The sequence below is a fragment of the Leptinotarsa decemlineata genome, unplaced genomic scaffold (assembly GCF_025532065.1).
Source record: "Leptinotarsa decemlineata unplaced genomic scaffold, Ldec_3_MD MMD2_P_RNA_scaffold_6, whole genome shotgun sequence".
Classification (NCBI taxonomy): domain Eukaryota; kingdom Metazoa; phylum Arthropoda; class Insecta; order Coleoptera; family Chrysomelidae; genus Leptinotarsa; species Leptinotarsa decemlineata.
This window is the reverse complement of record NW_027412533.1, coordinates 9,631,529-9,703,617: the sequence shown is the minus strand read 5'-3', so window position 1 is coordinate 9,703,617 and position 72,089 is coordinate 9,631,529. Positions and strand designations below refer to the sequence as shown.

General features: G+C 35.0%; 2 protein-coding genes and 1 long non-coding RNA gene across 3 annotated transcripts in view; all 3 read left to right on the top strand.

Moving 5' to 3' along the window:
• Positions 1-4,470: 4,470 nt before the first annotated feature.
• LOC141480118 (uncharacterized) lies at positions 4,471-6,253 on the top strand. The gene is made up of 2 exons (XM_074169919.1): positions 4,471-4,594; positions 5,520-6,253. The coding sequence occupies exon 2, from the start codon at positions 5,641-5,643 to the stop codon at positions 6,235-6,237; it is 597 nt and encodes a 198-aa protein (XP_074026020.1). The 5' UTR covers positions 4,471-4,594; positions 5,520-5,640; the 3' UTR covers positions 6,238-6,253.
• A 17,655-nt stretch (positions 6,254-23,908) lies between these two features.
• Positions 23,909-34,640, top strand: LOC111507771 (uncharacterized). The gene is made up of 3 exons (XR_012464172.1): positions 23,909-24,115; positions 34,432-34,496; positions 34,554-34,640. It is a non-coding gene; the product is annotated as an uncharacterized lncRNA (long non-coding RNA).
• Positions 34,641-71,284: 36,644 nt separating this feature from the next.
• Positions 71,285-72,089, top strand: part of LOC141480210 (uncharacterized) — a 5,199-nt gene continuing 4,394 nt past the window's right edge. Inside the window, exon 1 of the mRNA XM_074170102.1 lies at positions 71,285-71,384. Within this exon, the coding sequence (XP_074026203.1) occupies positions 71,285-71,384 (100 nt within the window). The remainder of the gene's footprint in view (positions 71,385-72,089) is intronic.

Sequence of the window (72,089 nt, the reverse complement as noted above, 5' to 3'; positions counted from 1 at the left end):
TCTTGAAAAAGGAGAGAAATGAAACTTTCTATGTTTTCGCCACTTTTATTTGTAACTATCGTTAATGCAGTTTCGTCCTATATGAACATTTTCAAACTAATACAATAAATACAAACTAACACTATAAATTGTATTAGCTAGAAAATGTCTATATAGGATAGAACTGCAGTAACGATAGTTTCAAATGAAAGTACTTATGATGCACTGTTTGGAATCTTTGGTGTAGTAATGAATATTACTGGAGTTTTTTTCCCCAACACCAAATCCTTATTTTTAACACCTCACGTGTTTCGATCACCAAGTGATCATCTTCAAAGAGGAAGATTGTTTAATATAAAGATATATTGTAAAATAATAGATAAGGCAAAATTGGAAAATTAATTTAGGTTGGTATATCTGTATGGTTGGCACGCCTGGATGGTTTACCTGAATGGGTTACCTTTATAGCATAAATAGGATTAGCTCGCACTAGTTTCTAGTTTTTATCTTCCTCTTTGAAGATGATCACTTGGTGATCGAAACACGTGTCGAGGTGTTAAAAAATAAGTATATGGTGTCGAGAAAAATAACTCCAGTAATATACAAATAAAAGTATTGAAAAATATAGAAAGTTTCATTTCTCTCTTTTTTTATGATGATCTCCTATGCTTGCCAGAAAACAACTACTTTCCAGGCTAATACCATGCTGGACATTGAATCATATCCGACAGCCATTTATGCGATACCTCACAGAAGTTAGTCTTGCAGATATTTTGGTTTCGCGGTATTTTCTGCACTGATGAGAAGAAATACCTCCAAACTTGTATAATGTTGAACTTGCTGCAGAACGAACGAGAAACTTCTGCAAGATTAACCTCCCTGAGATATCTTGCATACGTTAGTAGGGAAGAATATTTTGGGATTTCGAAATATTTATTTTCTCATACGTATGTATCTCTCCTTGATACAGTCTTCACACTTATTTAATTTCAATATATAGTCGTATCAATAAATATTTTGATATGTTGGTCAAAAACACATAATGCTACTTTATAAGAAATTGGGCCGAGGGGTTTTCTTCGCTCTTTGGAAATAATGGTCTCCTATATGACTTTAAAATTACGTTGTTTTGGATTACTAATATTTTTCACGTTTGAATATTTACTCATTGATTGTTTGTAATAATTTTTTGTAATTTCGTTTTTTAAGTTTTGAATACATCAATAAAAATACACATTTCAATGATTCAAAATAAAAGTATTTTCATCAGTTCAAGAAATAACATGGGTTATGTCATATTTCAGTCCTGAAAAAAATATGATAAAGTTGTTTCATGGAGGATCGAAATAATTGGTCTTTCTTACATTCTTCAAAATGTCATTTCGGATTACTAATAACTTTCATTTTCAAATATTTGTTAATTTTCAGTTTGTCATGATGCAGAACTTCCAGATTATGTTCTCAATCTTACAAATTCATCAACAGAAATACAGATTTTCATTGATTAATGAAATATTCATTTATATGTGAGACATACTCATTAGTTTCATTGTTTTATCGATTATTTCGATCACGACAAAAGATAAATGATATCCAGTAACGAATATAAATGATTATATAGAGATTGATAAAAATTCAGAATCAATAAGAAAATTTCAACCGAAAGAAAGAGCAATTAACACAATTGATGTCTGGCTAGTTGCATTGAACTATGCACGTTCATAAACACCGATGAAATGAAACTGAAAATTCAAACTGAGAACCAAGTATGCTATGAAGACAACTGGAACACTTCATTCGTTGCCGAATCAGCTGTGAGAATGTCTACCGTAGTCCCAGACGAAACATCAGGCGTAAAAACATTGAGACTACTGCGAACGAACACAAAAAAACAGTTCCTACATCAAAATTTTTCGTTCAGTCAAGTCTGTGAATGAATAATTCATTCACAGGTACTTTGATTATTAAAGTTTATATGTTGAAGATTATTTATACCCCTTTCTCTTGGAGAAATAATTTTTGAATCGACAGACCGTTTTCTCGTTACTATTGTTATCAATTTATCAGTAAAACAAGACATTTTTTCTACCGCTCACAACTAAATTGTTTTGAATATCAAATCGCTAACCTGAATGTTCATCTACTAATTTCCTGACGGATAAATTTACCGTGATTTTATTATTAAGGCGTCTTCTTTCCCATTCAAAGGGGATCTAGATTATAAAAACTAACAAGATTTTGTCTGAATCTAATAAGGAACTCAATTACGTGGTGGGTGTCGTGTCCCTAACCTAAAATAAAGACGCCAGTGGGGTACTTCCAACATTATGAAAGGCATTCAAGACATTATTGGCTACACTAGAGTTCCTACTTCACTTTCTGAAGGTCATGAATGAAATGAAAACTTTGTTGCTTCATAATATTTACAGAAATGAGAGTAACGACATAGGAATCTGAGGAACTAAATTTTATTAAATTGAGACAAAAGTTTTCAAATAATTTTCCCAATTGGTAGATGAAATTTATGATATCGACGGGTTCGTGACTAATTAGAGTCTTTAGTGGTTTATATGGCGCAGTAACTTTTCGGAGTGAACTTTTCAGTTTGCTTTTTATTAAACTTCAACAGTGTCAGCTTCGTTGATTCTTCAAATTGTGTGAGGTTGTATACCCAAAAAACATTAAGAAACGAAAAATAATACTATTTTGAATACACTTTTAATACTGATGTCGACCAGTTCGATGAAACGGGCATCAAGAAAAGTTGCAGTTCTGACATGTAAAAGCAGTGCTTGTGGTGGAAACTTTTTCCAACTGATACACTCTTGAGAACTTTGACTAAAGGTCAAAATATATTAATATATAACCTGAATTTTAATTGAATTTTAATGTATGAGTAATAATTAAATATGATGATGAAATTTTTGGTTCGAGAGATAAGATTGTTACTCTGGTCACCTTTCTTTTAATGTTTGCGATATTTTGTGAAAACATTTATTCTAGCAACTGTAGATTATTCTTCATAATGAAGGTCGAAAGTTACCTTCCACCTATTCTTTTGAATTCTGTGATCACTAAAGAATCTGATGTGTTAACGTTTCTATATTTCAAGAATTTTTATGAACGATATGTCGAGATTACAAGTTTTTTCACTTCTGGTCATTCTAAGAGAGTGAGTGACATAAGAAATTCAACCTTTTTTATCACCCGAAGACGATTGTGGATACTAACAATCAAAACGTCGTGAATAAACTTGGCTTAGAATCTCTTAATTTATTTGTTTTTAATTTTTTGTTGAATTTTTCTATTTTTACTTGTATTTTATCCCACTGATATTTTATTTCAGGGTTTTTTGTTTAATATAATTGTTATTTTCAGCTATTCTTTTTAAATTTCAATTTGTATTGGTTTTTTTAGGGATTTCAAATCATTTTACATAATATTAGACAATGGAAGTCCAAACTAATGAAATTCATCATAAAACATTGTCAATCACCTTCAAACAAACCTTTTTTATTATTAATATTTGTTGTTTTCCCCAAGAATTAGAACTGAATATTGTTGTTTGAAGGTGATTGACAATGTTTCGTGATGAATTTCACTAGTTCGGACTTCCATTGTCTATAATATAAAATGATTTGAAATCCCTGAAACAAGTAAAAAAGAATAATTAAAAAAAGAATAGTTGAAAATAACAATTATATTAAGCAACGATAAACCTGAAATGAAATGACAGTAAAATAACCTACAAGTAGAAATATAATAATTGAATAAATAAAAATTAAAGGAATGCAAAAAGAAAATAATAAAAAAATAAAAAAGTGTAGAGATTCCAAGTCACGTTAGTTCACGACGTTTCGATTGTTGGTATCTACAATCGTCTTCGGGTGATGACTGGACTGATTCCTCCGAGAGATGACTATTTTATAGGTCGTTGAAATACTTTCACTTTCTCTACTTTCCATTTTCCGCTTCACTGATTCCGTGAGAGATGACCGATTTGGCGGGAGTTGGTCATTTCTCGTTTGATGATGGGTTTCCATATGTTTCGTATATCTACGCTGGCCTGGCTGAATACGTTGTTGGACAACATGTATGCGGCTTCCTTAAATTTTCTCCTGAACCAATGTTCCTCTCTGTGCAAGATCTCAGCTTGGGACCACTCGATGTTGTGTTGATGGGTCCAAACATCATGAAACAACATGAAACTATCATTTCATTTCAGGTTTATTGTTGCTTAATATAATTGTTATTTTCAACTATTCTTTTTTTAATTATTCTTTTTTACTTGTTTCAGGGATTTCAAATCATTTTATATAATAGACAATGGAAGTCCGAACTAGTGAAATTCATCACGAAACATTGTCAATCACCTTCAAACAAACGTTGAATACCCGGTACGGACCCGGAACCAGCGACTTATTCCGAGGATATGAGAAGACTATGGTCAAGCTTACAAAGGAAGAAACTCACCTCAGTTTTCTGTGCAGAGCCAGAGACAATAACATCATCCCCAAAGGTTTTCTACTGAAATCGCCAATCCCAGGAGAGAGAGCTAAACGCATATTGGAACGCGCCAGCCGAGCACTGATAAGGTCTCAAATCAATTATCACCGTTGGAAGAGGTCAACTTTGCTGCAGGATGCCACAGAACGATTCGAAGAAATAAGAAGAGAGACATTGGAAGATGGTCATGGACCAATCTTTGCCAAGATTGAAAGGACGTGCTTGAAGATCCGCCAAGACATGGAGAATACCCACAACAGAAAGTGGGGGAAGTTAGTGAGGAAACAATGCCCAAATACAGACCGAAAACAGGACAACTATGAAGCCACCAACGTCATCAACATGAGTTCCCGCCCGCTCACGGGAATAGAGGAATCCTTGTTGAGGAAAGGCCTGAATTTTGCCATTACGCCAACATCTGTGCCCACTTTGGAGATAATTACTGCAGTGGAATCCACCAGTTCCCTCATTGACCAGACCGAGGCAGAAGAGTTCAGATGGAAAATTAGAGAACAGTTGGATCGAGAACCAGTTCCAACATCTAACATCAGCAAGGAAGAACGTAGAGCTCTGAACGGCCTACGTAGAGACAACACCATTAAGATCCTACCTGCAGATAAAGGAAACGCTACTGTGGTAATGGATACCGTTCTCTACGAACAGAAGATCGAAGAGGTTCTGCAGAAGGGACGATACACAAAGATCGCACGAGACCCAACTGCATCAATCGAAAGGAAGTTGTACCAGATTTTGAAAAAACACCAAGTCTATTTTTCGGACAAGGAAAGATCATGCCTAACACCGCACCACAGTAAGCCCCCTCACTTGTATGGTCTACCCAAAATCCACAAGAAGGACGTTCCGCTTAGACCGATCATCAGCTCCAGAGATTCGGCTACTCAAAACTTGTCTAGATTTTTACTTCCCTTAATACAATCATTACAAGGGAAAACATCGTCTTTTGTGAAGAATTCAAGACATTTTGTCGAACTACTAGGGTCAATTGAAGTCACACAGGAAGATCAACTAATTAGTTTCGACGTGGAAAGCCTTTACACCAACGTTCCGGTCGAAGAAGCACTCCAAATCATACAGAGAAAGCTATCCGAAGACGGGAACCTGAAAGAGAGAACGAATCTACCTATAGAAGTAATTATGGAATTACTAGGATGCTGTGTACGAAACTGTTATTTCCAACTGAAGGACGAATTCTTTACACAAGATGAGGGACTGCCAATGGGATCGCCACTTTCACCAGTCATAGCCAACATATATATGGAGTGGTTTGAAACTCTGGCCATTGAAGAAGCCCACAAGAAACCTCGAGTCTGGTTGAGATATGTTGACGACACCTTCATAATATGGAACCATGGGAATACTGAACTAGACGCCTTTCTGAAACACATCAACAGCGTGAGACCTTCCATCACTTTCACAATGGAGAAGGAAATTCACAATGAATTGCCATTCTTAGACGTTTTGGTGAAGAGGACCGACACTAAGTGGGAAACATCTGTATACCGAAAACCCACTCATACGGGACAGTATCTGAACCACGAATCCAACCACCATCAATCGACAAAAAGAGGAATCATCAAGACTCTATTAGACCGTGCTTTTGGGCTTTGTAATACAAAGGAAGGTCTCGAGAAGGAACTAGACATCATCAAAAGTGATCTTCAGCGGAATGGATACTCCAAAGCGATGGTAGAAAAGACTTTGGCCAAAAGACAGCAGGAGCCTCGCAAGTAAGAGAAGCCGTCACAACCAGTGCTTTCACTTCCCTACATCAGAGGATTATCGGAGAGGATAAGAAGAATTGGTTCCAAGTACAACATTAGAACCTGTTTTAGATCCGGTAACACTATCCGTAGCAGCCTCACGAAAACCAGGCCCCCAAACGCGGACTGCGATTCCAAGAATTGCATTTACCGGATACCCTGTGAGTGCGGAAAATCCTATATTGGTGAAACTAAGAGGCCATTGAATATTCGCATTGCCGAGCACAAGAAGCACACACAGCGAGGAGAAACCAGCAAATCAGGAATAGCAGACCATGTTTGGACCCATCAACACAACATCGAGTGGTCCCAAGCTGAGATCTTGCACAGAGAGGAACATTGGTTCAGGAGAAAATTTAAGGAAGCCGCATACATGTTGTCCAACAACGTATTCAGCCAGGCCAGCGTAGATATACGAAACATATGGAAACCCATCATCAAACGAGAAATGACCAACTCCCGCCAAATCGGTCATCTCTCACGGAATCAGTGAAGCGGAAAATGGAAAGTAGAGAAAGTGAAAGTATTTCAACGACCTATAAAATAGTCATCTCTCGGAGGAATCAGCCGAAGACGATTGTAGATACCAACAATCGAAACGTCGTGAACTAACGTGACTTGGAATCTCTACACTTTTTTATTTTTATTATTTTCTTTTTGCATTCCTTTAATTTTTATTTATTCAATTATTATATTTTTACTTGTAGGTTATTTTACTATCATTTCATTTCAGGTTTATTGTTGCTTAATATAATTGTTATTTTCAACTATTCTTTTTTTTTAATTATTCTTTTTCACTTGTTTCAGGGATTTCAAATCATTTTATATAATAAAATGGACACCCATATGTCTTGGTACAATCATGTCACTGAAATTGCAAAGGATACTTCTCAAAAGCAGCCTTTGCCGAACCAGAGAACTGTACATACCTCAGCAACTTTTCATGCTTTAAAAAGCTCAGATCAGACCTTCTTTGAAGTATCTTTCCCATGTATGGATCTCCGCCTCTAAGCATACCCTGAAGCTGATAGATTCCATCCAGAAAAGGGATATCCGCCTGATTGGTGACGCGAACATCACTTGCAACTTTAACTGTCTGGAACATCGAAGGAAGGTTGGGAATTTTTCTCTCTTCTACAGATACTTTCACGGGAAGAGCGGTATATATCAGAAATATACGACGGACTCATCTGCTCATCTTTTTGAGGTTCAACTCAGTACACACCGAACTTCACTCTTTAAGAACTCTTCTATTTGAAGAACTGCGTTTTCGAGAAATACACTTCCTGAGAACGTTTTTCCAAATGGATTTATTCTCAAGCGATTTAAGTCCGATATGAATCGCTACTTTCGCACAGGTACCGCTCTGAGAGCGCTTTGAAGATTTTTCTGTAGTGCTTGTGTTTTATCCTTGAGAAAAAAGAGGCCTCATCCAACACTTCAAAGTACTACTTTGTAAAAAAATGTAACTATTTTATGTTTGAAATCATGGTGATCACACATACTCCAGGGGTCATTCATAAAAAGGATCTTCAATAATATAATCAGTGTTTCATAAGTTATATTGAAGGCATAATGTATATCTCATATCACTAAACACATCCAATGGACGTTTTGAATCTGATAGATTGAGATAATAAAGTTTTCGAATTGAACGACAATATTTCCTCAATATTATCATGGTCTAGAGAGGTGATATTGAATTCATCTTATTTTTATCTCTCCATCAAAAGTTTTTCCCGCTCGATAATGTAATTTCGAACGGATTTCAGTCTGATATAGATGAGGCGTTCAATAAATAACGAGTGATTTGACAGTTATTGCTCCATCTCCTGTCATTTCCATGTGTACTAAGAATAAAGCATTCTCGACCGATTTGATATCCGACAGAAAACTGTCTGGATTATATACAGAATGAATATTTCACAGGATATCTTTACGTTTTACGATGTTTCCTTTCATTCATTTCTACCAATGAAAATATATGTGTCCGTGGAGATTAGATTCCAATTTTCAGACTTAAATTGACTCAATTAGAATGAGTCTGATGCCTGTTTTTAGGAGACATACATACATATTGAGAAAATGAATATTTGGAAATTGAATTTCGAAACATTCTTCTCTTATAATGTTCCTACACTGTAGGATCTGGTAAGAGTCTCTCAAAAAACTACTACAGACATGTATGTCTGTCAGATATATGATTCATGTGAACTATAGGTTTTGGCTTTTTGCTTTTCCATTGATTTGCTTCCTTCTTTTGTTTGGAAGATACCCACATTTTTTGTTTATAGATGGTGAATTAGCCAAAACATTTGTTTCTCAAGAGTGTCAAATGATTTATGCCTTTCATTAAATGAAAATCTCTATTTATATAAATGTATTCAAATGGTTGAAATGAGAATGTTTAATTTCGGAATGAATAATAAATAAATATTTGAATATAAAAGTCATAAGTAATCCAAAATGAAAAAATTTCCTAGCTATTTGGAGGACACTATTTCACTATTGAAGTATATGTAAGAATTTCCTCAGCGAGAAAACTAAAATAATCATCTGTCGTGGTATTAGTCAGAGAATTATTCATTTCCGGTAGGTATTCACCAGCTTCTACAGAATAGAAATATTGAGTGGAGGATAGTGTTTCAATATTCATTTCGAAATAAACATTTTTTTAAATTACCTTAAAGATTCACATGACTCAAAAATATCAAATAAAAACCTTTGCGTTTCCTCAAATCTCAGTAAAATATTTCATTCGATTGACTATCAAATCCTTCTAGATATACTTGAAAAATTATTCCGTAGGGTTGCCACAGAGCTCTATTCTGAGTCCCTTGCTTTATACAAAATATAGAAAAGACTCGAAGGTAATTTTTGCATTGTATGCGGACGGGGTGATATTTGCGCTTGGGCATCTGTTAATAAGTTAACAAATCCTTCTCTCAAACGAAGATTTCATATAGAAGCAGAGCCGCGTTGAATTTATTCGAGTCCCAAGCACACTGCTGTTTGGGTCAGATCTGTCTTATACTTTATACCGATAAGGGGTAGTACCCTGAAATCGATGTATAGGCGATCTACTGGATTGATTTCAGCGGGGTTGGGTTGGATCTGTCCTATAGCAAAGAGAGGTAATACATACTTCGATGGTATATCAGAAATTTTGTCATACGATGGTTTGCGTGAGATGTCAGTAACCCCACTTCACAAAATCATATAGCATAATATGTTTGTTTTACAATAAAGTAGTCTCAGAAATATTCAAAAAGTAAATATATGCACTATTGGTAAAATCAAGCAGTTATTTAGCTTCATTCAATGAAAGCAATTATAATAAAATACATTCAATTTCCTGGAATATCTATAAATCCTTTGTGTACATTGCATTGAATTCTGACGTTAACTGTCAAAGTGTCAACGAGAATATTTTTCGTTCCAATTAATTTTCGAAGTTTTTACACAAAGATCATTATTTCTGGTGGATGGTCAGCCATTTGCCAGAAATTAAATCTCCCTTTTTAGTGTGTGCGTTGCGTGTAGTGTGTGCACAGTGAGCAAGGACCCTCCAGACCTCTGGTGAGTCGAAACTGTTCATTATATCATTGTCTACTGTTGGAAAACTAAGGGTGTGAGTTCACTGACAGCAGTATGGAGGAACTGCTTGACAGTGGTGAAGTAATCACCCTCATGGGTTTATTGCTTGACCGCCTGGGCATAAGTCAATCAGAGCTGCTAAGAGGCAGACCCGGGGCGGCAGTTCGGGAGCCTTCTGGCCCTCCATCGAGGGTCAGGATTCTTCTAGAGCGTCCTTCACAAAACGTACCCTTCCGAGATACTTCCATCGGCACCACCCTCTTTGCTCAGCCAGAGACCAAAAACGACGACGATACGAGTGAAAAATGATACTGGTAGGACAGTGTCACCAATGTGAGCGGTTCGGACATAGCCAACGGAACTGCTTAGCGATTCCCATCTGCGTCAAGTGCGCCGGTGGACACCTTTCAGGCGAGTGCAAGAAGCCACGTGCAGATCCGCCAAAATGCAACAACTACAAGGGTGTGCATACTGCAAACTACCGCAGTTGTCATGAAATGCACCCACACCTAGAAGACGTCCTGCCAGAGCATCTGGCACACGCCCGGAAACGAGCTACGCAGGAGCGGCCAAGAGCGGTAATACCTCTGCCCGGCAGACCAAGGCGCCCAGTAGTCCTCGCCCGCCGAAAGTTAGTGACATCTTTTCTGCTCTGGATCAGATGAAGAAACTCTTCATTCAGTTCACCGTAATCGAAAATATGTTTACGGTGAACACCAACGTGCTAACTGGAACCTGTTAATGGCTAGACAACCAACATTGCTTAGCTCTAGGTTATATTTTGGAATGCCAATAGTATTTCAAACCAGAAATTAGACTTTGAAAACTCTCTAATACAACAAAACATCGATGTTGCACTGGTGCAGGAAACCCACCTGCACAATAAAGCTTTTGGTATTTCAAACTGCCGTTTTTATCACAGAGAACGCGTTAGACGTGCCGGAGGAGGAGTTGGCATCTATGTCAAACGTAATCTTCCTCACGTACAATTCAGCATTGACTCGGAGCAGTTACATGGTACGGAAGCCGTGGACGTCGAGCTCCAACTGAGAAGAAGTCGTCATAGACTAATTTCAGTTTACAACCCTCCGCGGAATCGTCTACTCCCAAAATCACTGGATGAACTACTGATATCCACAAATACCCCCACAATTGCTGCCAGTGACTTCAACGTCAAACACAATCTGTGGAGCAGACTCACCAATGCAAACGGCCGAGCGCTCCATGTGCATGCTGACAGGCATGGGTATCGAGTAATACTGATGGTCTGATGATAGTGATGATCTCCTTCCCCAGGAATATCGCATGAGATCATTCACGGACTGGGAAGCCTTCAAGGCTCACCTAGTGGGGACACGTACAGACCGTGAGGCATTTCAAACTTTCAACGGTCTCAACGCGGCAGTGGCGAATTTTGAATTGTTTGTGAACAACGCTTTCCACACAGCCACAACCAGGACAGAGTATCCTCTGCGAAGCTATAATGAGTTTCCTCCCAGGATAAAGAACCTTATCCGGGAGAGAAATCGACTCAGACGAGTTTATCAGCGGACTCTTTATCCTGGAGACAAGGCTGCGGCTAGCAGGATGGCCAACCAGGTCAAACAGGCCATAACTGAATATAAACTATAAAACCGAGAGGTAGAGCGCGTGTTTGGAATCGCTTGAACCTGGGGATGACGAGCTCTGGCGAGTCATCCGCAGGCTCGAGAAGAGGAAAACCGCTCCCTCCCCTTTTCACGGACAGCGAGGCATCTGCTACTCCCCCGCCGAGAAAGCGTTGGCCTTTGCAGATACAATGAAGAGTCAGTTTCAACTTAACGTTTATCCGGGTGATGATATTGACCGTGATATTCAGTTGGAACACCGGGTTCGGCGCATCCTCAGGGGAAATGATGACGACGTGATCCATCCAGCTTTGGAGGATTCACTGAGGGGGTACATTAGGGCTTCCAAACCCAAGAAGGCTCCGGAAATTGATTCAATTAACAATTGGTTGTTGAAGCAGCTCCCGGAAAACTTCATCAGATATTTGCTGGATATTATCAACAGCTCAATCACCCTTAGATACTTCCCTCGAAGATGGTAGGATGCCTTAGTTGTCATGATTTCGAAACAGGGACAGAACCCGCTGTTTCCCCAGAATCATCGTTCGATTAGTCTGCTTTGCTCAACGGCTAAGTTGGTTGAACGTGTTGTACTGCAAAGACTAACAGACGAAGTTGAAGACCGAAATGTTCTGCCTGACGAACAATTCGGTTTCAGGAGGGTACACTCCACCGAGCTGTAGGCCCTGAGACTGGTCGGAAATTCCATCTCAGAGCTGAGATGTGATTCCTAACACGGTTGCAGAATCATCCCAGCTTCAACCAGATAAATTCTCTCGAGAAAAATATCTGGTCGAGGCGGGAATCGAACCCACGGCCTTCCGATCGTCTAATAACATAGAAGAAAAATTGGCTTTAAAGCTCCAAGAATGCATTTATTTTGCAGACGAAGTTGAAGACCGAAATGTTCTGCCTGACGAACAATTCGGTTTCAGGAGGGTACACTCCACCGAGCTGTAGGCCCTGAGACTGGTCGGAAATTCCATCTCAGAGCTGAACAACAGGAAGACAGTCCATCTTGTCTCCCTGTATATTTCGATGGCCTTCGACCGAGTCTGGCACGCTGGTACCTCGACTGGAAGATCCGGGTGAATCTAGAAAAAATTTAGGCGATAGATTTGGGGAGACGTAACGTTTCTCCAGACACAAGGGTCACGATCTCAGGCAGGGAGATAGAATTGCAAACGCGAGTCAAGTACCTAGATCTTCGGGTAGATCGCCGACTCACCTGGGCCAATCACATTGATTACATCAAGAGCAAGGTTCAGACGGGGATAGCCAAACTCTATCCTCTGGTTAATAGAGCTTTAAGGCTCCATCTCAAAAATGAGATTTCATTATATAACACGCTGTTCAAGCCTGTCATCATGTATGCTTCGGGTGCTTGGGGACAAATCGCCCCGTTAAACCACTCCATTTTGAAAAGGTTGTAAAACAAACTTCTCAGGGAACTGGTGAATGCTCCATGGTTCGTGCGGAATGAACCCATCCGCAGAAATTTGAAGCAGTTAACTATACGGCAGTCCATTCAGTCGAGGAATCAGAGAGTTTTCGAGTCAGCGGAAACTCATGATAATCCATTAGTTAGTGAAGCTGTAGATTACACTATAGACGACCCCGTTAGATCCAGAAGGCCCCGTTGCGCGGTTGAGTGGAGGCCCCACGACCTCTGTTAAAATGAACAGTTTGTTCATTGAATACACCAGTCAGGATGGAGTACACAAGGCCAGAGCGGCATAGAGGTCATTGATGTTCATGTCGCCACCTAAACACCTTCAGTTATGAACCATTCGTCCTTCCGACGAACCTCAGTTGAAAGGTTAATGGTAACCTTAACGGAGATTGACGAAAAATTGAGCGACAGCGAAAAAGCACAAAAGTCATGGCTGATTTATTTGAGTACATATAACTCTAAGATTGTAGATAATTTTGTTGGTCAATTAAAATCCACGATGAAGTGTACACATTGTGGACACTCATCTGTAACCTTCGATCCTTTCTGGGATTTGTCACTCCCCATTCCAGAAAGAACTAACCAATTGAGTTTATCACATTGCTGGGATTTCTTCACAAGAGAGGAAACTTTGGATAGACATGAAAAACCGACGTGTTCAAGTTGCAAAGAAAGAAGAAAATGCAAAAAGTCTCTATCAATCCATAAGTTTTCATATATTTTAGTTATTCATTTTAAAAGATTTTCTCTAACAGAAAGATTCAGAGGCAAGTTAAATGTTGTCATCGAATTTCCTCTAGATGGATTAGATATGAACAATTATGCAGCAGATAATGTGACTCCTTGTCGCTATAATCTATATGCACTTTTGAATCACAGTGGGTCTACCTACAGCGGACATTATACAGCATTCTGCAGACATCCTTTCAATGGCACGTGGCACGAATACAATGATTCACAAGTGTCATCAATTTCACCAAAATCGCTTGTGAGTGGAGATGCATACATCCTCTTTTATGGAAAGGAGGAAACTAGTTCGCACCTTTGAGCGTTTTGTAGAGTTATTCTTGAACTGTTCATTTTAATGTCATGTATTATCTAGTTAAATGTTTATAATTTATTAGGAAATATTTGTAATATACATTTAATAGTATAAATGTGTAATATGAATAAATATACAATAAAAATATATAAATATATGAAATTATTTAAAAAAACATGGAAAAATTTCCAACCTTATGAAAATGAATATGACTAAACATCTACAAATCCACTGACTCGAATTCCTTTCATATAGGTTACATTATTTGATGAATTGCCAACTAATATTAGAGAAATGTCGCTGGAGAAATTCTAGCAGTTATGAAGTTTAGCCATAGCTTTATATTTCATGGTTTCTGTAGAATATTATCCATATTTTATATTTGGTATCCTGCTGAGAAATTAAAACTCAATGTGCATAACTGAATCAGTTTGGAACGGTCTTGAGATAGAAGTAGTCGATTCAGTTCCGAAACACATATTTCTCTCTGTGCTAAAAAGAAATGATTGGAAAAAGTTTTCTTTAACATAAATGAATATCATGTCTGAAATCTAAAAAATAACCAAGGAAATGGCACAATTCAATTTTTTGATATCAAATCCTTGTTATTATATTTTACTTCTTATTATAAATGATAGGTGAAATTTCTCTGAGAAATTGTCACTGAATTAAGTTTTTTGGGCCTTTTCACAGCACAGCACTTTAATGGGGTGAACATATTGTCATGAAAAATGTGCCACTTCGAAGATATGTGGGAAAAGTTTTTTCGAGAATAATGGGTGTCGTGCATTGAACATTATACAAGCTGTTGTGAAAGGATTGTGACGTGACGTGAAATACTTTGGATTAGAGATGAAAAATATTAGAAACTATGTGAAATCATTCTGTCGTGGAAGTTTTATAGAAAAATATAAATGGTATGGTGAACTTCCAATGTGATGAGTTGGTATAAATATTAATTTTTTCATAATGCTCATGTCAATATATGGTGATGGACTCAATAATAGCATATTGCCCAAAGTGATCATTCGATTATGGCTGAATACATTTTGAAAAGAGAAATGAAAATTTCCATGTTTTTTACCACTTTTATTTCTAACTGACGTTACTGCAGTTTCGTCCTATACGGACATTTTCAAACTTATACAATAAAGTTTATTGTATAAGTTTATATCATGTTTATTGAATAATTTTGAAAATGTCCGTATAGAACGAAACTGCAGTAACGTTAGTTACAAATAGAAGTGGTAAAAACATAGAAATTTTCATTTCTCTTTTCATTATGATTTCCTACCACGTATAGCAACGGCTACATCCATCAATTTAATACATTTTGAATTTCCACTTTTTTGCAACCAAAAGCATATATAATGAATATGAAAAAAAAATAGTATTTTGAAATAGGATCTCGAAAACTTAATCTTTCTCAACGTACCTAAACAGTAGGTTCTGGTAAATGCCTGCCGGAAAACAACTACTTTATCGGCTAGTACCGCACTAGAAATTGAATTTTTGTTATGGACAGAACACAAGCACTACAGAAAGATCCTCAAGGCACTCTCAGAGCGATGCCTAAGCGAAAGTAATGATTCACATTGGATTTGAATCGCTGGAGATTAAATCCATTTGGAAACGTTCTCAGGAAGTTTATTCCACAAGAACGCAGTTCTCCAGGTGAAAGAGTTCTTATACAGTCAAGTTCGAGGTGTACTGAGTTGAACCTCAAAACGATGAGCAGCCACAGCCCGTCGCGTATTTCTGATACGTACCGCTCTTGTTGGAATCAAATGTGCCAAGTCACTTGAACATGAGAACAAAACTCCAAAGAAGGTGTGATCTGAGCCTCAGAGAGCATCAAAAGTTGCTGAGATGTGTACAGTTTTCTGGTTCGGAACAGTGTTCCAACGTTTGCGAAGCAGCCTTTGCAACTCCAGCGACATGATTGTTGTCCATTTTAACCCCTTTCAACTCCCAACAAACTCATCGAAGCAGAAAGCGGAATTGTCTGACCTGACATTATTATATCCGGTTCGGAGACATTTATCTTCTTGGAGAAAACCGATGCTTGGGTTTTAGTGGCATTGAATTGAACCTGATTACTCTCACCCGAATTCGACAGACATTCATGCAAGATATCTTTTGCAGATGTTTCTCGTTCATTCAGCAACAGGATCAACCTAAAATCAATCGAGTAGATCAGAGGTTCCCAACCGGCGGTACGCGTACCACTGGTGGTACGCGTGAGTGAGTGTTTCAGGTGGTAAGCGTGAGGAATGAACGCGTCGGGGGTGCGGCGTAGATAATGTAGGCGTGGGCTACATTTTTTCGCCTCGAAATATTGCCAATGTTGTGCAATGTTTATATGTTTTGTAATGGTTCATTGTGGGTGTTCTAATATTTGATTGTGATTTCGTTATAAGAAAACTGAACTATGAACCGATTTCTGACGTCTTTCTCTACTCCAAAGTATTGTGCTGAAATACCTGAATCACCGGTCAATCCTTAATATGATCCAAGCTACTAACAGTACGTTTTTATAGTGAAGCTAGGAACTGAAACCAGTGACGTTCACTATTCCTCAATGTTTTGTATGTCTTGAAAGACTTCCGAACCAAAGCATGACTCCTTTTTCACTGAAGCCACACCAAAATATTATCTGATTGGTAAGCCCATTGAATATTTTTAGAAAAAAATCAAATTTTCTTGAGAAAAAACCCAATATTTGACGAAGTTTATCAAGCAAGGCGTCATGCCTTGCTAGTTTAAGAATTGCGAAAAATAGAAAGCCTCACCTTCGGAGATACACTTTCATTGCCGGCCGCTGTAGATATGGTCCAAGCAGTGGATCTGCTTTCTGTTTAAAATCTGCTTGAAATCTGCTTTTCCGTTAATCAGCTGTCGCCCCCATAAGAACGACAACTCTCAGAAGATGAGCTGAGGATTAACGGGTCTTACCTTTTAACGTGTGATTCCTAACACGGTTGCAGAATCATCCCAGCTTCAACCAGATAAATTCTCTCGAGAAAAATATCTGGTCGAGGCGGGAATCGAACCCACGGCCTTCCGATCGTCTAATAACATAGAAGAAAAATTGGCTTTAAAGCTCCAAGAATGCATTTATTTTGCACTTCGAATTGACGAAAGCACCGATGTTACAAACAAGACGCAGCTACTTATATTCGTATGATTTGATGATAATGAAGAGTTGATAAAAGTGTTTTTCCTCTGCAAACTACTTGAATCAAATATCACAGCTGAACTCATTTTCAAGATAATTGATGAATATGTGCTTGAAGTAGGCATTCCCTAGTGTACAGATGGGACAAAAGATATGTCAGGGCTACCAGGAAGAATTAAGGAAGTTGCTCCTGAATGTAAAAGTACGTACTGTGTCATCCATCGAGAAGCATTAGCTGCTGATGGTAAGTCGGAAAATCTTAGCTCCCTTCTATCAGATGCTGTGAACGTTATTAACTTTATGAAGGCTAGGACTCCAAAAACAAGATTATTCCCTTTGATGTGTGAAGAAATGGGTGGTAAGTTCAAGATTTTACTGAAATTGGATCAGAAGTTTTAATGTTTCCAAGTGAAAAAAATCATGACATAAAAAAATGTTTGCTGATGAAGAATTGTTGTCAACAATGGTTTATCTAGCCGACATTTGTGACAAACTCAACACACTAAAGGGACCAAACATAACAGCCTTCACAGCCAGTAACAAATTGATCCCCATCAACGGAAAGTCGGTACTGTTTTGTTCACAAACACAGGAGGAGAATTTATCTGCATTTCTCGCTCTATTATAATAAAAAAAAAGATATCTCCAATGCCTGATGTAGTTGCAGATATCATTGTTCACTTGGAAGGCCTTCAAAAAGCTTTAAGGAGTATTTCTCTGAGAATTATTCGAAAGTAGAGTGTATCAGAATTTTTTTTTCGTGAACCAAACCAAATGGATTGGAACTAAAAGAAAGTTTCATAGATCTCAAAGAAGACAGTTCTATGAAAGATTATTTTGAAAAAAATCTTTGATTAACTACTGGATCGGATGTAAAGCCGAGTACCCTTTGATCTTCCGGCAAGCTCTGCTATTTTTCCAGCTATTTATGAACTGATCAGAACAACCGAATGGTGTGACGTTTCTGAATGTACTAACATCGACTCGGCATGCGATTTATTATACCAAAAATTACACAGCATCTTCTTTCAAACAGTTCCACTAAGAATATTAAAAACACGTAAAGTTCTCCTATGGTTCGAGGCCAATGTTATCAGCCATATAAAGAAAAAGGAATTAGCATATAAAAACTATAAGAAATACAAAACAACATTTTATAAAAATCAATTCTCGGATCTGAGAAAAACTGTCAAAACTAAAGCAGTATATAGTCAATTTACAAACTTAGCTGAAAATAATATTTTGTCTCGACTTTCTGGTCTTTCATACACAGTAAAAAAAATTAATTCGCGTATACTGTATATATTTTACCCGTAAAATGAAACTTGATGAAGAGGTATTTGATAATGCTAGGTATATTGTCAATAGATTCGCCAAGTACTTCAGAAGTGTATACATGGTTTCGGACGAGAATATGCTTCGTGAAAATTCTCATGATTCTGATTTAGGAACATTAAACATCCCTTCCTTCTCTGAAATCGATATTACTACTACTTCAAAAAAATAGGAAATAAACTCACCGCAGGAGCTGACAATGTTCCTAGTCTTGTGATAAAGGACTGTATCGACGTTCTCTCTATACCTCTGATAGGCATATTCAACTTAATTTCATCAATTTGTGCCTTCCCTTATCAGATGAAAACGGCTCGAATTTGTCCGATATTAAAAAAAAGACTCTAGCGTTATCATAGACTACAGGTCAATTTCAATTTTATGTTACTCTTCTGAACTCTTCGAGATATGTGTACAAAGTGTTATGTACTCCCATATTCAAAAAGTTATTTCTCCTACTCAGCATGGTTTTGTACGACAAAGATCATGTATGACAAATCTTGCATGTTGAAATCAACATCTCTGTACGTACCTGGACAAGCAAAAACAAGTCGATGTTGTTTATTTAGACTTTCAAAAAGCATTCGATCAAATAGACCATTAGGTTCTTCTCAGCAAATTGACAAATTTGGGACTCTCTAACCAACTGCTTACTCTAATTGAATCATATCTAGTTAACAGAAAACAATTCGTCAAATATGAACCTTTCAAATCGGCCCAGTACGTAGTTACTTTTGGGGTACCACAAGCTTCTAATATTGGACCTCTTTTATTTTTAAATTTCATTAATGACTTGGCAACCTCTTTGAATATTCATCGCCTACTATTTGCGACATTACTGACTGCCAACGTGTACGACATGAATTAGATGAAATCAAACTTTGGTGTAATGATAATCGTCTACAACTGAACGTATCCAAATGTAAAATGATATAATTTACAACAAAAAAGCGAACTTTAATGTACGATTATTCAATCAACAAAACTACAATCAACCGCGTATATGTGATAAAAGATCTTGGTATAACATACTACAGTCAATTTACATTTAAAACACATATAAGGAATGTGATTGCTGATGCACATAGGATGCTTGGATTCATTTACAGAAATGGCAAAAACTTCAAAAGTATTGCCACTTAGAAATTGCGTATGCCAGATCTAAGTTAGAGTATGGCTCTGTGTTATGGAATCCAGTTTACTACTACCAAAAAAACATCAATTTGGAGCGTGCGAAAGAAGTTCCTAAAATACTCATGTCTAAAAGTTGATGGTCAATACCCCATGAGAGGCATCGATCATAACATTTTGTTGACATGATTTGATATGACATCTTTGGAAAATAGGAGAGTTATCCTTGGTATAAAATTCCTGCATAAACAACAATATTGATAGTACGGTTCTTTTACCAGAGATCAATTTCGTAGTACCAAGAAGTGAAGATCGATACAATCTGAAATTCTATTGCGAAGCATCACACATAAATGTTATGCACGATCACCATTGAATTTTATGTGCAGTAGCTTCAATAAAATCTGTGAATACTTCGACTCTCTGAACACCTTGGTATCTTGTATCCACAATCTCTTTTAATAATACTATAAATAACATTTGCGTCAGTACTGCTACATTGCATGATTTATAACTTTTTGTGTTATATACTCAATTTTTCATTCCTCTTTTGAAATTCCACTCATAGGAATATTTTATATATACTTTGTTTCAGCATTTATTTCATTTGATGATCAATTCTTTGCTGAATTTGTATTAATTTTTTATTTGTATGTTTGTAAACCTATAGGTAATGAATGAAACTGTAAATTAATATCATTTTAATCTTTTGATTTCTTCCTTATTATAAGCATGTTAAAAAGCCTTGGAACACTTTCAGAAGAGTAAATATTATACGTTTATTTTGTGGTAGTATGCCAGAATTTCTCAAAAAGATAATTGGTATGCAGATGCAAAAAAGTTGGGAACCCCTACATCCTACACCCATCATCAAACGAAAAATGACCAACTCCCGCCAAATCGGTCATCTCTCACGGAATCAGTGAAGCGGAAAATGGAAAGTAGAGAAAGTGAAAGTATTTCAACGACCTATAAAATAGTCATCTCTCGGAGGAATCAGTCCAGTCATCACCAGAAGACGATTGTAGATACCAACAATCGAAACGTCGTGAACTAACGTGACTTGGAATCTCTACACTTTTTTATTTTTATTATTTTCTTTTTGCATTCCTTTAATTTTTATTTATTCAATTATAATATTTTTACTTGTAGGTTATTTCACTATCATTTCATTTCAGGTTTATTGTTGCTTAATATAATTGTTATTTTCAACTATTCTTTTTAATTATTCTTTTTTACTTGTTTCAGGGATTTCAAATCACTTTATATAATAGACAATGGAAGTCCGAACTAGTGAAATTCGGTTTCGAGGTATTAGGTGCAGGAATGACCCGAAACAAACAGCAGTATGCTTGGGAGCCGCTCAATTTCCGGCAGACATATACCAGAACCTACTGTACACTGCAATTACACAATCATTACATATATTATAATGTTATATTCACTAACATTTTATGAAATTTTTTGTCAAACATAAGAAATTATGTATACGTACGAAATTACCTACCAAAAATTTCCCATTTTATTCTGATAATTGGACAAAAAAAAGAAAGAATACCATTGAATACTAGTTTATTTATGTTAATTTTCATTTAGCATTGTACTCATTCATGACATCTGCACAATGTGATGCTTTTTTGTTTATCTTGTTTATCTGTTACACTGGATTGGACAGTTGTCTGAATGCAACCGTATCGTGATTTATGCGTTCGCCGCCATTCTGCGAGAAACATCATACATATACACCCAAAGTAAAAAATTTGTTGGTCACGTATGATCGACATATTATTCATGACATCAGTGTTTTATTCCATAATTGAAATTTCAGTACCTCAATCATTTCATTTTCGAACAGTAATGGAAAAAATGAAAATTTGATAAAAATATAAAAATTTCTCAAATACATTTTGATATTTACATTGCCTTACTTACTAGACGTGATAGACATCTTGAGGTTCTTTAGGTTTACTAATACTATTATGAATTACTTTAATACAATTAAATATTTTACTATCATTAAACAATATGAATGAAGGCTCCGCTGATGTTCACATTTTTTAATCAAGTTTCTATCTTAAATCTCACTCTGGTAGAAGTAGGTATCAATATTTCCAGTTGATGAACATCCAATTGAAGTTATGAAAATTTAATTATTTTTAAGTTCAGTAGACCTTCAGCAAAGAGAAGTAAAGTTACATATTAAACGAAAACTTACTTCGGAATATTCCTAATGTACTTTTACAAAATTGGACCCTCTACAATGACATTTTATTAGTGAATTAACACCTTTTGTGTAATTTCATACAGTAAAATTCATACATCATTGAAAATTCAATACGATAGTTTCATAAAAACTCAAGTGATTTTACGACAAGTATTACTAATTTAATGAGGATATTTTAATAAATGAGCATATCATGGAATTAACATTGAGCGTGTATTATACCGAATCGAATGTAAAAGTACTAATTGCCCATTCTTTTATTTTAATTTTACATCATTCTTTTCACTGTGTATATTTATGTTGGGAGAGATGAATGTTACAAGATTTTATTTCGAAATATCTATTTTCTTATATGTATGTATCTCTCCTCGATACAGTTTTCAAACGTATTTTTATTTCTGTCAGAGTACAGATACATGGAATATTTCTTTTTATTTATTCAATTATTATATTTTTACTTGTAGGTTATTTTACTATCATTTCATTTCAGGTTTATTGTTGCTTAATATAATTGTTATTTTCAACTATTCTTTTTTTTTTAATTATTCTTTTTTACTTGTTTCAGGGATTTCAAATCATTTTATATAATAGACAATGGAAGTCCGAACTAGTGAAATTCATCACGAAACATTGTCAATCACCTTCAAACAAACGTGGAATATTTCTACCTCGCTTGGGGAGTTGTTCACGAAATCTAGCTGTTACGTAGATGAAATTTTCATACATTCAATCGTGCCGCGTTGAAATTAATCGAGTTCCAAGCACAATGCTGTTTGGTTGGGATACTTTCTATACTGATGAAAGATTATACAAAACCGGTCTTTAGGTGATCTACTCCACTAATTTCAGCATGGTCCTGCTGCTGAATGAACGAGACATACCTGCAAGACTAACCTCTGTGAGTTATCTTCCATAAATGCCTGTCGAATATAATCCAATGTGCAGCCTGAAATTGGCCGAGGAAGTAGTTGTATTCCGCCCGAATTTTGACAGAACTCACTGTGTAGGTGCGTTGTGCGAATTTTCATTTCGAAATATCCATTTTCTTGTATGCATGTATCTTCCTTCGAATCAGTTTTCAAATGTATATGTAATAAAATGAACGCTATCATCAATAGGTTCAAAACGGTGGGCGTAGAGCCTCTGAAACTTCAAGGAGGTGAGATAGATTTCTCGATAGATTTGGTTACATAGCTAGGAATAATACTAGATTACATTTGTTTGAGGTGAGAAGATAGGTGAAAGGAGCACTGATGCTGATAAAATGCCTGTGTGGAAAAACTCGGAGCTAAAATGAAACAAAATGAATTGGTTCAAAATAGTGGTGGATGCAAGGACTTTCTTGTTTGGGAATAACGTGTGCAATGTTGAGAACGCCTGCATTGCAGACGCAGATGTAGCTATCTTCCTGCTGATGATGCAGATGTAGCTCTCTTATATCTTCAATTGAAGAAATCAATATTCAGTATAGGATGCCTGAAAATGGCTTATTAAGAAGCCACCTTGAGCTACAAGGGATAGGGCAGAATCACCAAAGTTCGTCATATGTTTAGGACCCACTTAAGATCAAAGTACTCTCTTGGTATGCACTTGGTATGCACGGTTGAAGTCACATCCATCCTCGAAGAGTAAGTATATGCAATCTTATAATGTGCTAGGAATATCAATTTGATGTCTGATTGAAACGAGTAGAATAATATTTCCACAGATAGCGCTTGAGATATTGATTGATGGAATGAAGAAAAAAACCAGATTGATTCTGTTGCCTTTTGTTTTGTCAAAACACGACAAGAAAATTTATCCCTCGTCTTGTCCCGACTAGTCAAGAAAAAATTTCTATCTCGTCTTGAATATCGTTTCTTTCGATGAGAATAGGCATTCTTCTATTTAAACTTGTCTCGACTTCTCTTGACGAGATAATGCCCTTAGCATTCAGAATATGTAGTAACCGGTAAGCGTAGTATGTTTTCGAATATAATTATACCGAATGACATTTTGAATCTTAATGACGAAAATAGCAGCTGGCACTCGATAGGGATTGAAATAATATCGTTATTAAGCAGTAAGCTTTGCAACCCGCTCCGTTAACTACGTCTAGGCAAGAGCCAATTTGCTAAATTTCTAAAATTACTTTACTCAGAGGCTGCGTCAGATTCGTTTGTTCAGGAGAGAAGTTGGTCATTTACTTATTCTAGGTATACGTGAACGAGACATTAAACAGTGTTTCTCATCGACCATGCATTGGAAGTTTTAGATAAAAGCTTAAAGTTATCGAAAAATGTTCGGTATGTTTTTGAAATATTTTCCGAAATAGATGTTACCCAGTAAAACAGTGGCGCATTAAGGTTACGTTATTTTGGAAGAAAATCAATTAATTGGTTTCCATATGCGTAGTGCAAATTTACTCAAAATTCTATAAGGAAACAAAAAATCATGACATTACTTTAACGAGAGCAGACAAACTTCGAACGATTACCGCGACAGAAAAAAAGAGTAGCCTCTAGACTTCTTTGATTCAAGAACTGTTTGTTTCTGTGTGTTTCTGAGTTTTGATCCTTTGAAGCAGAAAGAGCTTAGGGAAACCCTGGAGTCAATAAAACTGGTGATGAATTGAATTGATGAAAGCAGGACAGTGATTATATAACCATCCAAACTCTATTTCTTTATTAAATTAGATAAAACAAATGTTTCAATCAGTTCGGCTTCATTCCTAAAATCTCAGAAATGCTAATATAATCAGTTTGATCTTATAATGATCTCAAACTGCAAATCGTTATGAATAATACATTCACAATTAGTTAATAATATTGAAGACATAACTCTTTTTGATAAGGTTATATTGATAACGTTTGCTGCCCAGAATATATTGCCCAGTATTGAGCCAATTTAAACAAGTGAGCTGATTGAGCTGAATTATGAATCATATTGATTCTAGATTTACCTATTATTAGTTTATCCCAAAATGACTTCTAATTCAATGAAACATTCAGCGAAGGTTGACATTTTTGTGGATAACCTAGAAAATTGTTTTATAAAAAGAGTTGCGCTCAACAACGGTTATTAGTTAGATATTACCAACTCCTTCGAAAAATACACTGCGACAGTACAGCCATTGGGTATTGATACACTCTGAAGAACTCACCAATATTGACCAAACATCAGTGTTGATTGGGTCAGGAATATAGAGATGGCCTTGACCAAATATAGAGAATTTCTTTTCCAAGAATGAAAGAGAAGAGAAGCAGTATCTCAAATGTGAAGACCGATTCCTCATTTGAAAACTATCTTTTGGAAGACGGACATGAGTTCAATCACGATCATTACATGCTTCATTTGAACGAGAGAAGTCTACCTTTTTGATACTGGATGATAGTGTTCCATGTAAGTGAAATTTTATGTCGTAACTCTTTCATACATTTTATTGTGAAGCGTTCTATAAATGATATCTGATTCGATGCTTAATAATAATATAATAATAATGATATCATTTATCTGCTATTCAATTTGAAATATACAATAATATCAGTTAACGATAAATAAATATATTTCCCACAGAAGGATAAACCTGTGCGTGGGTTACATCATTTTAATATACTTACAATAGATTATAATGGATGAAATATGAAAATGGAGTTTCTTCCAGTATGAACAAAAAAGCACTAGAAAAATTGTTTACAGATATCACATCAATAATCACATATAATTGATATAAATAAAAACAGTTAGTATGAACAAAAAGAAGCTCTAAAGAAATTGTATACAGATATCACAATAAAATCACCAATAGTTAATATTAATGAAAACATTTAGTATGAACGGAAAAAAAGGACTAGAAAAATTGTATACAGATATCAAATCAAAATCACATATTTTTTTAAATTAAACAAACAAACAAAACATGGAGAAGTTGACCTACAGATTACACAATTCTAGACTCATAGGTACATCTTCTACAGAAATTTATACATTGTTGTAATATATATTTTTCACATCAACATATTGGTGTATATGTGCTCTAGGCAAACCTGATACCCAAGCTTGAAGCTTATTTTTGAACATATTAATGACAACAATCGTTTTGATATGTGCTGGAATAAGATTATACAGTCGAGGAGTTAAGTAAGTATAACACCTGTCAGGTTGGCTGTCCTTGTTCATCTTTCACTGCCTGAACCACTGTGCATGCTGTTTTCGGCGAGTGCATTGCTTGGGATGTGGGGGTTGAGCAAACCGGCCATCCACGTAGCCCTGCTGGATACTGGAATGGCAGAATCACTTGTGGTTCTGTTATTCCTTAACTGAATGGCATCCCAACGATGGCTTAATCCTAAGATTGGTGTATCCGTGCCGAGAGGATGAATGACACTTAGTCTATCAGCTGTCTCTACGCAATCGTCGAGATACCGGGCGCCCTCTCGTCGTAGCATCGCCTTGTCACGGTAATGCGAGGCTCTGCCGTGATTGACCTTCTTTCCCTAGCTACTCGTGGGACTTTTCTGGACAGAGTAATCTTAAAAATTCTTTCTGACGCTGAGTCTATAGAGGAGATGGATGTCGAGCTTGCGACTCCAACTGACCTCCCTGTGAATTTAATCCAGGAGCGAGTCTACAGAGGAGATGGTTGTCAAGTTTACGAATCCAACTGACATCCCTGTAAACTCAGTTCAGGAGCGAGTCTACAGAGGAGCTAGATGTCGAGTTTACGACTCCAATGGACCTCTCTGTAAATTCAGTTTGGGAGCAAGTCTACAGAGGAGATGGATGTCGAGTTTACGACTCCAACTGACCTCTCTGTGAATTAGATCCAGAAGCGAGTCTACAGAGGAGACGGTTGTCGAGTTTACGAATTCAACTGATATCCTTGTAAATTTAGTTCAGGAGCGAGTCTACAGAGGAGATGGATGTCGAGTTTACGACTCCAAGTGACCTACCTGTATATTTAGGTCAGGAGCGGGTCTATAGAGGAGATGGATGTCGAGTTTACGACTCCAACTGACCTCCCTGTAAACTTAGCTCAGGAGCGACTCTACAGAGGATATGGATGTCGAGTTTACGACTCCAACGGACCTCACTGTAAATTTATTCCAACTGAGTCCCCTCAGGTGGGGGAACTAACCCCCCATGAGCAGGTTAGCAAAAATTTGCGATCAAGTGCGGTTTCACCAAAACCAGAGGCGAAAAAGCCCTGCACGGCTGAATCTAAGGCATCGTCTGGTGTAGCTTTGAACCTAACATAACCTAACCTAAGTATAACACCTTTGTAAAGTATTTTTCTGTGATTTTGGCACATAGGTTAAATTTCATTTTGTGGCGAGTTGCATAATGGTGTTGAATTTTTCTAAGTTCATGTTTGTTTTTGTGTTGCTTTATAACAGTTTCGAAGAATTAAAGTTATTCAAAGTCAATGTTTCCTTATATAGGGCTTCTGTGGGGTAAGTTTTTTTATTTCTGGTTATTTTTAGAGTTAATTTTCGAATTTGTTCTAGGATTTTTATATGAGAAGCACTTGCTGCTCCTCAGGCAACTATCCTATAGAAAAGGTGAGTTTCAAACAAGGTATAGTATAGCATGAGCATTTGAGTTATATCTAGGTAGAGTGTCATGTATTTCAATCTACATGTAACACTACGTAATTTTTATAACAAATAGTCAACATGTGGATCCCATTTCAAATGGGCATCTATATGTTTACCAAGATACTTTCTTCCTTCCTTTGGGAGTTTTCTGTACAGATATGGGGAAGTGAAAGACAGAAAGCTTTTTAGTTGACTAGTTCAGTGATCCAATAATTTTCCAATGAGAGGTTGGTTGGGTACCAATATCAATTTTTTCTTGAAGAAACGATTGTTTTCTTGCTAATGTTTCGAATTCAATTGAATTCTCTTTCAGAGCTCAAAAAGTAGTTTTCTTCGAAAAACTGATTTTTGAGCCTTATAGAAAAAGTTATTTGAATTCGAAACTTCGGCAAGAAAACAATTATTTTTCAAAGAAAAAAATCTTTCTTCAGAGAGCTTCATTTCCAAGAAATAACAATCTTTTCAATTCTGCTTTATATAAATACTCTGCAACTCCATATTACGAAAAAGCTTTTTAGAACATTCAAATATAAAATGAAATGTTCTCCTTCTGTTTTCGAGTTTGATTTATACTGTATCTGAAGCAAAAATCAGTCAAATAATTATTTGATAATCAAAAAGTTTATATTTGTAACATACTCAAAACAAAATAAACTCTACTTTTCCATCTTGATAAAAAAAGTGGAATCTTTGAAAGGAAGGAAGGGAGCAATTAACTTCACAAAGGTTTCCCCATACAAAGATAAAGATCATGCAAAGAAGTAACATTCAGGCAAAAACTGAAAAAAAAACTCCGGAAACAGCTACTTCCATATAAACATTGAATTACACGAAAGAAAAATACTTTCGAAACAAATACTTTTATATGAATATTGAATTATACAAAAATCACTCTTCTCCATTTAGTTTGTATTCCAAACAATCGTTATGGAATCGAATCAGATATCATCTACAGGATTGTTTCACAATATAGTGAATGGAAGAGGTAAAGTTTCACTTGCATGGATCATTGTCATCCTCATCAGTTCGGAATTTCATTGTCATATGAATTGATTTGAAATCCCTGAGAAAAAAATTAAAAAGATTAACTGAAAATAACAAATTTAATAAACAAAAAACTGAAATTACAAAAAATAGCATCCAAGCAACAACCAAAAAAAATTAAAAATTGAAATATTAATAAAAGCTGAAAATTAAAAAAATCACAAAAATATTAACAAACAATGAAAAAAAGGTTCCAAACCAAGTTACGTCACGACGTTTCGATTGTTAGTATCCACAATCGTCTTTGGGTGATCACCCGATTCGTATAACACACACTAGATGCAAATTTCATGACATGGTAATTTATGTGAATGTGCTCATTGAATTCGTAATACTTGTCGTTATGGAATTATCGTATTGAACTTTCAATGATGTATGAATTTTACTGTATGAAATTACACAAAAAGTGTTAGTTCATTAATAAAATTTCATTGTCTAATTTTGTAAAAGTGCATTGTGAATGTTTAAATTTCAGTTTGATATGTAATTTTGTTTTCTCCTACTGAAGGTCCACTGAACCTAAAAAAATTGAATCTTCATAATTTCAATTGGATATCCAAGAACTGGAGATATTGATTGCTACTTCTACCGGAATGAGATTTAGGATAGAAACTTGAACAAAAAGTGTGAATATCAGCGGGGCCTTCAATCACATTGTTTATTTATAATAAAATATTCAAATGAAGAAAAGAGAATTGAAACTTTCTATGTTTCAAAAAACATAGAAAGTTTCAATTCTACCTTCTTCATTATGATTTTATACCACGTAGTAACGGCTACATCCATGAATTTATTGAGTATTTAAATATTTCATAATAGTAGATAATAGTAAAACTATATATCTGAATGTATTTGGGAAATGTTTATATTTTCATCAAATTTTAATTCTTTTCCATTACTGTTCGGAAATGAAATCATTGATTCATTCCATAATTTTCATTATGGAATAAAACACTGGAGTCAATAAATCATGAATAATATGTCAATCGTATGTAACTAACAAATTATTATACAACTTCAAATATTTTATATTTATCTTTCATGAAGAAGATCGGATAGATGGGATCATATTGAGTTTCAATTTGAGTAGAATTCATGTTGATCACTCGTGTGGATAGTTGAATCATCAGCATTATTTAATTATATATGATGGAATCGGCTGATACTTGATTAAAATCCATGACGTATTCAAAAAACTATTCATTGTGAGATTTCCACTGAACAGTTCCACAAAAACTGATATTTTCATAAAGAGTTCGTTCAATTGAATTATTTCAAGAATCATACTTGAGGTTAGTGGAATTGAAAAACACAAGGTTCAATATTAGGACCGCTGCTGTTTTCAATCTACATAAATGATCTCCCGAAATATATCAAACGGTTACACCATAATGTTAGCAGATGACACTACCATATCAGTGTCTGGTAACACAATAGATGAGTTAGAATTCAATATAAACTCAGCCATGGACGCTATGGTTTCTTGGTGTGACAGAAACCAACTCAAACTGAATGCAAATAAAATAATTCACTTGGGTTTCTCTTTGAGAAAGACATTGAATCTTAATAACGTCCAACTATCCATGTTGTTTCATTGATTCGTAAAACACGAAAAATTTGTTGTTTTCTTCATTACTTGAAATGGTTAGGAAATTACCAATACGCAGCCTGTGAAAAATATGTCGATGATCAAATGTTCAGTGCTACAGACTAGGACTTGGGTTATAAGTGTTGACAGATTTGAAAACTATGAAGGAATTGAAAATATAGAAATATTAATAAAACTAATAATAATACCGAAGTTAACAGGACCCAAAAATTCAGATGAGTTAATTGGAAAGAAATTATTACTGAAGATGGAAAATAACTAAAAGAAGGGTAGGATAGTCAGAAAAAATAAAACGCTAATTTGTAAAGGAAAGGAACTGATACGATCAGAAATGAAAATGAATTAATTAATAGGTTTAACAATGATTGTTCTGATTTCTATAAATATAAAATTTATATTTAGTATCTGTTGTTATTTGTGCTCCACAACCTTGCCTAATACAGACAAATGTTTCCTTTAGCACTTTTCAATGAATAAGAATATGTTTACCGATGCTTCTGGTATCATGACAGTGAAAACGAGAAATAATTCTAGAAATGAAACTATGTTATAATGCGTTATTTCTTATTTCTTATGATAATGAACTTATAATGCACTATTTGGAACCTATGATGTAGTAATCAATATTACTGGAGTTTTTTCCCAACACCAAATCGTTATTTTTGAAAGCACGACACGTATTTCGACCACCAAGTGATCATCTTCAACGGGAAGATTTAATCTTCCTCTTGAAGATGATCACATGGTGATCGGAACACGTATCGAGGTGTTAAAAATAACGATTTGGTGTTGGGGAAAAACGCCAGTAATATTCGATAATGAAGTTCATTATATATTTGTGAATAAAACATTATTGTAGATTATTGTTGTCATTGCCTACTATCAGTTCAGGTTGAAATACAAATTTAGTTCGTTTGCAAATTATATTTTAGAGTGTATTGTGATTTTTCATTGGACATTTTAAGCAACTCGATACTACCAAAGAAACATTCAGAAAGAGGGTTACTTAACACAGGAAAGTTTTTGTTCTGTATCTCAAATATCAGAGTTTCGATAGCATGTGATAGAAAACTCTCCACTCTATTATTTTTATACACAACTTGGCGTTTCGTGCACTGTTTTTAGTGAGGCGTATTGTGGTATAATCCCGGATCAATACTCTTATCGCGTGAATTTAATTGTTTCCACTCGCAAATTTTCATCAGAGACGAAACAAGCCCGTTTTTGAGGGATGGAAGTCGGTCAGGTTTACAACACTGACATAAAATTATGAGTATCTTGGCTGATGAACTATTTTCTGTGAACAAATGCATATTTTTTACTTTGAAGCTACAACCGCTGAAACAAGTGAATGGCTTACTGACTCATTTGGTTTGGAAAAAGTGATAATCATACCTTCATAAGTAACAAAACATTTATTAGGTTTTCAAATCAAAATTCAATTGAATTATCAAGTACCAATATCTAGGTATCAAGAATACTTCCTTTATTTCTTGGACGTTGATTTTTGCGTTACGTTTCATCTACAACTGCGGCAAAGTCTATGAGACAACAAAGTGGTCTCAAAAAAGAGTAAAGATATGAAAATATCAAACAGAAGTATGAAAAAATATCAACAGTTGAGTTTGAACACTAATACTATTCAATATGTAAGTTGAAAATATAAATAAATAATATTTTACTGTTAATGTAAGTTACAAAGAACATTTGGAGCTCTATGACTTCTATTTGATTATCTGCGAGCGCTTTCGACAGCTGGTCGTGCTGTCATCCTCTAGGTACTATTCTATCTGAATGTGTGATCCTGTGATGTGTCTTTTTATACGGTCCGAACGCCTCATAACAGGTACTTCTGTTGCTTCAGGTAAATTTGCCTGTATTTGGATTACATCAGGTACTATTCTTTGTGTTAAATCTTCTCAAGGTTTATTGTTTCTAGGCGTGTATGTTGATTTGTTTAATATATTGAATGTTAGGTCTTGTGTTTTGATTTGTACTTCTTCCTCGATAAGTCATTTTTGACTGTTGAATTTATGGATGTTTAAGTTTTCCCAAATGTCCATGCGGTTTCCCTTATTGACTTGTTTTATGAGTTTTATGTTCTCTGGTGGGGTAAAGTTATGTTTGTCTTGTATGGCGTGTGTTGCGAGGTTTGATTTATATACTATTGGGTTCATGTATGCCTTTTTGTGTTCAACGTACCTTTGCATCAGTTTTTTCTTGGTTTGACCGATATAGAATTTGTTGCAGTCCGAGCATTGTATACTGTATATTCCGTTTTGGTTTTTGTGTTCTTCTTTTTCATAGCTGTTTATTTCTTGTGTTATTTTCGTGTTTAGCTTGTATGTGATGTTGATGTTCAATGGCTTGAAGATGTTTGTTAGTTTTTTGGTTTGGTGTCCTACGTACGTAAATGCTGTCCATCGTTGTGTTGTTTTGTCTGTTGGGTTGGCTTGATCCTTGTTCTTTATTTTTTGTTTTGATTTTGTTTTCTAATTTATCTATTGTCTTTTGGATGTATCCGTTTTCGTTCGCTATTTGGTATATGATTTTCCGTTCTTTGTTCCGGGCTTCCTTGCTGAGTGGTATCCTTTACATTCTATATATGAATGCGTTATATGCAGCAATTTTTTGTGATGATGGATGATTGGAACTTGCGAGTATGGTGGAGCTTGTTTGTGTAGGTTTCCTGTATATTACCATTTGAAATTGTATTTTGTTGTGGTTATATCCGATGGTTATGTCCAGGTAGTTGAGTTTCGAGTTGTTTTCTTCCTCAATGCTGAAAAATAGTTTTTGATTCATTTCGTTAATTTCTTTTGTTATTTGATCTATTCTTATTCAAGAGGAGAAATATTCCAGAGGAAAATGGTTCAGATACGTTGATCATGGACTGTACATATCACAAAACAATGGAATAATAGTGCCTAGAGGATGACAGCACGATTAGCTGTCGAAAGCGCTCGCAGATAATCAAATAAAATATAACCTGCAAACGCCTCTAAATGATATGAGCACCGTTTGGAGGCTGTAATGGGGTTTTTACTGATTAAAATAATGTGGTTAGCTACTTTCGGAGAGTGGGTCATGAAAGAAATACTCTCGTGTGATAGGAAGTGGATTTATTCGTTGTGCAAGTTGCAAGTAGACTTAACTACATATAGACTTAACATTGAATTATTCAATCCACATGGGGAGAAGGACATGATCATTTGATACCCCTATGTATATATACATCAGAGTTTACACACATATATATATATATATATATATATATATATATATATATATATATATATATATATATATATTTATATTATATTTAGTTAGTTGTATTATTTCTTCCAGAATCACTGGTAGATAAGGCTTCAGAGCCAAAAAGCAGCATTCAAATATAACCAATAAACAGGATAATTGACAAGCAACAAGAGGTGTAATATTGATATAAGTAAAGCAATAGAAATAATGGAAAGAGCTCGCCTGATCAAGGTGTTGCCAGCGTATATCTTTCTCCAATGGATATTTATTTCGTTCGAAACTTTGTAGAGATCTGGTGTGTTCATAAATGATCTTGAGATTCTGTGGTAAGTGGTATAGTTGTAATCAATGATCTTCTGGTTGCCAGAGACTTCTTATAGTACCGTAACAAAGGTAACAATAAGCTATGCGTCAAGATGTAATCAGCGTACAACGAAGAGATAAAGCGAAAGGGCCAAAAATAAAAAGGCCTGAAACAAAGTAAGGTTATACGAACAATTCTGTGCCAAGTTCCAGTTTTATTTGGGATAGGTGCCTATTAAGATACCTCTCAGTGGATAGTTGACAAGCTAGTGGAAGATGTACCTGTATATAGTGGATGGCCTGAAGTGAGGTCTAACGACTACGACTTGATTAGGAAGATAGAATAATTCAAATCCCAAAACATTGAAGTGGATATTTCTTTCTTTTCTCAAGAATAAGAAACTCTTATATTCACCTCCTAATACTTATAAGGCAAATCCATCCAAGATGTGAGCACAATTCTCAAATTTAGCTCTTGCCATGTGCCGTGATGATCAAAAAAGGAAAAGATATCCCCCTTTCAAAGGTATGTCAACTTGTCATCTAGTCAGTTTCATTTCGCAATCCCATGAAATGGGTTAATTATTGCGGTTATCTGGTCGTCATGGTTTTTGATGTCAAAGACAGTCTGTTCGGGGTGAAATCATCTTCAATGACGTCACAGGTGAATCCTTTTAATCAAACCTTTCAATGATATGAACTTAACAGAAGTGACATAGATTACCAATATCAACAGTGATGTAAATGTATATTTTAAAGAACTAAATTTCAGAATGTTAGGTTATTTATTTCTCGTATTTGTATTTCACAGGAATCTCAGAGAACACTCGAAGCACCAATTACTACAAGGCAATTACAAACAAGAACTGATTGATGGTAAGTGATTGAATGATAACTAGATGCAATTGAATATACAGAGCGTATTATTTTCAGGGTACAGAAACTTAGAATTTAACGGATCTCATGGAAGCACCATTTCAAAAATGTCATAACGATAAATAAATAAACATCGAAGTTGTATATTTTTTTTCTCTATTTAATTTGACGAAAATCATAAAAAAAGGAAAATTAACACGTAACAATCCCCCTCTTTCCCGATAGAGGTTTTTTTAAAAAAAACTTATCTATCAATTCATAAGACCAAGGTGATAATACTTTTGACACTGTATAAGGTCCGTCAAATTTACAATTAAGTTTTCATGTTATACCTTTTGCAGCATCAGAGAGTTGATAGTTGCGCCTCCATACTTTTTGGAGCAATTCAAAACGTTCATCACGACGTCTCAAATTATAAGTTTTTCTACTCCTCTCATAAGCTTTCTTAAGTCGCGAGGATATGTCTTTGAATACTTTCTCAAGAGCCTCATGTCCAATTTCTGTTTGATAATCGGACGAGTCTAACTGATCTGCCATCGGATGGTCAGAATCTCCAGATAACTTGATTTTTGCTCTGGTTTCGTTTTCAGACATGTTACACATCGTTTTATATAATGAGCGACATCTTGTCTGAGTTTAGGCCAATATAATACTTAGCACAAATGCGGGATACAGTTTTGAAAACTCCAGAATGACCACAAGGCGGAGGATCATGATTATCCCTGATGATGTCCCGTCGTTTTCTTTTGGGAATAACAATCAGCCAGCTTTCTGATTCTTCAGATAGATCTGGGTAACGAAGCACTTTATGCTTGAAAGGGCTTTCACCTTCTAAACGAAAGGAAGGGTATTTCTCAGGACATTTCTTGATTTTCTGAAACATTCCTTTGTACCATGTGTCCTTGCATTGAATTTCATCTGTGTTAACGGCAGTGGCGGCATCTATGACTTCCAACATAGGTACCGTTCGGGACAGAGTATCTGGGACGACGTGGTCCTTGTCCTTACGATGCACAATATCGAAGTCATATTGCTGCAATCTCATAGCCCATCTGGCAATACGGCCAGATATCTTGATATTGTTGATCCATTGAAGACTCCAGTGATCTGTCACAACGGTAAATCGTGTACCCTCTATATACGGTCGGAGTTTTTCTACGGCGAACAAAACCGCTAAACACTCCTTTTCAGTGGTACTGAAACGTCTTTCTACAGCAGTAAGAGACCGACTGAGGTAGCAGATAACCTTTTCTCCTTCACTCGTATTCTGAGACAATATGGCTCCGACTTCATAGTCCGAAGCATCTGTCTGAACGATAAAAGGTACGTCAAAGTTAGGACAAGCCAATATTGGTGCCGATATCGAACTATCTTTAAGTGATCGAAATTATTTCTCACAATCTTCAGACCAATCAAATTTCTTGTTTTCCCTGAGTAGTGCGCATAACGGAGCGGTCAAGGTGGAGAAGTTCGGTACAAATCGCCTATACTAAGAAGCTAATCCAATTATCCTTCGCACTTTAGTGGGATTTTTGGGTGGTGGAATTTGGACGATTGCTTCAACCTTTGCGGGATCTATCATAAGTCCAGCAGCGCAAACTACATACCCTAAATATCTCAGTTCAGGTTTACACACGTGACATTTCTCTCGATTGAGAGTTAATCCTGCATTGCTAAGACGCTTGAATACTTCAGCAAGAATTTCCGAGATGATTGTCAAAAGTATCAGTGCAAATTATAACATCATCTGAATAAACGAAACAATATTTCTCCAAGTCTACTCCTAGAACCCTATCAATGAATCTCTGCCAGGTTGCAGGAGCATTATGCAGACCCATCGGCATACGACAAAACTGAAAGAGACCCCTGTTTGGAATCACAAAGGTGGTATAAGGTTTGGATGTCTCGGCTAAGGGAATCTGCCAATACGCAGATTTTATATCCAGAGTTGTAAGATAGTGAGCATCTCTTAATTTATCTAGGGTAGAGCTAACAAAGGGGAGGGGATACGCGTCGCGTACTGTCACCTTGTTCAACTGTCTATAATCCACTACAAAACGGTACTTGCCATCTTTTTTCCTAACCAAAAGGATTGGAGATGCCCAAGGAGAGTTCGACAGTTCTACAACTCCATCGCTGATCATTTGATCCTACTCCTCATTTACTTGCCGCTGTAGAGCCGGACTAATTGGGTATTGTCGAAGTTTGATTGGAGTAGTGGTAGTTACGTTGATAGTATGTTCTATCATTTTTGTTACTCCCAATTTATTTCCCATCTGCTGAAATGTATCATCTAACAATTTGTTCAATTTGTTTCTTTGATCACTAGAGAGCGAATCTAGATCAGAAATTGCTGAAATCTCGCACGACGCCTTTACCTCACTTCTAAATGTCCAAGTTCTAGAGAACAAATCGGGCACTATTCCTAAAGTAGCCCAAAAATCTGACCCAAAAATCAGGTGATAACGAATCGGCGGTAAGACCAATACTTCCAGTACCTTAGTCCTTCCTTCTACCGTTAGAGGTACGAACATCGAGCCTAGTACTTCACATTTCTGTCCATTCGCAACGGTGCATGACTCAACTGAGCCTGGACTGCTAGTTTTCAAGGATGGTCCTTTTTCTTTCAAAAGCTTCCAGCCTAGACCACCTAATATAGTTCGGGTAGATCCTGAATCTAAGAGGGCCAAAATTTCCAAACCATAAATTTCGACACGAAGGTAAGGTCGTTTGTCTTCCTTGACATGTGCTAACACGTAATCTAGAAGCACTTGCGAATCATGAATAGCCGATTTCGAAATAGGGTTACGGTCTGTCAGGCGACTTACTGACGACCCGTCGTTTTTTTGACATTTAGGACAATTACTGTAAATCACCTTGTCTCTCCCACACTTGAAACATAATTTACGCTTCGTTTCCTGACATGCCCGGAATTTTTGATCAGTGGCTCCACAATTCCAGCACGAGGTCGGTTTACTTGAAACTTGCAGACTGTTTTCGACAACAGCTGGGTTATTTTGTAATACCTTACTGGACGATTCCGCTGTTACTGCAAAAGTTTGAAAATTTCCATGACTTGGTTTGCGGTAAGCTAATTCAGGTTCGAGCATTCCTCGATAATTTGTTGAGGGTGGCTGAAATTTCAACACCCTTGCTTGAGTTTCTTCTACAGCGCGGCTTAGCTGGAGTAATTCAGAAACGGTTTGAATCGGTTGGAGAGCCAACTGTGTTTGAATATATGGTAGCATATTCCGACGGATAATTTTCACTCTAGTGTCCTCTGGTGTAGGTTTGTCCAGTTTTCGAAAGAGGTTTTCCATGGCTGTTACATAGAAGATAACTTTTTCTTGAGCACCTTGGGTACGTTGACGAATTTCATCCCACAAGTTGAATTCGTAATCGTACGGTTGGAAAGCTTCTTTCAATTGAGAACATAATTCATCCCATGAGTTGAATACCTGTGTTCTGTACCAATACAACGCTTCATGTGTGAGTATGTCTAAAGCAGACCGAAGTAATGCCTCCTTGGAAACTCCTCTAGAGACTCTCAACTCCTCGATCCTGTCCAAAAATTCATTAACACTACCTGTCCCGTTGAATTTCACATTCCAACGACCGACTTCCTTTCGACGATTGTCATAGCCTGGTAGATAATACGTAGATACGGGACCCTGAATAGGAGATAATCCACAGTTACTCATACTGTTCGCTAGCTGAACATCATTCAAATCCTGTGAAGAGGTGTTTCTTTCCGTCAGACTGTTCAATTGAGCCATCCTTGAGGCTGAATCAAGATTAATTGTTGAACTATTAGGTTCCTGAGGGAAGGTTACATGTCGAGGTTGTAACGTTGATGTTAAATTGTCCGGAATATGTCGATGTGTTGACAAATTTTCCAAAGTGGGATTTGTTGTTTCGCTAATTGATGGGAAATTATGCAGACTTTGTGGATTCACTTCAACATCTACCAAGTCATACGATACCCGTGTTCCATAATTGGACTCTGTGAGTATGGGATTAGGTTCATCTAACAATGATCCGCTATTTCCATTCGATGTCTGCCTGATCTTGTTAGAACACTGGCTAGTTGAAAAACCATCCTTGGCTAGATTAACTTCCCCAATCAATTTGGAACAATGCTCAATTAAATTCAGTTTTGTAGCTTCTTGTAATTCACTACAAGGTATACGTCCTAATCTAAGTGGAATATGAACAAGTCTAGAATATATTCTTTTATATTCATTTTCCCTATTATTTGTATCAAAATTCAACACTGCTTCAAAAAGTTCTGAAATATTTACCCTACATATATTTAGTTCGTTATTTGTATCTAAATGGTTGATAAATGGAACCAAAGTCACTCCATGTTTCTCTAAACGAAGAGCATCTCTCAAAAGTATTCGTTTTTCTTGTACGGTATTGCCTATAGGAAATCCTCTTATTTCTAATTAAAAAAATTAAACTCACCAACAAAAGTGTAATAAGAAAATTAAACAAATATCTAAATTAGCCAAGAGAGAACCGCCCCTTCCAAAAAGAAAGAAAAGAAAAAAAAACAATCGCAACACACGATGACCTCAACTCACCCTGTATGAGTTGAAAAGAACAACACAAAACGAAAATTGTATAGGCTCCCCCTGTATGGGCCAAATCGAGTAACTAATAGAAAATATTTCCAATAACTGAACTCATGCAGTATGAATCGAAATTACTCTAATCATGACCTACCCTTATATGTAGAACCAAAATCAAAAACAACTAATACACTTTGATCTCCAGTGGGAAAAAAAGAATCCTCTATAATAATGACATCAAAAAAAAATTTAACATCTCTGTTTTATAATAAAACAAAAAAATTGAAAACTTTTGAAAACTACACTCTTACATATTCAAATAATTAAAGGCGGTTGCTTTTGTCTTAAGATTAAAACTCAAAACATCACTATCAATCTGAAATATAAACTTTGTTTCTTTCAACACTAGTAAATAAAACCTTCAATCAGTTACCAGCATCGTTCATCAAAATTGGATTACTCAGTAATTTTTTTGATTCAATTCTAATGTATTCGTGTTCACTCAACCAAGAAAATCATGTGAACAGTTGGAAGTATATATACCAACACCATAATATGCGAAGTGAGTATACGAACCGAAACAGCTGATCAATAGTTAAATCAATACCTGCAAAACGAATTTCTCCACATAAAAAACAAGCTAGATTCCAATTACATAACGGTGGGCGCCACTTTTATAACCTGCAAACGCCTCTAAATGATAGGAGCAACGTTTGGAGGCTATAATGGGGTTTTTACTAATTAAAATAATGTGGTTAGCCACTTTCGGAGAGTGGGTCGTGGAAGAAATACTCTCGTGTGATAGGAAGTGGATTTATTCGTTGTACAAGTTGCAAGTAGACTTAACTACATATAGACTTAACATTGAATTATTCAATCCGCATGGGGAGAAGGACATGATCATTTGATACCCCTATGTATATATACATCAGAGTTTATATATATATATATATATAAACTAGTAAGTGGTAAGTAAATATAATTTCAGAGTTGTGATATTTAGTTAGTTATATTCTTTCTTCCAGAATCACTGGTGGATAAGGCTTCACAGCCAAAAAGCAGCATTCAACTGTAACCAATAAACAGGATAATTGACAAGCAACAAGAGGTGTAATATTAATATAAGTAAAGCAATAGAAATAAATGAAAGAGCTCGCCTGATCAAGGTGTTGCCAGCGTACCTATATCTTTCTTCAATGGATATTTTCTTCGTTCTAAACTTTGTAGAGATCTGGTGTGTTCATAAATGATCTTGAGATTCTGTGGTGAGTGGTATAGTTGTAATCAATGATCTTCTGGTTGCCAGATACTTCTTGTAGTACCGTAACAAAGGTAACAATAAGCTAATCGTCAAGATGTAACCAGCGTACAACGAAGAGATAAAGCGAAAGGGCCAAAAATAAAAAGGCCTGAAACAAAGTAAGGTTATACGAACAATTCTGTGCCAAGTTTCAGTTTTATTTGGGAGAGGTGCCTATTAAGATACCTCTCAATGGATAGTTGACAAGCTAGTGGAAGACGTACCTGTATATAGTGAATGGCCTGAAGTGAGGTCTCTAGATTACGGCTTGATTGGGAAGATAGAATAATTCAAATCCCAAAACACTGAAGTGGATATTTCTTTCTTTTCAAGAATAAGAAACTCTTATATTCACCTCCTAATACGTATAAGGCAAATCCATCCAAGATGTGAGCACAATTCTCAAATTCAACTCTTGCCATGTGCCGTGATGATCAAAAAAGGAAAGGATATCCCCCTTTCAAAGGTATGTCAATTTGTCATCTAGTCAGTTTTATTTCGCAATCCCATGAAATGGGTTAATTATTGCGGTTAACTGGTCGTAATGGATATTGATGTCACAGACGGTCTGTTCGGGGTAAAATCATCTTCAATGACGTCACAGGTGAATCCTTTTAATCAAACCTTTCAACAGAAGTGACACAGATGGCCAATATAACTCAACAGTGATGTAAATGTATATTTTGAAGAACTAAATATTAGAATGTTAGGTTATTTATTTCTCTTATTTGTATTTCACAGGAATCTCAGAGAACACTCGAAGCACCAATTACTACAAGGCAATTACAAACAAGAACTGATTGATGGTAAGTGATTGAAAGATAACTAGATGCAACTGAATATACAGAGCGTATTATTTTCATTTTTATTCAAATGATAGATTTACGTCATATAGATAAACGGATGTTCATGTTTTTCATATGTGGACCGTAATATTGCTCCACCAATCTCTGAGAACGAAAAAAGGAATTAGTGATGTAGAATATTTATTATGTTTCTTACTTACCTTTAAGATGTACTCTATCAGGTAGAGCACACAAAACTTTCATAAATACTGTCTTCTACAGATTGCACTACTAATAGGTATTCTGTAAATCGAAAGAGTCGATTTCACGTGATTTGTATAAGTATTTCTATTATAAAATTGTATTATATATTGTTACATTTACTCACTTGTTACTGAAGAGTATAATCACTTTAGTCATCATGCATTGATATATCTGTAAATATTTTCACCGTTATATTTATGTATCAAACCTTGGATCGTCTATTGGCGCTGGTGGTGAACTTAGTATTTTCATCTGTCATCAGAAAATAAACAATCGGATGTCAACCTCTAACTTTCAATCAGCTGAAGGATATTTTCTTTCATGTTCCGAGAGCAGATCGGTTAATGTGTTCTGTTCTCATCATCCTTCCACACTCGGTGCGTTCGTTGTTTATTCAACACTACGAAACGTAAATCCCTAGACATGCCATCTGGCGGGTCGAAACAACTACTCTTTTCTTCTAGTAGTCCTTTTGACATTGGATAGATTTTCTTGGCATTGCAGTTTTCGCAATTTTCGCCATATGAAGCCATTGTATGGCGAAACACGTGTTGCGTTTTTGTAAAACAATTTAGTGAAAATCTCACAATAAAGTGTTTTTGGAATACGTTAGTTATGGATTTTCATCAAGTATCGGCCGATTCTATCATATATCCAAAAAAACATAGTCCACTTCCTTCAATTGTGACGACAAAGGACATTGTTTCAATCAGTTACCTTTACCAAAGAAGAAATGTGAAAAATGTCGCAGATATAGGCCAATGCTTCGCTACAAACATTGGGAATTGACTGTTACAACGTGGATTGGAAACTGAATGGAAAACGATATTAGGATTCAACTGTTTTGGGTCCACAGTGGAAACCAACTAACGCAATTACACGTGATTACAATAATATAATCGTGTCAACTGTAGGAACTTTATCTGGTGAACTAGAAGTTGACGAAGCATCGCAGACATTCTTGTGGTTTCTAGTACAGCTCAGAAGATGCCATAAATCAGACTTGGGAGCTGTATACCATCAAATCACAATTCAGAAGCTAAGATCCCTAGTAACCTGTAGCATTGGAACATCTTAAAAAAACACCTTTCTCGCACACTAGTACCGTGACACTTTCACTGACGTCCCACCAACCAAGTAGTAGTTACTTTGATCTTTGTGAAAACTTCTATGAAAGTGCGGTGAGTTAGCTGCAAAAATTTTTTCGGCGATAGTCATTCACTGGAATATCATTTTTAATTTCGTTTCACTTCTCCATAAAATCAATCACATAGACGAGTAGTTCGTAACAATATTTTCAAGTGACAAACTCAATAAAATCTTTGAGTTCTGAAAAAGTTTCTGGAATCAACTTATCAAGCAAGTGATTGCATTCATTTCAGATAATGATAAACGATGACACCTTTAGCAAAAATCGTATTTGACTGGGATCACAGATATACATTGAAGTAGTTTTCAGTGAAGTGACTCAATCGATGGATGGATTTTTAGTTTTTCTTATAATAGTAGCGCGGTAAATATGAATACAAATAACATGGTTGACAATGAAATTGGCGAAGGTTGGTAGAAAGTATTGTTGACAGATAAGTTATATTTTATTTGATTTGAATTTATTTAAAAAACACATTTCAACATCTCTTGAATAGAAATCATGAAATTATAAAACAACAATTAAAATTAATTGGCGCTCCGGGGCGTCTTCATTGATTCCAGTGGCGCATTATTTTTTAAGGTGCAAGAAACCCCGGAAAAACCTGCAGCACCACATCATCTGAAGATCTTGATCTACCAATGTCCTCTCTTTCATGGAATAAAATGTAGGGTGTCTCCAGAGGCTCCAATAAATTCTAGATATTGCCAGAACACTTATACACATTTGTATAGTGAAACCCTCTGTTAGAGATTTCAACTACTGTCATAAAATTGTTTCGATGCATAAAGGCATTCACTATGAAGTTCAACACACGTTCCGCAAATTGTGCACCGAGTCTTTCGGAACAACGGAAGTGCACCAATCAATTTGAATAGTGGAAGATAATACCAATTTGAACTATTCAAAATTATATTATAATTGTATCATAATGCATTCGTGGTTCAGCCTAGCGCCAGTGACGAAACCTATGGCGAGTCTAAACAGCATTGTCTGGTAATGGATCATGAATGCTTATTTTGTTAGCTCTGGATCCATCTAGTAGCTTCGAAGGAAAAGCTTAAGTGAAAGACAGAGAAGGAATCTCGAATTTTGGCTTTGCAAGTGATCGTCCTGCAGAACCTCGTTTTGTCTTTGATATTCATGGATTGAGTCATATGTCAATTACAAAAAAGTATTTTTTGTAAAAAGAGATGTTATCACCTCAACTTGAGCTCATTTAATTTTAAGATGTTTCGATATTTCCTATATTTGATACTCCGTACTGGAAAGTCTGGCGTAAAATGAATCTATTGGAAACACTTTCTCAAAACAAGAACAAAATACGGTCTCTCGACGCGCGTTTCGCTAACCAAGTTATCGTTCTCAGATCATTATGACTTAATTGTACTACTATGTTAGTGCTTTCAGTGGCCTAGCTAAGACCTGTTAGTAGTACCTACTACCTGTTATTTTTCCTGTGATAACGTGCCTGTTATTAATGCATCCAATTTGTTATGTATGTCCTCTATGTTAGTGACTATTCCCCTCAATTTTTTCTATCATTTATCTATTTTTTATTTAGAATTCTCACGTATAAGACCAAACAAAGGGCTGTCGAAATAGGACCTTTATTGTTATTCATAGAACTCATTCCACACTTTTCGATTTCCAAGCTTTCGAAGGCACTCGGGAACCTGTTGTCATGTACCGTTCTCAACAATTTTAAACATTTCTCCTTTTTTCTGTGGTCGTTCGCTATAGCATGTTGAGCGACACTAGATTTCTCCGGTCTCCGGAAAAAGAGAGAAAACAATCAAAGCCCCTACTATTTCTTCAATATTAATATTGAATTACACGAAAAAAAAGTCTTCTCAAAAAATTAGCTCCACATGAGCATTAAACTGCAAGAAAATCAACATTTTCCCATTCGAATTGTATTACAAACATTCGTTATGGAGTTGAGATAGATATTTATAACAGTAACGTTACACTACGTGATATATGAGAGATCATTGATATACAATTTCACTCACTTGAATACTACAGAAACAATTAGTCGAAAATCTTATTTTCCCAAAAATTATTCTTATCTGAAAAATACTATCCTATCAATTCAATTACGTGAAGTCTTCAAAATCATGACGTTTACTATTGATACATTTGATACAAATTTGTGAATACACAATCGTACTCCCTGAATATTATTGGTAATATATGATATACAATTGAAACACAAAAATAGGTGTGAAGTCTCAGTATGGTGTATCCATACTTTTCAGCAATACTTTCAAGGGCATACACTTATGTTTTTGTCTGTAAAATTTTAAGTAGTTGGTTTTTGATAAGGTTATCATCAAAATACAAATTGTTATCCATTAAAAAACTTTCTGTTTCATCTTTCCTCGAATTTTTATTCGGGACTTTGATGAGCTGTCGCGAATGATAAGAGCGTTATCGAAAACTATTACACTATTCGCATCCAAATTTGGGATCAATGTGTTATCAAACCGTTCCCTGAAAATATTAACTTCTATGAATTTCACTAGTTCGAACTTCCATTGTCTGATATATAAAATGATTTGAAATCCCTGAGACACCTAAAAGAGAAGAATTAAAAAATGATAAGCTGAAAATAAAGATTATATCAAGCAAAAACCTGAAATGAAATAACAGTGAAATAAAATACAAGTAAATTTTTTTTAAATTCTTCTCTTCTAGTTGTCTCAGGGATTTCAAATCATTTTATATATTAGACAAGTCCGAACTAGTGAAATTCATCATGAAACATTGTCAATCACTTTCAAATTAACTTCTATGTTCTTATGATAGTCAACATTGCAGTCCTCAAATTTTTTACATATAATTTCTAAGAATTCGGAACCAATCCTTTACTTCCTCTGCGATGCACAATGATTAGTCGCGATCCTTTGTTTGCAGGCATATTAGGCGTACACATTCACAAACCATCAGTCCACCCTTACTGCGTCGTTAATGTCATACCAAGTTTATTATTTCAAATCTGAATCCTAGTTTCTTTATCCAATTCTGAAGAGTTTTGTCACAGCAGCTTATGACCGGAAGTATTCAATTCCATCCTTATGATTTCAGTTGTAGGAATCTCATTGCTTTTGTAACAGTCGTATATTGTTTTTTTCAATGAACATCCAAAGGTTTAGCTAATCCTGAAAGGAATTTCAGTCAAATCGAATGTTGCTTCTAATAGTTTGTTTCCCTCGAAACCAAACTTGAGATATAGATTCTTATATATATATATATATATATATAAAAAATTATCCAATACGAACCACCAAGTCTATATTCCACGTGAACTATTTCGCATCCGGTTCATTTCCATGTATTGTTTTTTTTGCCTTTGAGAGTGCCGCCACCTTTAAATGTGCACAATATCGTTTACCTCAACTATATCAATGAACGTTTATGTTGAGCAGATGCCTTTTCAATGATCAATCATCACGAAAAATCTATAAGAAAATTAAATATTTGTGTATTTTAGAATAGTATTCAAGTAATACTTCATTGTGATTTATTGAATACTTTTGAATACGTTATGGATTTTTTTAATTATCGGCCAATTCAATCACATATTTTTAGAATAGTGGTTAAGTTTATTCTCAAAGATGGGTTTTTCTTATTATTTCAAATTTTTGGGTTACAACCAAAAGAGTTGAAAAAAGTAAAAGAGAGAAAAGTATCAGAGGTATTTTGTTTTTTATACCTGATAAACTCAACAATCTGTAGAATTTGATAAAACATAATAGGATAAGAAAAAATTCAATTGACTGTCTGGCACGTTATATTTTCATTCACTGTATAACTTGTTAGGACAGTTCATGAATGAGGAAATCTTCAAAGGAAAGCCACGGGATTCTTAGATTTTGATAAATTTGTTGAAATGTGTACGGTAACAGCTGTTTTATAGGGGAAAATTAACCCAGTTGGATTGAAAACTTATAGAGAACAAATAATTCATTGACGGATATCGAATTTTCATTATCTGAATTGTTAATGTGATGATCACAAACATTTTGAAATAACAGTCTAATTTCAGATAGAAACTTCAATAAATATCAACAACAGTGTGAATATAAATTGACTTGTGATATGACGATTTAAGCAGATATTAAAAAAGTCATTATTATATTACAAATTGTTTACAGGTTATATGTAAGAATTCATTTCTCAAGAGAATAATTAATTGATGAATTGACTGTATTTTTATATTGCAGATGAAAAAACAAGTTCTGCACAGGATAACATTTTGTTGATTGTTGAAAACTCTGAATTTGATTATATTCAGAGCTCAAATCGATGAAAAGCTCAATTGAACAATATTCTTCAGGAATACATCTCAAATATTCAACCAACAAGTTTTGCTAATGCACATGTGAACATTGGTACATATTTACAGTGTGTAAAAGCCAAATGGAATATAATCATTATTTCTGTTATGGTACATATTTTAACAAAATCCGGAAAAACTATGAACAATTTCCGTGGTGATGTTAGTTTAAAACGCCTCGTCAACTTGTTGTTTATGTAACATTAGTTATCAGTATTTTAATTCAAGTTGAGAGTTCGTTAATTTCAAGTCTGACAACTGCTAGATTAACGGAATTTCATAAAATAACAGTTTAACAAATGATTGGTTATGTAGATGAAATTCGAACACAACAGGAAGTAGCTCGCCTATTTCGTGAGGAATTTCCAAATTCATCGCCCATGTGTAGAGGAACAATAAGCAAAATAAAGAAGCAGTTTCGCGAGCTTGGTCATGTCGGGCACATAAAAAAGCAGCAGCCAATGCAAAAAGCGATGAACTCAAATCAGATGAGATGCTTGAGTTTGAGGAAAACCTACATACATTGAGTAGACAGGCATCCACTATATTCAATGTTAGCTGTACATCGATAGTAAACATATTGAAAAATGCATCCCTATAAAATGATACCTACCACGGAGCTCATGGAAGACGATTTTGATGGAAGAGCTTTTTTATTTGTGAGCAAATAATGGACATGTTGGATAACAATATCATCCAATAAGAAAATGTTATGTTTTCTGATGAGTGTACTTTGTCTCTTAACGGTCATGCTAATCGCCAAAATTGCCGCTACTGGTCAACGGAAAATAGTCACTGAGTGAGAGAATAACACACGCAATACCCTCAAAAGGTAAATGTTCAGGCAGACATTGTAGGAAACCATAACATCGATCCCTCTTTCATTGGGAGCAATTTGAATGGTGATAATTATTTGTCACTACTTCAAAATGATATAATTCCAAGTTTAGCAAATTTATATCCTGATTCAGAAAACCCTCAAGTTCCAATGAATACGATATGGTTTCAGCAGGATGGAACACCACCACATAACCAAGTTAATGTCCTCGATACAACATTTCCCAATCGGTGGATACGGAGGCGAGGATCGATTGAATGGCCACCGCGATCACCTGATCTTTCATCATTAGATTTTTTTTATGGGGATATGTGAAGAGCAATGTGTACAAAAGTAAACCTTCAGAGTTGAATGACTTAAAAGAACGAATAACGCTTGCGATTAGGTCGGTCACGCCATGTTAAATAATGTTAGAAGACAGTTTTATTTGAGATTAGTATGTTGCCAAGACGTTTGCGGTGAACATTTGGAACATCTACTTCGTTAACATTCGTAGTTCTTTTGTGAATTCTACATTTCATTTCGTTTTGCATTACATTTTAGTTTTTGAGTGTATTTTATTGAGTTTCGGTAACCATATGATTTTAATTCATTTTATCTTTTGAATATAGAATGAAGAAACCTTTCAAAGGATATATCACAAACCTATACTTCCCATTCAAGGAATTGGAGGTTGTACCTGTCATTCGAAGGGGGTTGGAGATAGGGGTAGCATTTTTACGTTGAAAAATATCAAATTATAATTTACATTTGACGTGTTTCGGGATTTTTTGAAATATGTACAGTAACCGAAATAATAAATTGATTCCTTTTGGTTTTTACACACTGTATACGTGAATACTTAGTAGATGCTTCAGTTTTCAATTATTTGGTATTAACTGTGGAGGTAAAGTAAAATAAATTGTGACTCACAAATTATTATAATATTTATGAAATGCATATAAATAGGCTACCCTTCATGCTTTTTTTTTCTGAAGCAAGTTAGTTGAAATATATTTTTGGTTTGATGAAATTGATGAAATAATTTTGAGAAAATCGATAGTAGAATAAGTCTAAAATTGAAAATATGTCTATCCAAAGTTTGATTCCAATTCTGATCTAACCTGAATCGATTATTAAATTTTTCAGTTGCTGGAACTTTATTCAGAATGAGCTGATTGTCTCTTCTAGCAAAATTTCCTCGAATATATAAAAAATTGTATATGTATGGTGGGTTCACTGACAGGAGTATTCAGCGCATCCATACAAGTTCTTTGTCTATCAGTTGTCGGATCTTTAAAACAAGTGGGATCACTCTGTTTTTTGATTGGTATATTCATACTGGTAGTCACGTTCGTATGTTCATATTTTGTTGACAATCTGCCATTCTACAATCACTTCATGGGTAACATCGATGAAGATACCAATAGACCGCTACTTTGGCTGATAATAAGGATATGGTCAGGAGAACTTGAATTTTTTTTCTACTTATTCTGTTGGGTTTCCCAACAATGCAAATGGGACATCCAAACATGAAAATAACTAAAGTGTATGCTAAAGAGTTGACTATTTTTATATATTTTATATTTTTTGTTGTTTGCTGAGATGTCTTCTCAAAAGTCCTAACTACAATTTCTCAAAATTAGTTGGTCATTTCATTTGCTTACAATTTTAATTTTCTTGGTTTGTTCCATTTGCATTACTAAAATATATAGTATAATCAAAAACATTAATGATTTTGCAAATCTTCAATTAAACCGATGTCTATAATTCGAATACATTCAAATAAACCTCATCATATTCTGTTATTACTCAGGTCAAGAATTGGGATCGAATCTATAGAATTGGCGATAATTTGGCTAAATCAGAAATAGAGTCATATTTCGTGTTGATAATTTATTGTAATGCTCATGTTCATGTCTACTCAGAGAAGTGTTTTACCAAGGTTTTGTACTTTGAGTCTACAGGAATTTCTTGTTCATACGGTCGGTAGCCGATCGGATCGATGTGGGTGTTCTATCGCTCAAATCGACCGCCGTGTTGTTCAAGCAGCAGGAAGAATTTGAGAATGTGTTATATATATTCATCTCAGACGGTGATACGGTATTATATAATAGCTTGGGGTAACATTTCATAGTACACAATGACTTGCATGCCAACAGTGCAAAACACTTCATTAAAAATGATCCTTACATACTTTCTAAAGCCTGATATGGATTTATTCAAACATTGAAAAAAATGACCAATGTAGATCCAAAATAAGTAGATTCACTGAAAAAGTACAACAACCATTGTTTCGCAAGATACACACTCAGAAATTTTTCTTTTTTGGTCCAAAACAATATGCTACCAGCACCTCTGAAAAATGTCAACACTCTTCCCAAATAAAAAAAAAATAAAATTATACCTCGCTGAAAATGCAAAAATGTTTAATACTATCTTTTGAATCCTCTTGTACAAAACTGACACAAATTTATCATATCATACGGAAATTCCAAGGAGTATTCATTCATGCAATACCCGCTCTCACTCCTTTCTTTTGTCCATTGCATTTACCTTCTCTCTCCAATATATTATATAACCTATAATATGAAAACTTTTTGTTTTGTTTTCAATAGTTGTAAGGATTCATTCAAATTGAGAGAATGGGCACAATACAAGCGTATTCTATGCTTAGGTGTTATTCTCGATTTTTTGATGAATTCAAAATATTCTGTTGTCAGAAGTCAGACGTCAAAATTATTTAGTAAATAAAGTTGTGTAAAGTTTAGTGAAATAAAAAGGTCTGAAATGTTGATACAATTTTGATACTATAGAAGGGGTTCCAAAATAGTATTCAATTATGAACACACACACAAAAAAATAATATTTAGTTCATTTCAAAAATTTGTTTTGAATGCTTTTCAATTCGTAACCAATTATTAGTATTCACTTTTCTCTCAAAGACATTCACTGAACCTAACTTATTTGATTGGAAAAACACGTTTTGGCTTTCTAGTTCTCCATCATCATCAAAATTAAATTCGTATAGTTATGCAACTACCCAAGGCAAGTAAAAAAATAACTGCTCTGAGTCCTCTCCTAACCATGATTCGTAAAGAAAATGAAATTATTGTTTTAAAAAATTTTGATTTCAGTAATTCCTTCTCAGGTTTCAAATATGATGTTATTGATTATTTATTAGAAATATAATTGTGATCGTAGAGAATAAGTTTGAAAATTAATCTTTCAGTGTATATGTATAGAAGTAAGCTCACACAATTAATTTGTAATAAAAATTTTAATGTAATTAGGCTGTTAAATCTGTATGCAAAATAAAATAAAATGAAGGAGTGCTTCATTTTGTAATGTAATACAAAACGGGCTCATGACGTGATAAGTCAAGTGTGTTGTTCCTAAACTTAAAACACACCAATGACGATCATAGTGTTTCATTTAAGTGACATTTTGTATCGATACTGAATAGAAAAAAGTGATTTTCGTATGATGTTCCTATCAATTTAGTTATTTTTTTTCTTTCTTTCTTTGAAAGTGTTAAAATAACTCCCCTTTCAATTTCAAATGTATTTTGATAGTTTTTAAGAGAAATTATTAACTCTTTCTCATGAATTGTGTATAAATTCATTATATTCTATTTTATTCTATTCAATATGAGTCACTGATTGCATTTCAGTTGAAATTTGTTGATTACAGTATATGTGTAATCTGTTAGATTATTTGAGCAGTTATCATCCAAATTCAGGACCGTATACAGTTAGTGATGGAGTTTTAAGTAAATGCATAAACATTATGACCTACCTTGGTATTTATGTAATTACCAAAATGTAGTTCGGCCCAGGCTAGAAAATATGTTTTTTTTTTACTGCCGAAATAGATGGAAAAAAGTAAGCCCTGGGGCGCCAGTTGAACAGATTCAACAGGGAAGGGATTGGAGAAATAACCAAAAAGTCAACAATGAAGCTCCAAGCTTGAAATTTATATTAAATTGATATATAAAAAGAAATATTCACAAACTTCTCTACCAACTGTGTAATAACTCAAAAATTGATTTTCATATGTTATTTGCAACGAACTAATGTAAAAAAACAGCCAATATATCTACATCAAGTTTGAAGAACCAATACTTAATACAAAAAAACGTTCACAGTAAAGATATTAATACGCCGCTATAGGCCGTTTTGATCACGATATTACTACTGGAGAACTCTTACTTCGGAAAAATATCGAATTAAAAGATTCGAGTATTGAACTGACAGAGATATACCTTCACGTAAATTGAAAATGAGAAAGCAAATGAGCAGTTAAAATTAACTGCCTGAATCTTAATTTATCCAGAATATACTTTTCGATTAACTTCAATCAAACTCGATAATTATTACCTCCGTCAACAGCTGTCTTAGGTGCACAGAGAAAAGGAAAATGCTTAAAACTATCCACTAATTTTAGGAATGAACTATAGATTTCAGTACTCAGAAAGCTACAAAATATATCAACAATATCAGAGCTTCTGCTCACGGGGTTATCATCAATTTTGATATTTTTTCTCATATACTTGCTACGGCTCTCCGTTGGTACTTTCTAGAGTGTATCCACATATCTTGAAGAATGATATGTATGATGCAACTATAGCTTTTCCAAAGAATTTCTCCCATTACCAGATAAATATGCCTTGAAAGCTTTTTTTTAGCATGAATCTTTCATAGGTGATCTTATTATTCTTGTCCAAAAAACCTGAAAACATGTGTTTTCTTGAAATATCTACCGATATTTCAAGAATAGGAAATGAGAATATTGAATTGATTAATTCAACTGACCTTAGATGTTTTTAGGTTTCGGACAGTTCCTTGCTAGAACCTTGCTTTTGCGTTGGCTTTACGATAGATACTAATCTGAATCGTTTTTAAATCCTGACCGTGAAAATCTCCTCGGTTTCATTTACTCCTGCTCACTAGACAACCCACCATCCCAGCAATATGCTGATGAAATAACGAACCTACAGGGCGGCTCTACAGATTCTTCTGAATTCAGAAATTTAAACCGTTACAACATATTTCAAATAGTCAAACTCGTGGAGTTGTTTTTGCAATATTTCAATATATGGAGAAAGAAAAGACTACGGGGGAACTTAACATTCTATTAGAAAAGTTGTACGAAAGAGTGATTGCTGCAACAGCTGTTTCAGAAAGAAGTATTCGAAGAACTGTTACAGAACAAAGGGATATAGAACAAGTTCTTCTTTTGAATCGTCAACTAAAACGAAAAATAGGAAAAAGCCTATCAATAATTTAAGGAATAATTGAGTTGAAAAGTCGTATAAATGGGGTTTCGACGGTTTTTTTGAATAATTGTCAAAAAAGTTGATAAATAATGGGGTTAGAGCATTTGTTTGAAATGTAATTTGTTTATTATGAAGATATCTTATACATTTTAGATAAGATTAATAATTAACAATGTTTATTAGTATTTGATTATTCGAATACATAGAAAAGCGCTCAATGAATCCGTAATCTCAAAAGAATGTTATGTCTAGTATATGTTCGAGAAAATGTGAAACGCTTTACGATTTGCGTGTCATCGTTCGCAGTACAGAACGAATGTTATCAGAATATGCATCACTCAGCTTGTCGCCCACTTGTCCGTCACAGCACAGCACGGCGCTGTCCGTCACCTGATGGCAACGGGTAGTAGCATCGCCAACTTGTCCAGATACAACCAGCATACTAAAGGTGCTGTTTGTTTGATTTCAAGGGAATTTCAGCTGACTTCGATCGGTGACAGAAACATGTCTATCATCAGCAGTTCTGACGAAGAAGTCGTCATTATAGTGGCCGCATTATTGAATGTAGAAGAAAATAGTCACAAAAAAAAAGGATGTGGGCCATCCCATTGATCAAAAGAGGGCAAATCTGGAAGAGTTTCATCTTTTTTTTAACGACTTGAAAGAAGACGAGGAGATATTTTTCCAGTATTTTTGAATGACTCCAGGCAAATTTTCAGAACTTCTAGAGCCTGCCTTAACAAGCAACTCAATTTTTTCTCGTTCATTTTCATAGGTACCGTCTGAGCAAAATAAAGAGACAGAAACTTCCCAGGCACGTTTGGACAAGTTGATACTGGTAAGCACTAGCCGGCAACGCGCTCACTTGGCCAGTCAGTCACAGAATTTACCTTTATTTGCCGGACAGGATCGGAGAGCTGGAATCCTTTCCGGCGGCGGACGCTCTTGGCTGTGCCGTGCCGGGCTAGTGGGCGGTTGTCCATTCATTTCCGTTGTTCCAATCCTATTTTGACGGGACGGGCCGTGCTGTGCTGTGCCGAACAAGTGGGCGACAAGCTTCATTCTCTAAATCAGTTTCGTCCAAATAGATAACAACAGACGCTTCTTTATCAAACGAATGCCTATTCTGAGAGATAAATATGTTTCGATAAAATATATTCATGACGCATTCAAAATGATGATGGTATGATCAAGGAAACTGAAGATTCAACATCTCTATCACATCTCTGACTATTTGATCACTAGAGAATGAAAATTCAAAACAGAAATTAGTCTTTATTGCTAGGTATTCCTAAAATAAATATGCCTTGGAAGTGATAAAACATTCGTTTTAATTTTCGAAACTATTGCGTTTGTGAAACTGTCGAGTAATTTTGATTAAAATGGTTGAGTTTTTTCACAATTTCGATGTCCACGTACCAGATATGATTTTCTTCAGAACTTTTGAACTCATCAACTGATTCTAGTTTCTCATTATTATAGTTTTGCTGGAGACAAGACAGAACTGGCATTTATGGTACTGCAATCAATTGGGCGAGTAGTATTGGGTACCACTTCACCTTTAGGCGCCCTGTGGGTCAACATCATCTAGAAACTTCATCTTCAGTACTTGAAATGCTTCAAAAGTGGACGAAATTTCAAATAATAACTTTGATAAAATAAATTATTGATCGAATTAAAAGGGGTACATTTTCAGAAGCGATTATTTTTGGGAAAGTTTTTGGCTTTTTACTTCTCCACCATGCAAAGAAGTAACTTTCAGTCACAAACTGAAAAAAAGTCCTCTCAAAACAACTACTTCCATATAGTTATGGAATTACACGGAAGAAGAAGTACTTTCGAAAAAAACCACTTTTATATGAACATTGAGTTACACTTTTGAGTTACACTTTTTTCTATTCAGTTTGTACTCCAAACATTCTTTATGGAATCGAATCAAATATCATTCACAGGATTGTTACACAATTTGATGTATGAAATAGGTGAAATTTCACTTACATGGAACAATGTCACCCTTAATGGAGTATATCGATGTTTCCCAATAAGACCCTCGTCCTATAGCTTCAACACCAATTTGATCAACATTACAAAACAAAGCACTCAATTCATTCATAACATCATGAAATTTGAATCGAAAGGGTTATATTTTTAGGAGTGATTAATTTTTGGGAAAGAAAGTTTTTGGCTTTCTACTACTCCATTTTGATGCAAAAAAAAGGATGAGGGAATCTTCCAAAGACAGGAAGGAAGTAATCAATTTGAAAATAAGTAACTCTATACATGGATGTGTCTGAAAGTTACTTCTTTGCATGATCTACACATCCATGTATAGAGTTACTTATTTTCAAATTGATTACTTCCCTTTTGTCTTTGGAAGATTCCCTCATCCTTCTTCTGTATCAAGATGGAGTAGTAGAAAGCCAAAAACTTTATTTCCCAAAAATCATGAAATTATGTCACGAATGAAAATCTAGTAGTGTCATCAATGCCAGAAGACTGTCAGTTTGTGTCTGGAAGTTACTTCTTTGCATGATCTACACATCATTGTAAAGAGTTCATTTTGAAATGTATTGATTTCTTCTTTGGAAGTTTTTCACATTTTTTGTATAAAGATTGATAAGTAAGAATCCAAAACCTGCCTTTCCCAATTTGGTGATAATTAACTGAAATATCTGTTTATTTATTTCTTTTGACTAACAGTTCTAATAGATATACAGAACTTCTCACGATGAGCACTAATTAGACTTTTCCGGCAAACCAGACATCGCCTAAAATATTTCAGACGATGCGACGTAGCCGTTTCTACTATAAAGTAGTGGCTACTTTGATTTTTTAAATAGAACAACCCTGTATATAATATCATATTATGATTTCTCATCACTTCGACAACAACTGTATGTATTATTTTCCTATACTCATCTTTTACCGTTAAGAATATTAATTAATTTCGATTTTTTTTTACCAAACATGTACTTTTATAAACGCAGATAACGTTGAACCCTCTGGTACGAAGACGATCAACTTCGAAATGAGGTGGAGTGATGAGGATCTTCACTTTGAGTCGTATTTTTATATGCTTCATACAGGGTCTTGAAAAAATGCAGATATTTTGATTACATGAAAAAGTTCGTGGAAGCCAATTTTTTCAAACGGAACGCCCTATATATTTTCACATTTTCTAGCTCTACAACCAATTCAAGACTGAATTTGTTTAGATAATCCTATTTTCATTTCCAGCCGTTTTCGTTATGATCGGTTTCAAACAGAAACTGACGTGGTATCCTTGTATTCATGATTTATTTTTTAAATTTAACAGATTCCGTTCGATGTTTCTTCATCAGTTACAGATAATACAATTAATAATTAATAATTGAAATACTCTTAAATCATCAAAAGAAATTTCTCTTCCAGCACTAATTATATTAACGCTGATACACGAACTGAAAATAATTTCATGAATTAGTAGGTTAATTCAATTGTCAGTGTATTTAAGGATTTGTTCGAACACATCTCCACCTGTATTCAAACAAACATATAATCTCTTTAAAAAATGTTCATGTATAGCGCTTCTGATTATGTCTGGAGTTAAACTATTGAAAGCTCTTGCAACTCTCGATTTCATATCTTTCATTGTGAATATTTTTGGAGTTTTTTCCCAACACCAAATCATTATTTTAACACTTCGGTATGTGTTTCAATCACCAAGTGATCATCTTCAAGAGGAAGATTAAACTGGAAAAACTTGCAAGGCTAACCCTATTTATCTATACAGGTGTACCATACAAGTATACCATACAGTTATACCACACCTTTGGTGTCTTGAATTAATTTTACAATTTGCCTCATCTATTCATTTCACAATATGTCCTTATGTAATAGTTAGTTTAATCTAATATTTAAAAGTTATAGCTGTATATCTAATATATGAAAATGGATGTTAGTTGATTGGTTGGTTGGTTGGTAAGTGATAAACTTCTACATCGCTCAACCGATCGTGATGAAACTTGACATGTATAGGTAATTTTTCATAGAGAAGGTTTTTAGGCTATCAATTTTTCTGTAACTCGCCACTTGATGGCGCTGTAGAACAATTTTTTGAAAGCACTGTTCAATAACGCTGCGCATGCCTGAGTTCGTTGATTCTGATTCTGTCAAAACATTGTTACAGCAGCGATACAGCAGCATAGTACTGATTAGTACTACAACTACCAAATTCTACGCGAGCGAAGCCGCGGACAACAACTAGTAATACACTGTGTCCGTAAAGTATGGAACAAATTCATTTTTATCTAAACAGGTCATTTTAAGAGATAATCCTGAAACACGTCGATTTTTGATGTTAATTTACCGTATTTCAAAATGATAATCTAATATACAGGGTGAATTACGTTCGAGTAATGACGTCACCGTCATTTTTTTTTAAATGGAACACCACCATTTTGTCTCAATTTTCGGATTACTCTAGCTGAGCTGATTCCAAAAATGTATCACATGTTGATTCCAATTGGTACAGGCTGGACAAAAATACAGTAGTTGTGTGTGTGCTAATAAAGTAACGCGTAACATTCTTTATTAGGTAAATTAACAATATTATCAAAAATACTTATTGTCTATCGGCAATTGGTTTAAATGTAACACCCCGTAGTTTGCTACATGTTTAGAGTAATAAAAATGAGCTGTTTCCATACATGTTTGGTACTTGTGGTCTAGCAGACAGAATATGAAAGAAATTATTTCTTACGAACATTTATAAAAAACATAGTCGTCTAGTTTTTTGTGAAATATCATTATTTTTTTAGTAATTTATTGATGTTCAGTGACAGTTTAGTACTACAATATTTTTGGTATTCGTGAATATTCGAATGATTGCTTAGATTTAATTGGAAGTAGAAATGGAGTTAAGTGTAAAACAAAGAATTGAAATACTTATGATGATTGGGTATGGAGACAGATCGCGAACTCAGATGGAAGTGTGCAATTTGTTTAATGATAAATATCCAGAAAGACCTATAACGCGTTCAACAGTCAGTATACTGGAAACGAAATTTCGAGAAACTGGTACGGTTGCAAATGTACGCAAAGCAGGTCGTCCCCCTGCAAATGCTGATACAGCATTAGATGTTTCACTGAGTTTTGAAAAAGATGCGCACACTTCTGTTCGTAAAGTTAGTCGCGAAATCGTTGTTGGCAAAACAACGGTACACAAACTATTGAAGCTTGAAAAATAGCATCCTTATAAAATAAAACTTGTGCAAGAATTAAACGAAGATGATCCCGATAGACGACTCCAATTTTGCGAAGAAATGATGGATAAATGTCACCGAGACCCTCTCTTGATACAAAACATTATTTTTTCTGATGAGTCCACTTTCACGTTAAATGGTGAGGTTAACCGTCAGAATTGTAGATACTGGGCAAAAAAAAAACCCACTGGATGCGTGAGCATCATACACAATACCCTCAAAAGGTAAATGTATGGGCTGGAATTGTACGAAATCGAATCATTGGACCCTACTTTATCGAAGGTAATTTAAACGAGGCAAAGTACCTTGAGTTTTTAAGGGGGTATCTCGTACCTACTTTACGTAATTTATTTCCCAGCAGACGTAATCCTGGAGGTTTTGATGAAAGTTTATGGTTTCAACAGGATGGTGCACCTCCACATCATGCTGTAGATGTTAGAAGGTACGTAGATGAAATTTTTCCGAACAGGTGGATTGGTAGACGTGGACCCACTGAATGGCCAGCGAGGTCACCAGATTTAAATCCTTTGGATTATTTTTTGTGAGGCCATCTGAAGAATGTTATTTATAAAACGAAACCAGCAAATATTGAAGATGTACAAGTGAAAATTCGAACAGAAATAAACAATATTACGCAAGAAACCATACACAAGAATCAACAAGAATTTGTACACCGTTTGGGTTACTGTCAAATACAGCAAGGGCTGTATGTTTGATATAAAGTCATGTATTGCAGCATATTCTGTCCGCTAGCTAGACAATAAGTATTTTTGATAATATTGTTAATTTACCTTATAGAGAATGTTACGCGTTACTTATTAGCACACACACACAACTACTGTATTTTTGTCCACCCTGTACCAATTGGAATCAACATGTCATACATTTTTGGAATCAGTTCAGCTAGAGTAATCCGAAAATTGAGACAAAATGAGGGTGTTCCATTTAAAAAAAAAATGACGGTGACGTCATTACTCGAACGTAATTCACCCTGTATATTAGATCATTATTTTAAAATACGACAAATCAACATCAAAAATCGAAGTGTTTCAGGATTATTTCTTAAAATGACCTGTTTAGCTAAAAATGAATTTGTTCCATACTTTACGGACACAGTGTATATAAAACCATTTTCAAGCTATATAAAAGTTAATTTCACAATATTGCCTATCTACTCGTCCTAAATATATTTTTACAATGTGTCCTTATGTAATAGTCAGAAAATCTAATAATATTATTTCAACAAGCTAGTATATGCTCTTTGATATTGGTCTGTCTTCGTTATTCATGATATTATTATGTTTACTTATTTCTACACTCTCATAGGCATCTAGTTGCCTATTGTTGTTAACTTGTCTAACTAATCCTAATGAACTGAAGTCTATGGAATGGTTTTGTTGCAAAATATGATGGGCGACTGCTCATTTTTCAGGTCTTTCATTTTTTAAGTGTGCTAAGTGTTCCTTATATTTTACTTTAATATATCTTTTTGTCTGTCCATAATATTTTGCATCGCAAAATACACGAAGAACTTTGGAAAGATTTTCAACGAACTAGGTACGAAGGTGGTTTTTTGAAACAAGTCATACACTATAGAACCTTTTGGGAAGTCCAAAAGACGAAGTCGAGAATTCGGAAAAATCCGGAATTTACGAAATTGAATGTAAGGACTGCGATGCATGTATAAAAGTACATGTTTGGTAAAAAATCGAAATCAATTTATATCTTCTAAAAGGTAACAGATTGGTATGAAGTTGTTGACAAAGAGATAAGAAATCATAATATATTATATACAGGGCGATCTATTTGGAAAATCAAAGTAGTGCTGTATAGTAGAAGCGGCAACGCCGCATCGTTTAAAATATTTCAGGCGTGTAGATCATATTAAGTTGTGCATGCTGTGAAATTTTCAGGCTGATCTGATTTTCAGTATGCCAGAAACGTCTAATTAACGCTCATCATGAAAAGCCCTGTATTTTATAAATTTTCAAAAGTACTTCTCTATATGTTTTACGTATTCGGCCCTCAAAACAAGTATTTGTTCAAATAGTTGCTATCAACCTATACAATTCGTAATCTTTCCAGAGTTCTCTTGAGTAATATGTAACGAACATTTGTTGATGATACATGCTGGATCAATATATCCTCTAATTCTTTGAAACATGCTATGTAAATGGAACATATTTTTGGACATGAAATGAGTCAATGGCTGAAAACGTTTGGATGACTTTTCGGTTGTTGAATGAAGTGATGATATCAAGAGTATTCAACTGCATTCCTGAAAGTAAAATGAAGCACTCAAACCCAATTAATAGAGACAAAACACGCAGCTGACCATCTGGGAACTTTGGAGCATCGCAAATATATTCATGGAGATTATTATGCTCTTTGAATATTTTCTCCATACTCCAGTTTGACCCCCAAATCAATAATCAGAACTGAGAAGTCACCCCCATTCTGGTTTTCGTATAGTTCAGTGGATACTGCACCATGTGGTTTCTTTCACCAGTTAAACAGTAACAATTAACCAACGCTTTATGCTGACTCTCATAAACTTTTCAACTGAATAATAACAATGAGTGGTATTCTGCAAAACTTCATAGAATTTATTTGCATCACATATTCGAGTTGAAAGTGACCACATACTAGAAATAAATCAGTTATTTAGGAAAATGAAGCTGTTCATTCCAGAATTTGGTTGGAGGCAATGGAAAACGGCAATTGTGCCTCTGATTAATGATAATAGAAAACCATGATGGATAAAAAGATAACGAAACGCTCCAAGTCTAAACGGAGTGAGGGTCATGAGATACACGATGGCAATTTGCATATACATCCAAGATTTCACTTGAACTTAATACAATAATGTGGATTTATGTTACGACTCGAAGAGAATAATGTTAGTAGATTTGGAATAAAGTATCTCTTGGTATTCGTAGAACAATTCTTCATTCGATTCAAATAGGGAGAAAGTATTTTGGAAAGAAGCTTTTTTTGGCTTTCTACTTCTCCATCTTATAATAAAATATGAGGGAAACTTCCAAAGATAGGATGAAATTTTCACAAACTACACCGGAAACGGTTTGATCTTCAGAGACTTTTCCTTATCAAGAATAATTAGTTTTCAGTATGTTAATCACTGCGGAAAAGCTACTGTGATAGCGAAAACAAATATTGATATTTTTGAAAATGAAGTTTGTGAAGATCATCTTCAGCGTAGCTTACGGAATCACTATGAATCTTCATCAAGTAACGATCTAGTCAATAGGTGTAGATCATACGTGTAGATCATATGTGTAGATCATACGTGTTTTTTCCAAATACAAACTGAAAGATAAACCCTTTAGAATCAACTTATGTCATATGAATATTGAATTGAATAATAATAATGTTATTTTGGTCAAATTCTAAACCTTCCGCCCCCACTTTCAACCTTGAAACGACTCTCATCTACGTCGCACAATGTAGTCAAGGTTTGAGTTGAATCTTAAACAACCTTGACCTACGTTACACGACGCAGGAAAGGTGATTTTGAGGTAGTGTTTTGGTTTTGACCTTGAATGATCTCTATTAACTCCCCATATTTTCGACAAGGTGACTGCAACCCCGAATGAACCCCAGAAGTTTCGAAACTACACGGCACAACGTAGCCGAGGTGACTTAGGGAGTGTGTTTGACCTTGAACGACCTTGACCTACGTGTAAATGTATAACATACATGAAATCTAAAATACTACAACAGACACAAGACGTCACTAACTATCAAACAATCACATGCCTACCAACACTTCACAAAATTATCACATCCATCAATACCCAGAAACTAGAATGGCTCCTTCACAAAGACAACATCTTAACTAAAAGTCAGTGATACAAAGACCAACTGATCAATATCAGAAAATCAGAACGAGAACACAACACACTAAACCACTTCATTTGTATGGACGACCTCAAGCTAGACGGAACAACACCAAAATAAATGAAATACCTCATCAAAATAATGGAAAATGCCAGCCAAGGCATCGCAATGCAATTCAGAATAGAAAAATCTCCGAATCAAAATAGGAAAATGGATAGAAAATAAAAGCATACTAACCACGAATATATTGGGACCTCAGAACCACAAGGTCGAACTCAGTCTATTTTTTTTCTAGAATCCGTTTTCATAGGTCCTCTACTACGCATGGTTGTGAAAACGTACTGCAAAAAAATTGAGAGCCATAAAGGAGAACTGAGCGGGTTCGCTCGCTGATAGTTCAGTGAGTTCATTATGAACAAAAGTGCACAATGAAGAGGTTACCCAAGGAAGAGACGGTCAAACCCTTGTGACTGAAAAAAAAAATATTCCAAAGGAAAACAGAAACGAAGGGTATGAGTATGTTTCTAGATCTATAAATAGGAGCACCATGTGAGTGTAACTATTGTAACTGTTGAAAATGTGGGTTTTGAAACCGTTCAAACGATTTTTGATGAATGTTGGTCAATAGCCAATTACAATCGACTAAATAGTCATTGTTCAACCTCCTCAGTTACGATAATCCTACTACTAGTACTCTACAAGAAAGGCAAAGTCATATGTAGCGTCGTATCCAGTACAGAGAGGTGTTCAGCAATAAAAGTTTTGATGTGTGCCGTAAAACTTTTTATAATATTCACAGCATCAAGGAAAGAAGAATATGCGCTCTTTGGGTAAAAAAACAGCAAGGGAAACAGTGAGCAGAGATGCTGGTGGGCGACATACCCCTGCCAACAAAGCAAGCGAAGAATGTTGCGATACTGTACATGAACACATCAGATCTATTCTCATTACAATAGATGCAAGAGTTCTAACCGATAATACCTACCCACAGCTGTCAACAGCTCTCACAAATATATGAGCTGTATTTGCCTTGGATGGTAAATATACAACCAGATTTGGTCCCAGTCAAAGGAGACCTTCATAGACAAATATTCAATTCGTACAACTTTGGGTTTGAACCCCCTCGAAGGAATATGTGAATTATTGTGACGAAGTAGAGATATCTATCAAAAACCAAGAAAACAACGGTCAAAAAGATTCACAGGATTACAAATCGATATACTTGGAAAAATGTACACGAAACCAGAGCGAAAGTTCCACAAGCTCTCTTGAAAGCTCACTCCGGAGATAATGCAGATAATTATGTGCTGGTCATTGCTTATGATCTTCAACAAGACTAAACTAACCTAAATCTGACAAATGTGATTCAATTTGCTCATGAATTTACGTTTCATTCACGAAAATAAAACTGAACGATAAAACATTAGTTTGTGATTCCTGGGCATTCGTATTTACCATGTGACAGCGACTTCGGTAATATTGTAATGTATACTCCCTTGGTCATTTCAGATTTTTAATCGAAACGTCACGAAGAAGAACCCCTTTCCCTGTCCAGCTACTTACCCAGAAAACTATAACAAAAACCACTTTGGTTGGAGCGAACTTTGAAGATGAGAAATTTTTTTTATACTCTGAGAACTACAACATGGAAAACCTATTTTTTTGCATTTTTAAAAAATAAGCAGGAGTTTCAGAAGATTAAAATGAGATAGCTAAAATGAAGACGACGGTTTATTGGATTACGCTTGAGCTAAAGATGGTTGGACGGTGCAGAGCTTTGACATTTGAACTTTTTTCATTTTTGTGGTTTTCTGAAATTTTGGGATTCAATGCGTGAATAAATACTTGAATGAGTTTTCCATCTTATGTTTATGTATTCAAACCATAGATACCAATCAACCTAACCATTAGGATAATATAAAAAATAATCGGTAACCCCAAGCTCGCCCTTCTGGCGCTTACTAACAAACATAGAAATTCGTTCTTCAGGTCAATAAAAATTTAGAAAGCAAATTTCTGAAATTGCAATTCTAAAGTTCTACCTTTTGGTTCTCAAGGCCTCATATAAACTCTATGAAAGAATACGAAAGTCGCAAACACAACTTGATTTGGAATAAAGCAATCGAAAAACATGAAGAGTCAAGAGCTGTTGCACTGGATATTGTTAAGGCTTTTGACCGTATGTCATCGAAATTTGGCCAGCAAACCCTCATGCCGCTGGCCAAATTTCGATGCTATGGCTTGTCGGATCATTTCATTGTATGGCTCTCCAGCTACCTGAAAACACGTTTCCTGCAAGTGGCTGTCGATGGATATCTCCGAATACTTTTTTCATCAACGCTGGTATTCCCCAGGGATTCTTGTTGTCCCCAACCCTTTTTTATGGTATATCAAAGAGGCATTGGAAAAAAATAAAGGATCTGATATACTGCTTTGCTGACATACTGCTTTGCTCTCGTTCTATTTCGATTCCGAGATATCCGCTGCAGATGCACATCTTCACCGGCAGCAGGAGGATCTTAATGAGGATCTGGAAGTGATTTTGAATTGGAGTGAAACTAACCAGGTTCAACCCAATGCCACAAAAACCCAGGCATCCGTTTACTCTAAAAAATAAATGTCTTCGAACCGGATACAATGAAATCAGAACAGACAATTTAGCTTTCTTCTTCGATAAGTTTATTGGGGGTTAAAATGGACAACAATATGTCTTGGCATAATCATGTCGCTGGAATTACAAAGGCTGCTTCTCAAAAACTTGGAACACTGTTTCGAATCAGAAAACTGTACACGCCTCAGCAACTTCTGAGCATTTATAAAGCTCAGATCAGAAAGAAAGTTCTCCTGAAACAGCTACTTTCATATAAACATTAAATAACACGAAAGAAAAAAATTCTTTCGAAACAAATACTTCTATATGAACACTGAATTATACAGAAGATACTTTTCTCTACTCAGTTTGTATTTCAAACATTCGTTGTGGATCGAAATCAGATATCATTCAAATGAGTTCAACTTTAAATTAATGGTAACAAATTGCACTTCCATGGAACACTGTCATCTTCACTGGTATACATCAATGTTTCGCCGTAATACACTTACCCTAAGGCTTTTCAGTACCAAATTGGATAACATTATAATTGGATTTTTAATGTCACGGAATAAGCTTGATCTGCTTATGTCATCGATGACATCGTAATACAATTTTTTTTGTATCAAGATCCTAAAAATATAACCCCTTCAATTCAAATATTACACATATTCTGTGCCTATTTTGGAGAGACAGTATCCTCAATTCATTCCTCAAGTGAGATGTTCTCATTGAGCGGTAGTCTGGCCATACGTGATATATTCTTTAGTAAAGATATCTCAAAAATTGGATATGAAGTTTTTCCAATTCATTTAATGTTGAGTGATACTCGCCAAACCATAAATTTGACTCAAATTTCAATTCTTTTCTAACTAATGTTCAGTACAGTAGTTTGATCGAATATCAATTGATGAAATTTCTAGTTTACCTGATAATAAACCCTAACATTCTATCAACCTAGTAAAAAAATACACCTACCCATTTACCCACACACACATATAAGAAGCAGTAATAACCAAAACGTGGTATACATTTTGATGAATTTGTAATAATGTTAGTAATGCTATATATGAATATTAATTTTCCAATTTAGTTTTACGCAGCATATTTCTGGTCGTGACATGAGCGAACCGCCACGCCTGTCAAAGCTGGTTGAAATGTAAAGTAGAGAATTTTGGTTCCACGTCACTGACTAGTATAAAAATTGTAATTTAGGCGACATGATATGTTATAAATGATTTATTCAAGTAATAGTTTATTGTCCCTCCCGAGGGGTCTTCACCTTGTGTGGTGAGATGAATGGTACCTGAGCCTCATAAGGTATCACTAACGGAGCCTTTGGGATACCAGGCGACCTCCCAAAGTATCCAGCCTTACATCCATACAGGGGGCACCATGGATGTTGACAACCTTTTCCCCTATACTCGTGGGACTCGATTAGATACGAGAAATACTAAAATATCAGAGGAGGACTCTTCGAGCGACTCGAGTTGGACTCGAATTGTTCAGACCATCGAGACACATAAACTTTGAAATCGAAGGGATTCAGACCTCGATCCTAACATATAAAAATCCTCAGAAAACAAATTGGAGAGCCTATACGGTGGACCTGGAAATCTGTTTAGACCGCATGGATTTTGACATCAGAGATTCCATAGACCTAGAGTTGGTAGCATATCGATTACAGGGAGCTTTCATCTATACGTATAACGAACATTGTCCCATTGTAAATCAGAGATCAAACTGGAATATGCCCTGGTGGAATGAACATCTGGTGAGGATGAGATAAAAAACTAGAAAAGCTTTCGAATGTGCGAGGAAATCAGGTTCATGGGACCAATACAGAAGGTCCCTAACTGAGTATAACAAAGTCCTGAGGAAATCCAAGAGAGATAAGTGGAGAAGGCAATGTGGGGAGGTCAAACAGACCCAAGCATGTGCCAGGATCTTCAAAATACTCTCAATAAGAATGAGAGTGCGAAATTCAATGATGCGGCATCTAGACGGTTGTATTGAAGCCGAAGAAGGCCATTTCCAACACTTAATTTAGTGGAATTCGTTAGTCTAGATGTTAATGTTATTTAATATTTGTTATTATTGTTACATAATTAGTACTGAAAAATTGTGAAAATAATAATTTCCAAAAGGAATATTCAATTCCCCATATTATTCTTTGTGAGGTCCAGATATCATTCCTCATATTATTCTTTGTGAGGTCCAGGGATATGCAATTAGGTCGACTTTTTTTCTTAAAAATTAAGCAAGATACGAAAAAAAAATCAGGAGACAAAAAATTTGTATTTCTAATTGCTCAATCCAGAAAAATGATAAAAATTGAACAAAAGTCAGTAGCGTAAATTTCTAAGTCAAGAATATTCCTTCCAATCCCGCTCGAGACGCCACTGGACTTAATAAATAGAATCACATTTAGGCTAAATTAGCTCCTTAATGTTATAAATACCATTGTCAAACTACAACAAAATTAGGTGAAGGATGTTTAAGAGGACGTTCAGCTTTATTATTAGAAAATGTCTAATTAGTGTAGACAATTAATTAATCTTAAAGGACACTAAAGAAATAGAGAGAATTGGGGATGGATCAGTATATTAGGGATGTTAGAATTAAAACTTTAGATACTCATACTGTATATAATATTGTAGAATATGAGGATATTTTAACAAAAAAAAATGCAAAAATTCATTCAAGGTGTTTAACCACAATATACGAAGCATTGCAAAGAATATGGATGAGCTAGAGATTATATTAGAACAGTTCGAAAATGAATTTGATGTAATAGTTTTAACTGAAACATTTAAGGTTCAAAATACAGGTATTTTTAAATTAAATGGGTATAGTTTAATATATAATATACATACGTGATAATTTAAAGTACCATACCAATATCATAAACATTAACCAACTTAAAGTCATTGAAACAAATGTAACTGTAAATAATAAAAAAAATTATTTTTACGTCAATTTATAGACCACCATCTACTGATATTAGAGAGTTTTTAGATAGTCCTGGGCGGTATTTGGTGGCATCAAAATTTCATACTGATTATCATTTCATTTTGGGTGACATTAACATTAACATATTAGATGAGGATGATCAGTTGGTGTCTGACTATTTGAACATACTTTATGAATTTGATTTTGTTTCAACAATAAATGGAATAACAAGAGATGCTTCAGGAACTTGCTTAGATCATATTTGTGTAAGAAGTGAAAATTATGAATTATCCAATAATTTGTGTGCCCCCTGTATTTATAAGTCTGCAGTCACTGATCATTCATCGACAATTCTACATTTGCAACAGGGTGGCATTGGGAAAGACTATTCGGGACAGCAAATTCAAAGTTTGTATACGAAAACTATAAATTATAATAACTTAAAACATTCTTTAAAGCATTATGACTGGACTACATTCTATGATATTCAAGATACAAATAAATTAGCTGAAACTCTTATGAAAGTAGTGAAAACAAATATAGATACTAATACTCAAAAAATTAAAATAAATGCCAAAAACAAACATCGAAAACAATGGATTACAAATGGTCTGGTAAAATCTATAAACAAGAAAGACACACTTTATAAAGAACATAAGAAAAACCATTATGATTTATTTAAAAAACAGGAATTTATTAATTATTAAAACAATTTGACAACACTGATCAGAACAGCCAAACGTAACTACTACCAAAATAAAATTGATGCATCTAAACATGATTCAAAAATTCTGTGGAACACTGTAAGTGAACTCACAGGCAAAACAGAAACAAATAACAGTATAACAGAAATACATAATGTTCAAGGAAACTCTATCACTGATTCTTTTGAAATAGCTACGGAATTCAATAACTATTTTTCCAATGTAGGACCAGAACTTCCTAATAAAATACCGCGGACTTCAAATTGTAAACATTCTTACAAATCACTACCCCATTCAAGTTTCTTGGAACCTGCAACAGAAGAAGAAGTTATTAACACCGTAAAATATTTAAAAAACAAAATATCACCGGGTTACGACGAAATTACCGCAGAATGTTTGAAGGAAATTGCAAATGAGATTGCAACACCACTGTGTTATTCAATGAACAGTATTATTTATAAAGGTGTATACCCTTCTTGTTTTAAATTATCAATTGTAGTCCCATTACATAAGAAAGGAAGTAAAACTGAAGTTTCCAATTATAGACCTATCTCCCTGATTTCTAACTTTGCAAAAATATTTGAAAAAATTTTGAAAATTCGTATAACAAAATACTTAAATAAATACAATTTAATATCAGAACATCAATTTGGGTTCAGGGAAGATAGGTCAACACAGGATGCAATCTCTTTTCTGACAAGCAAAATTTATAAATCACTAGATACAAACAAAAAATCGTTATGCATTTTCTTGGATGTTGCAAAGGCATTTGACACAGTGTCTCATAATAGGATGTTGGAAACTTTACAGGATTTAGGTTTCAGGGGCAGTGTTTATAATTTGATGGTAAGCTATTCAGCTGGAAGAAAGCAAAAAGTCAAAATAAATGATAAATTAAGTGAAGAAAATTTAATAACATATGGTGTGCCGCAAGGTACGGTTCTAGGGCCGACTCTGTTCACCATTTATATTAATCATTTACTCACCTTGAATACTGAAGGTTCCATTATTAGTTTTGCAGATGACACGGCTGTTTTTTATCAGAGTGAGTCATGGGCTGACCTACAACAAAAAATTAATCAAGATTTTATTCACATTATAGACTGGTTTGATTATAATTTATTAACTGTTAATAATTCAAAAACGTGCTTTGTTCCATTTAGTTGTTATGAAAGTGGTTTACCAGATTTTAATGTTGTACAGTTACATGTCAAGAATAAAATAATAGAAATAAATAGAGTTAGATATATAAAATATTTAGGTATTACAATTCACGATACTATGAAATGGAACATACATATACAAAATGTAATTAAAACATTAAGACCTATGCTATATAAAATAAAATTTCTGAACCGATACTTAGACTTACCTGTGATAAAGATTGTATATTACTCTCTGGTTGAATCTAGGCTAAATTACGGAATATTGGGATGGGGTGGAGCCGCAAACTGTCATTTGTCCAAACTTGAGACTCTACAAAAAAGATTCCTAAAAATAATATTTAAAAGAGACATGTTGTATCCTACAAACCTTCTTTATCAAGAGGCTAAAATATTTGATATTAGTCAGTTGTACTACATACAGTTAATGTATTTTCAATATAAACATAAACTTCACGATCATATAGACCACATACATAACACTAGAAATAAAGTAAAAAAATTGATCAAAACAGAACTGACACTCAAAACAATTGGTCATCGAAGTCATTTGCATTCAGCTAGTCGAGCCTATAATATACTTTCGGAGTCCATTCGACAGGCAGAACATTTTAAAAAATTTAAAAAATTAATTAAAAAATTCGTTTTGGACGAACGACATCAAATTAATTTGTTACTAAGAGCCTGACGTCCTAGTAGCATGGTATGTTGTTCTTTTTTTGTATTGGCAAATCCTGTTGTTTGCAATGATTTGTAGTTCTTTTTGTAGTTTTTTTTGTTTATTATTATTTTTATTAACTACAACATACAAAAGTTTTATTTACTGTCTAGATTATTTCTTCTGCATTTCTTTTTTGTTTGTTGCTATAGTTTATTTCATAAAATACGTATATTTTTCAATCGAAAATTTTGGCAGTCTCATCGCATACAAGCTCTGCTTTCGCGATGTTCTGTGTTGGTGTTTATATGTGTTTATTTTTATATTATATATAATATAATCGATGTAAATTAGCATGTGAACAATTGACAAATAAACATATTATTATTATTATTATTATTAATAGGTTTTATTGAAGTTCAATGAGAAATGTTTATGGTCGAACCAATCTTTGATTTTTTCTAGATCTTTCTCTGCCATGTCTTTGACCTCAGACCAAGATTGCTCAGAGTAAAGAATAACAGTATAGTCTGCAAAACTTATTATGCGCCCTGCGGTTCCAATCGAAAACAGTCCGTTCACATAAATATTGAGAAGTAATGGACCCAGAAGAGTTCGTTGCGGCACTCCGCATTCAATTTCTATTACTTATTTTTACAATCTGTTTTCTACCCGTGAGATATGTCTCTATCAATATGCATTACCTCGTATTCCAATATTTTCCAAATGCTGTATCAAATGCTTTTGATAGATCAATAAAAATCGCTAGTGATGGTTTGCTTCTATCAAGTGCTTCGTAAACGTAATTAGTGAGCTGTAATACCGCATTTTCGGTGGAATTTCCTAACCGAAAGCCAAACTGTGAGTCAGATAATATCATATGTTTCTGTATAAATGAGTCTAGCCTTACTTTGATCGTTTTTTCTCGAATTTTACCGAGATTTGATATTAAAGATACCGGTCTATAGTTAACTACCTCATCTCTACATCTATTCTTGAAAACAGGAGTAACTATGGAAGTTTTTAAGCACAATGGAAAGTAGCCGATTTCTACCACTCTATTAAATATGTGGAATATCGGTTCTGCTATGAAAGTGATAGAAGTGCGCTATGGGTAAAACAAAGAAATCGATACGAGAAATAAAATGTAAACTACAATCGAAAATTAAAAAATTAAAACGGAGGATTGAAGAATATTCATCTTCAGAAAGTAAGTAGATATATTGATATGTTTTAGATTCTACAAGGACAACAGACAACACTGACCGTGACAAACTTCTCAAACGGCATTCCGTTTAGTCAACAAAAAACTTTCCTTCGGAAGGTTTTAATTGTTGAAGAAGAGCTGAAATCGGCATCCACATAGATTGCATGTTTTTCAGTAGCACTAGTCAGAATTCACATGAATTTCATTGAACTAGCTGCTCAACACGTCACGAGGTTGAACATCACAGCAAAAAATGAAGACTGTTGTTGGCCCTGCCTGCATATGCAATGGCCTATGGGACTCGTAAATAGTGGCATGTATGACTTTTTATTTGCATAAAAGACATATTCACGCAAATATTCAGCTGCTACGCAATTGTTTTCAGCATTACCTCTCTATTTAGATATGACTCCATGCATTATCTTTACAGGTTCAGACAGCTCCCTGTCATTGGAATTTTCCGATTCCGTTAGGTCAGAGGAGGAAACCCCTAAAACTACTGAGGGGCCAATAGATACATTCCCAGATACACACCATTAAGAGAGTCATAGTTACGACCGCACCCGGGGACCTGGGGGGCCGGTTAGGCCCCCCAGACGTACCCTGGCGTTGGATGCGATCGGGCGTGGAGGGGTGGATTTTCGGGAAATCCTTGCGGGTACCGCCCCTCACCCCACACCAACAAGATTTCGCAGGGCTTCCTCCCGT

What these genes read in the sequence shown, in the direction of transcription:
- LOC141480118 (XM_074169919.1), top strand. Translation starts at nt 5,641, where the DNA reads ATGGAATTACTAGGATGCTGTGTACGAAACTGTTATTTCCAACTGAAG.